General features: G+C 47.3%; 1 long non-coding RNA gene across 1 annotated transcript; it reads left to right on the top strand.

Moving 5' to 3' along the window:
• The first annotated feature begins 26,789 nt into the window (after window positions 1-26,789).
• On the top strand, window positions 26,790-69,784 carry LOC138302092 (uncharacterized). Its single transcript, XR_011205270.1, has 3 exons — window positions 26,790-26,840; window positions 27,344-27,407; window positions 69,751-69,784. It is a non-coding gene; the product is annotated as an uncharacterized lncRNA (long non-coding RNA).
• Window positions 69,785-72,089: the final 2,305 nt, after the last annotated feature.

Raw genomic sequence — 72,089 nt, 5'->3', positions numbered from 1 at the left:
ATTTGCCCCCCCAACCGGCACACCCCCCCCTCGGGAGCGACCCTTGCCTACGGGGTCGCTCCCCCTGCGTGACATTGGCGCCAAAAAACAAATCCCCGGTGCCTTGTGGTTTCTGCCCCCTTGGGGGCAGATTGACCTAAAATTGGCCAATCTGCCCCCAGGGGGGCAGAAATGGTCTAAATACAATTTGCCCCCCCAGGGGAGCGACCCTTGCCTGATGGGTCGCTCCCCATCTCTAAAAAAAGAAACAACAACAAAAAAAAACACAAAAAAAAAATTGCCCTGGCGCCTAGAGTGTTCTGCCCCCCCCCCCGGGGGCAGTTCGGCCTAAAAATAGGCCGATCTGTCCCCCGGGGGGGCAGAAATGGCCTAAAATAAATTTGCCCCCCCAACCCCCACACCCCCCCCGGGAGCGACCCTTGCCTACGGGGTCGCTCCCCCTGCGTGACATTGGCGCCAAAAAACAAATCCCCGGTGCCTTGTGGTTTCTGCCCCCTTGGGGGCAGATTGACCCAAAATTGGCCAATCTGCCCCCAGGGGGGCAGAAATGGTCTAAATACAATTTGCCCCCCCAGGGGAGCGACCCTTGCCTGATGGGTCGCTCCCCATCTCTAAAAAAAGAAACAACAAAAAAAAAAAACACAAAAAAAAAAATTGCCCTGGCGCCTAGAGTGTTCTGCCCCCCCCCCAGGGGCAGTTCGGCCTAATAATAGGCCGATCTGTCCCCCGGGGGGGCAGAAATGGCCTAAAATAAATTTGCCCCCCCAACCCCCACACCCCCCCCCCGGGAGCGACCCTTGCCTACGGGGTCGCTCCCCCTGCGTGACATTGGCGCCAAAAAACAAATCCCCGGTGCCTTGTGGTTTCTGCCCCCTTGGGGGCAGATTGACCTAAAATTGGCCAATCTGCCCCCAGGGGGGCAGCAATGGTCTAAATACAATTTGCCCCCCCAGGGGAGCGACCCTTGCCTGATGGGTCGCTCCCCATCTCTAAAAAAAGAAACAACAAAAAAAAAAAACACAAAAAAAAAATTGCCCTGGCGCCTAGAGTGTTCTGCTCCCCCCCGGGGGCAGTTCGGCCTAATAATAGGCCGATCTGTCCCCCGGGGGGGCAGAAATGGCCTAAAATAAATTTGCCCCCCCACCCCCCCCCCCCGGGAGCGACCCTTGCCTACGGGGTCGCTCCCCCTGCGTGACATTGGCGCCAAAAAACAAATCCCCGGTGCCTAGTGGTTTCTGCCCCCTTGGGGGCAGATTGACCTAAAATTGGCCAATGTGCCCCCAGGGGGGCAGAAATGGTCTAAATACAATTTGCCCCCCAGGGGAGCGACCCTTGCCTGATGGGTCGCTCCCCATCTCTAAAAAAAAAAAAGAAAAAAACACAAAAAAAAAATTTGCCCTGGCGCCTAGAGGTTTCTTCCCCCCCTGGGGGCAGATCGGCCTAATAATAGGCCGATCTGCCCCCAGGGGGGGCAGAAAAGGCCTTCCCAAAAAATTGCCCCCCCTGGGAGCGACCCTTGCCAAAGGGGTCGCTTTGTTGCGTGACATTCGCGCGCAAAAACAAACTCCCTGGTGTCTAATGGTTTCTGCCCCCCTTGGGGGCAGATTGGCCTTATCAAAATAGGCCAATCTGCCCCCAAGGGGGGCAGAAATGGCCTAAATATATATTGCCCCGTAGGGGAGCGACCCTTGCCTAAGGGATCGCTCCCCACCTAAAAAAAAAGAATTCATCACAAAAAAAAATAATAAATATAAATGGTCCCTGGTGCCTAGAGGTTTCTGCCCCCCCTGGGGGCAGATCGGCCTAATAATAGGCCAATCTGCCCCCAGGGGGGGCAGAAAAGGCCTTCCTAAAAAAATGCCCCCCTGGGAGCGACCCTTGCCCAAGGGGTCGCTCCCTTTTGCCAATTTCAAGAAAAAAAAAAAAATCCCTGGTGTCTAGTGGGGTTTCAAAAGCCGGATTGCAAGCAATCCAGCTTTTGAAACCTGTGAGAGACTTCAAAGGGAAGGAAATACATTTCCTTCCCTTTGAAGCCTCTCGGGGCCTCCCCCATGGGATTGAAAAAGAAATGCAAAAGCATTTCTTTTTCAATCGCGCTGGAAGCTCTGCTTCCAGCGCGATGGGGGAGACCCTGTGACTAATCAGCGCGCGCTCGCGCGCTGACGTCACAGGGGGGGTTGGGGGGGGGTCGGGGGTGGGAGGGGAAGGGCTTCCCCTTCCATCCCTGACTTGGGGGGGTGGGGGGGAACCCCACAGAGGGAGCGAGAGCGCTCCCTCTGGGCTGTGTGCTGAGGACGTAGTGGTTACGTCCTCGGCACAGCAGCACTGTGCCGCAGGACGTAACCACTACGTCCGCGGCACAGAAGGGGTTAACAGTTCTAAGGAAGGATTCTTCCCTACACTCAAACCTCTCTCTATGCAGAGACTCCTTGCTCCTTTCCAGCTAAGGTGATCATATGCAAGTTTGGACAGTTCAACATTTTTTCCTGTGCCAGACATTTTTTAGAGAGAGTTAAAGTGATAGAAAAAGAGAAAAAAGTTTTCAGAACTTTTTGGAAAGACAGAAAAAAAACTTTTAAAACTTTTAAGAACTTTTTTGAAAGTTTTAGAAGTACTTTTCAGCACTTAGAAAAGAGTGAAAAGAGGAAATGCAAAACTTTTTGGCTATGTGTATATACACTGACCTTGTTTTGTATATTTTTCTCTTATGAAAAGTACAATGACAAGAGTGGTAAGTAGTCTCAAGCACTTATCCCACCGCTGCACAACCAATGTAGGAGGCTGGACTGGCTTGTAGTGAGTACCAAGGGGTACTTGCACCTTGCACCAGGCCCAGTTATCCCTTATTAGTGTATAGGGTGTCTAGCAGCTTAGGCTGATAGATAATGGTAGCTTAGCAGAGCAGCTCAGGCTGAACTAGGAGACGTGTGAAGCTACTACAGTACCACTTAGTGTCATATGCACAATATCATAAGAAAACACAATACACAGTTATACTAAAAATAAAGGTACTTTATTTTTATGACAATATGCCAAAGTATCTTAGAGTGTACCCTCAGTGAGAGGATAGGAAATATACACAAGATATATATACACAATAGCAAAAATATGCAGTATAGTCTTAGAAAACAGTGCAAACAATGTATAGTTACAATAGGATGCAATGGGGAAACATAGGGATAGGGGCAACACAAACCATATACTCCAGAAGTGGAATGCGAACCACGAATGGACCCCAAACCTATGTGACCTTGTAGAGGGTCGCTGGGACTATTAGAAAATAGTGAGAGTTAGAAAAATAACCCTCCCCAAGACCCTGAAAAGTGAGTGCAAAGTGCACTAAAGTTCCCCTAAGGACAGAATAGTCGTGTTAGAGGGAAAATGCAAGGAAAACACAAATCAGCAATGCAACAACGATGGATTCCTGACTGAGGGTACCTGTGGAACAAGGGGACCAAGTCCAAAAGTCACAAGCAACTCGGAGCTGGGCAGATGCCCAAGAAATGCCAGCGGTTGGTGCAAAGAAGCTCTTACTAGGCTGAAGAACTGTGAATACTGCAGGAACGACAAGGGCTAGAGACTTCCCCTTTGGAGGATGGATCCCACACGCCTTGGAGAGTCGTGCAGAAGGGTTTTCCCGCCGGATGGACGCCAACAAGCCTTGCTACACGCAAATCGTGCGTTTGGCGTTTTTGGACGCTGCTGGGGCCCAGGAGGGACCAGGAGGTCGCAAATCGGACCTGCAGAGAGAGGGGACGTCGAGCAAGACAAAGAGCCCTCACTGAAGCAGGTAGCACCCGGAGAAGTGCCAGAAACAGGCACTACGAGGATGCGTGAAACGGTGCTCGCCGAAGTTGCACAAAGGAGTCCCACGTCGCTGGAGACCAACTTAGAAAGTCGTGCAATGCAGGTTAGAGTGCCGTGGACCCAGGCTTGGCTGTGCACGAAGGATTTCCGCCAGAAGTGCACAGGGGCCGGAGTAGCTTGCAAAGTCGCGGTTCCCAGCAATGCAGCCCAGCGAGGTGAGGCAAGGACTTACCTCCACCAAACTTGGGCTGAAGAGTCACTGGACTGTGGGGGTCACTTGGACGGTGTCACTGGATTCGAGGGACCTCGCTCGTCGTGCTGAGAGGAGACCCAAGGGACCGGTAATGCAGCTTTTTGGTGCCTGCGGTTGCAGGGGGACGATTCCGTCGACCCACGGGAGATTTCTTCGGAGCTTCTGGTGCAGAGAGGAGGCAGACTACCCCCACAGCATGCACAAGCAGGAAAACAGTCGAGAAGGCGGCAGGATCAGCGTTACAGAGCTGCAGTAGTCGTTTTTGCTACTATGTTGCAGGTTTGCAGGCTTCCAGCGCGGTCAGCGGTCGATTCCTTATCAGAAGGTGAAGAGGGAGATGCAGAGGAACTCGGCTGAGCTCATGCATTCGTTATCTAAAGTTTCCCCAGAGACAGAGACCCTAAATAGCCAGAAAAGAGGGTTTGGCTACCTAGGAGAGAGGAAAGGCTACTAATACCTGAAGGAGCCTATCAGCAGGAGTCTCTGACGTCACCTGGTGGCACTGGCCACTCAGAGCAGTCCAGTGTGCCAGCAGCACCTCTGTTTCCAAGATGGCAGAGGTCTGGAGCACACTGGAGGAGCTCTGGACACCTCCCAGGGGAGGTGCAGGTCAGGGGAGTGGTCACTCCCCTTTCCTTTGTCCAGTTTCGCGCCAGAGCAGGGGCTAAGGGGTCCCTGAACCGGTGTAGACTGGCTTATGCAGAATTGGGCACATCTGTGCCCAACAAAGCATTTCCAGAGGCTGGGGGAGGCTACTCCTCCCCTGCCTTCACACCATTTTCCAAAGGGAGAGGGTGTCACACCCTCTCTCAGAGGAAGTTCTTTGTTCTGCCATCCTGGGCCAGGCCTGGCTGGACCCCAGGAGGGCAGCTGCCTGTCTGAGGGGTTGGCAGCAGCTGCAGTGAAACCCCAGGAAGGGCAGTCTGGCAGTACCAGGGTCTGTGCTACAGACCACTGGGATCATGGAATTGTACCAACAATGCCAGGATGGCATAGAGGGGGCAATTCCATGATCATAGACATGTTACATGGCCATATTCGGAGTTACCATGGTGAAGCTACATATAGGTAGTGACCTATATGTAGTGCACGCGTGTAATGGTGTCCCCGCACTCACAAAGTTCAGTGAATTGGCTCTGAACAATGTGGGGGCACCTTGGCTAGTGCCAGGGTGCCCTCACACTAAGTAACTTTGCACCTAACCTTTACCAGGTAAAGGTTAGACATATAGGTGACTTATAAGTTACTTAAGTGCAGTGTAAAATGGCTGTGAAATAACGTGGACGTTATTTCACTCAGGCTGCAGTGGCAGGCCTGTGTAAGAATTGTCAGAGCTCCCTATGGGTGGCAAAAGAAATGCTGCAGCCCATAGGGATCTCCTGGAACCCCAATACCCTGGGTACCTCAGTACCATATACTAGGGAATTATAAGGGTGTTCCAGTAAGCCAATGTAAATTGGTAAAAATGGTCACTAGCCTGTTAGTGACAATTTGAAAGTAATGAGAGAGCATAACCACTGAGGTTCTGGTTAGCAGAGCCTCAGTGAGACAGTTAGGCACCACACAGGGAACATATACATGCACACCTATGAGCACTGGGGCCCTGTGTGACAGGGTCCCAGTGACACATACATATAGGCCACAAACCTATGAGCACTGGGGTCCTGACTAGCAGGATCCCAGTGACACATAACAACCATACTGAAAACATAGTGTTTTCACTATGAGCACTGAGGCCTGGCTATCAGGATCCCAGTGAGACAGTGAAAACAGTGACAAACATCCTGACATACACTCACAAACAGGCCAAAAGTGGGGGTAACAAGGCTAGAAAGAGGCTACCTTCTCACAATCACTGCCTCCTACATCTCGTACAATTGTTAGACCTATCATATGTCTGTCACTTTCACCCAGTGTATGGACCCTGACTTGTCACTTTGCCTTTCCATTTCACAGATGTGGGTCCCTCTGCTATATTACCTCATGGACTAGAGCTGTGTGACATAGGTATGTTGACAATACAATCGACATTGCTATTTTCCTTAGTTGTAGCAAATACACATTTGTGAAAGCACAGACTGACTCCAGATTGTTTTGTGATTCGAGGGTGTTTATTTCAGTGCAAAGTAGTGGAGGGGTTGTAAAATGGTCAGGGGTGATGGTGGAGGAATGTCCATGGCAGAGTCCAGTCTATTTGTTTCACAGGTGCATTGTCCAAAGGGGCATAGGAAGTGGAGCTAGGGCAGTTTAAGGATGGACATGGTGACGAAGTGGGACAGAAGGATGACATTCAGGGTGGTCTCATTTCTTGGCAGGGGTCTTGGCATTGTTCTCTGTCTTGTGCCTGGATCTCAGGGACCGTTTGCGGGTGGTTCTCCATCTGCAGGGGGTGGGGTGCTGGTGTTGTGGTCCTGTGGCGGTGCCTCCTGTCCACTAGCGCCAGTGGAGGTGGTGGGCTGTTCATCATGCAGGCTAGTGTCAGGGGCCCCTTGTTGTGCCACAGTGTCCCTCCTGGTGTTCACAAGGTCCTTCAGCACCCCTACAATGGTGACCAGGGTGGTGTTGATGGATTTGAGTTCCTCCCTGTTCCCCAAATACTGTTCCTCCTGCAGCCGCTGGGTCTCCTGAAACTTGGCCAGTACCGTTGCCATCGTCTCCTGGGAATGATGGTACGCTCCCATTATGTTGGAGAGGGCCTCGTGAAGAGTGGGTTCCCTGGGCCTGTCCTCCCCCTGTCGCACAGCAGTCCTCCCAGTTCCCCGGTTTTCCTGTTCCTCTGTCCCCTGAACCATGTGCCCATTGCCACTGCCCCCAGGTCCCTGATGTTCGTGGGTTTGTGGGTTTGCCTGGGTTCCCTGTAGTGTTGGACACACTGCTGCTTGACGTGTCCTGGGGACAGAGGTATGGGCACCGTGGGTGGGTGCTGTGCTATTGTTTCTTGTGGAGGGACGCTCTATGGTGGCATGTGCCAGTGTGTGGGGAACAGACTGTCCCGAGGTCCCAGATGGGCCGGGCTGGCATATAGATCTAGTTGGACAGAGCTGCTGTCATCAGTGTGGGCCTCTTCTGTGGGGGGAATGGACTTGTCTGGAACCTCCTATCCGGTGACGTTGAGTAGGGGTCATGCAGGGGTGTAAAGGCATGACTGTTGCATCTGTGTGTGCCATTGTGTGCAATGGGTGGGTGGCTCTGTACCCCAGTGCTTACATTCTTGTCTAGGACCTTGTGTGATATTTGGTTTGGGGATCTGTGTGGGTACCTGTAGTGGACATGCTTTGGTGATGGGTGTCCATGCTTTGGTGTTGCATGCAGGGCTTGGTATTGGGATGTGTGGGTTGTGATAGTGGGACATATGTGAGGTGTTGGAGTGATGGGGGTGAGGATGAGGGTGGGGTATGTGATAGCATGCAGGTAGGGTGGGCGATGTAATAGTTAAGATTTGACTTACCAGAGTCCATTCCTCCTGCTACTCCTGCGATGCCCTCAGGATGCAGTATAGCGATGACCTGCTCCTCCCATGTTGTCAGGTGTACGGGAGAAGGTGGGGGTCCGCCGCCAGTCCTCTGAACTGCAATCTGGTGTCTTGAGACCACGGAACGCACCTTTCCCCATAGGTCGTTCCACCTCTTCCTGATGTCATCCCGTGTTCTTGGGTGCTGTCCCACTGCGGTGACCCTGTTTACGATTCTGCGCCATAGCTCCATCTTCCTAGCTATGGAGGTGTGCTGCACCTGTGATCCGAATAGCTGTGGCTCTACCCGGACTATTTCCTCCACCATGACCCTGAGATCCTCCTCAGAGAACCTGGGGTGCCATGGTGTGTTGTGGGTGATGTGTGAGGTGGTGTGTGTTGTGATGTGTGAGGGGATGTGTTTGTGTGTGTTGTCTGAGGTGCGTGGATGTTGTGTGAGTGATGGTGTTGTGTGCCTGTGGATGCTAGTGTTGTTTCTGATGGTGTCTCTCTCTGGCCTTCGTTCTTGATTTTTTTCGTAGGGGTATGTGGGTGATGTTGGTATGTGTTTTATATTGGATTGGGTGTGTGGGAGTGGTGTGTGTATGTGTATCAGGTGTGTGTATTTCGAATTGTCCAATGTGGTTGTGTTTTGTGAGAGTGTGTGTATTTTGAGCACGGCGGTGTATACCGCCAATGGTTTACCGCAGTTGAAAGACCGCCGGGTGGATTCGTGGGTCGTTATAGTGTGGGCGTATTCCTGTTGGCGTGACGGTGTCGGTTTTGTTATCGCCAGTTTATCACTGACCTTTGGTGTGCCGGACTTGTGTGGGTGTCTGGATTTTGGTGGATTCCGGCCTGTGGGTCGTAATAGCTGTAGCGGAATTCTGCCATCGCAGCGGTGTGTTGGTAGTCTTCTGCACGGCGGTAAGCGGGATTTACCACCAATGTTATAATGAGGGCCTATAATATTTTCACGATTTGTCATTGTTTCCATGTATGAAGGAAAAATACTTTAACAGCAATTGAAATCCTCACTTTCAGACTAAACTACTTAAATAATAAACAACAACTAATTTGTTATACTGCTGAAATGTTAAATCCTCTATTACATTATAAGAGATGTAAAAATGAATTGATTAGCAACATAATTAGGAGAAAGAGAGGAGCTCAAGTCTTGCTCTATGGGGGTGTGAAACATTGATATATGTTGAATAGAACTAGCGTTTCATGAAATTAGCATCTAGTTAAAAGCAAATGTCATGTTTATGTTTGTCTTCCCTTACAGGTAGCTGTTACATTTAGCATCAGAGAAGCATAGCAGCGAAGAATTCCCCCGTGAGGCAGTCTGGCTTATTTTTGTCCACTTCCCCTTTCCTCCTCATTGATATCTCGCACCAACTGTAATATAGGGTCTGGGTGGATATTGGTGAAGGGGCGTTGGGTCCAGCTTCCCGTTCCTAAGCAACCCAGCTGTTCAGTACTGACACTTCTAACAATAATTCCCCTGCTGCTTTTACAGCCAAATCTGACAAATTATTGTTAGCCTCAATTAGGAAAGTGTATAAATCACCCCATAGGTTTTCCGCACAGCTTAAAGTGAGAAAGTTGGTGGGCTCAAATTTCTGAACATACTTGTTTAGTTCTGATTGTCTTCTGAACCAATATTCATTAGTATGTCGTTGACATGCCATGATATTTATTAAGTTATGTTCCAGGTTTTCATGATTATTTTTCATTTTATTTAGGAAATCTTTATCTGTTATGTTATCAAATCTTGTTCTAGTTTGCATGACATGCATAAGAGCATAACAGATAAACAATATGTCACTTTTGTATAGTAAAGTGAAAATATAATGTAAGTTTTGCCTAAAATGTGGGTCTTTAGATTATAGGCCCTCATTACAACCCCGGTGGTCGGTGATAAAGCGGCGGTAATACCGCCAGCAGGCCGGCGGTAAAAAAAAAAATGGAATTATGACCACGGCGGAAACTGCTCAGACAAACAGCCACTTTAACACTATGACCGCCACGGAGGTATGGACAAGCACCGCGGCGGTAACCGCCAACAGCCAGGCGGAAGACAATGTACCGCCCACTGTATCAAGACAGGCCTATCCGCCATCTTTTCCGGGGTGGTACCAACAACATCAAAAGCATGGCGGAAATACAAGACAGATGTCAAAGGACTCACCTCACTCAGGGAACAACCCCAACGCCAGGGAGCCCGATTTTCACAATTTCCCCGTGCTTGTCTACCTCTTCCTGCACTACAAGCAGCAATGCCGGCAAAGACGACCCCGGTGAGTACTGCCGCCTGGCACACAAGTGAGGGCAGAGGAAAAAGAGAGTGACACACGCAACATGCAACACCCCCACCCCCAACACCATACGCACAGCGAGATGCAGTAACATTACATATTCACCCCCTACCCCTCAGGAATAATGGAAGGACAAAAAGATTGGAAGAAAGTGAATGTAATATGATACAATAACAAGAATAAGTGCATCAAAATACAAACGTATATACATATTTGCAAATGAAGGGACGCTGCCCAGTCCTCAATGTCTGTGGGCCACAGGGCCACAACACATAGGCCAAGGCCCCACCTCACTCTTGCAACAACACAGAGAGACCACTGCAGGGGCAACAGTTCGAAAACACACAGGCACCTCAGGGGAACAGAGAATGGGGGGCACCTCAGCCGGAAGATGGTACAACACCACTGTTCCTGGAGGGGGCTCCATGCCCTGTGCGCTGTCCTGGGAAGTGCAAAGCCACAGTCTCAAGTGGGTGATTTGCCCACTGCTTGGTCCTGGGGAGTGCATGGCCACAGTCTCTCAAGTGGGTGGTTTGCCCACTGCTTCATCCTGGGGAGTGCAAAGCCACAGTCTCTCAAGTGGGTGGTCTGCCCACTGCTTGGTCCTGGGGAGTGCAAGGCCACAGTCTCAGAAGTGGGTGGATTGCCCAGTCCTGGGGAGTGCAAGGCCACAGTCTCACAAGTGGGTGGATTGCCCACTGCTTGGTCCTGGGGAGTGCAAGGCCACAGTCTCTCGAGTGGATGGCTTCTCCACTGGTGCTAGAGGGGGTATTGTGCCCAGTGTGCTTCATCCTGTGAAGGATGGGGTGAGTGGATGGCTTCTTCCACTGGTTCTGAAGGGGGCATTGTGCCCAGTGTGCTTCATCCTGGACAGATGGGGTGAGTGGATGGCTTCTTTCACTGGTTCTGGAGGGGGCATTGTGTCTATTGTGCTTCATCCTGGGATGGATGGGGTGAGTGGATATCTTCTTCCACTGGTTCTGGAGGGGGCATTGTGCCCATTGTGCTTCATCCTGGGAAGGAACGGGCGAGTGGATGGCATCTTCCACTGGTTCTGGAGGGGGCATTGTGCCCTGTGATGCAGATTTTAGTTAGTGCAAGGTCACAGTCTCTTACCTGGGTGTCACACCTACAGCATTTGCAGGGTCCAGGACACACTACAGCCCATGGAGGCAGGACTACACACTACATACTGCCCGCCAGCGATGACAGCTGCTCAGTGGTGGCAACGGCGGGTCTGGTGTTGGGGCTGGCAGTGGTAGGGGGGAGGCTCTAGCCCAACCCCTGCAGCCTCAGATGGCTTGCCCTTCCCTTTTGCAGCTGGTGGTGCCTCCTTGCACTTCACTTTTGCGGCTGGTGGTGCTTCCTTGCCCTTCCTTTTCGCAGCTGGTGGTGCCTCCTTGCCCTTCACTTTTGCAGCTGGTGGTGCCTCCTTGCTCTTCCGTGATGCACCTTGTACATGCACACTTCCAGTACTGCTGGCTGGTTCCCGGGATCCACTCCCACCTGCAGCAGCTGTCGACACTACTGTGGCCGTGGATTGGATGGCTGAGGTGCTCACCTGGGTTCTGACCACCCTGGCCCGATGTGAAAAATGGGGGGGAAGGGTAGGGAAGAGGTCAACTGTGGAGAGGAACAGGGGTGGGAAGAGGGTGAAGGTTTGGGAGTGGAGGAAGACGAAATGATTGTAGGAGGTGTCTGTCTGCTGTGTTTGGGTGCAGGTGCATGGGCTGGATGCTGTTGTGAGGTGGATGGCTGTTGGGTGTCTGAGTGCTTGCGTTTGTGTACTTTGGGAGGAGGGGCACAGGCACAGTGGGAGAGGACACAGGGGACGTGTGCAAGGATGTGGGGGTGGTCACTGCCAGTGAGGGGTGTGTAGTGATAGGCGTGCTGGTAATGGAGGTAGTGGATGAGGATGGAGTGCATGCAGGTGTGTGTGTAGATGCTACTGGGAGGGAGGTGGAGGAGGAGGAGGAGGAGAGGGAAACAGTGGAGGCAGTGGATGTTGGTATGTCTGCATCTGGATGGTGTTTGTGTGAGTGCCTGTGGGATGATGTGTGGTGCTTGTGTTTGCCTGAACCACTCCTGTTTGTTGACCTGGGTGCATTCTGGTCTGCTTGTGTCCTTGGGATAGGTTAGGGGTTGGGTGGAATGGTACTGGCTAGAGGAAGTTGGAGGGGGAGGCTAGAAACAGGGACAATGGCTGCCATCAGAGAGGAGGCCAGAGCCTGGATTGATCTCTGTTGGGCCGCATGCCAGAGTGAATGCCCTCCAGGACTGCACTTGTTTGTTGCAAATGGCCTGCCAGCCCCTGGATGGCATTCACAATGTTTGACTGTCCAACAGAGATGGATCGTAGGAGGTCAATAGCCTCCTCACTCAGGGCAGCAGGGCTAACTGGGACAGGGGCTGAGGTGCCTGGGGCGAAGGAGATGCCCACCCTCCTGGGTGAGCAGGCACGGGAAACACGACAAGGGGCTGCTGGGAGGGCGGTGTTGGTACGGAGGTGGCGGTTGTACCTGTAGTTGGGGTGGCACAGAGGTGTCCACCACCACCAGGGAGCTTCCATCAGAGGAGGTATCGATGTCCGAACTGTCCCCTCCTGTCTCCGCTGTGGTGCTCCCCTCGCCCTCCATCCCACTGGTGCCCCCACCATCTGTGGATTCGGCCTTCTGGGCCCTGTGGGATGCTTCTCCCTCCGTCGCCGGTGCCTCTGCTCCTCCGCCAGATGATTCTAATGCACAAAAGAACAGGGTGACAAAACAAAAAAGGGGGGAAGAGACAAAGGATACACTGGGTCAATGGCTGGTCCAACGCCATGGTTTGTGTACACGACACACACACACACACACACACACACACACACACACACACAGGGAACAGCCCTACCCATTAGGCAATGCAATACCAGTCACAATCCTAGTCACCAGCCCATGGACAGTAATACCTAACACCACTAACAGCATACCAGAGACTCACAGACCCCTGCCCAGTAGTGGATGCCTGCAAGCTGGGTTGGAGGTAGTTCACATCACACCCTGCCCAACATGGGACCTACCCATCAATGACCGGCCTGGCCTAGGGGCACCCACAGGCCCACCTCCCCCAACCGGAGAGCACCCCACCTCGCGCAAGTAGTATATTTGGAAACTGTTCTCAACCCCTTGTGGCTGTTGGGATGGCCTCAAGCGCGCATCCAGCTCTGGATAGGCCACTGCCTGTATGCGGGCCATCAGGGGGGTCAGGGTTCGACAGGTACCCCTTCCTCGTTGGGAGGCCATTCCCAGCTGGGCCTCCGCTGTCTTCCTTGCCCAGTGTCTCAGGTCCTCCCGCCGTTTCCGACAGTGTGTGCTCTGGTTGCCATAGACATCCAGGGTCCGCACAACCTTGGCGATGGCACGCCATATACCCTTTTTCTGATGGGCGCTGGCCTGCAGACAAATACACTAGGAAAAAAGGTATCAGTCAGACCCATACAGCATTCGGTACTGGGGTAGGACCCCATCCACCAGTCAACTCCGTAGTGGTGAAGGCAGGGGCCCTGTCCCCAGTCACACGAGCCATGGTCGGTTCCAGACACAGGTGAAAGCAGCACATGCAGTGTAGGTCCTCTCCTGTTGAAGGTCAGGTAGCAAGTGGGTGAACAGATAGAAAATGGCAGTCACGTCTGCGACAGTGCGTACTGTCACTACCAGGGTACATCACCATTGGCCACTGTAACCCATAGGGCCCAATGGGATCCAATGAGGAGTGGCACGGCGGTTTTTGACCGCCTCCTGCAACGGCGCACAACGTCAGCGGAATTACCTCATTTCTACATGTCACTCCATACAGGACAGGTGGACGCCGTTTCAGGAGGGAGGGCAGGCCATGGCACCTAACTGCGTCACAGTACACATTTGCACCATTTGGGCCTATACCATAATCTTGTGTTACAGTCACAACATGCAATGCAGTGTAGTGTTTTGAAATATGGGATACTGACCAGCTACTCACCGTTTGCCCCCTAGATTGCAACCGCTGCGGATGAATCGGAGATGGAGACATCCCCCCTTGTACAGGCCCCTAGTGGACTTGGGAACAATGGAGTACAGGCATATTATCCTCACCTATAGACTGGACAGGGCCACAATCACAGAGCTGTGTGTCCAATTGGAACCTGACCTGATATCTGATATCCGTCAGCCCACCGGGATCCCCCCTCTTGTACAAGTCCTGTCTGTGCTCCATTTCCTGGCAAGTGGCTCCTTCCAAGTGACAGTGGGCTTGGCAGCAGGAATTTCTCAGCCAATGTTCTCAATAGTGCTGACCAGAGTGTTGTCTAGGATGATTAAACCCATGGGCAGCTACATTGTTTTCCCCTAAGTGGAGGATTTGACCACAGTGAAAACTGATTTCTATGCAATGGGACATATCCCCAACATTATTTGGGCTATTAATGGTACACCATATTGCATTCGCCGGAGAAATGAACAGGTGTTCAGAAATCGAAAGAGCTTTCACTCTATGAATGTGCAGGTAGTGTGCCTGGTGGACCAGTACATCTCCCATGTCAATGCAAGGTATCCTGGGTCTGTACATGATGCCTTTATCCTGAGGAATAACAGGATCCCATATGTGATGGCTCAACTGCAGAGGCACAGGGTGTGGCTAATAGGTGAGCCCTGGTTCCCACCCAGTTGATGTTGGTGTACGGGTATGGTGTGGGAACTAAGGGTTATTGTGTGTCTAACAGTTGCTTCTCAATAGATTCAGGTGACTCTGGTTACCCCAACCTCTCATGGCTACTAACCACTGTGAGGAATCCCAGGACAAGGGCAGAGGAACGTTACAATGAGACACATGGGCGAAAAAAAAGAATAATAGAAAGGACATTCGGCCTTCTGAAGGCCAGGTTTTGTTGCCTCCATCTAACAGGTGGATCCCTGTACTACTCACCCAAGAAGGTGTGCCAGATCATCATGGCATGCTGTATGGTGCACAACCTTGCCTTATGTTACCGGGTGCCTTTTCTGCAGGTGGATGAGGCTGGAGAGGTGTGGGTGGCAGCAGTGGACCCTGTTGACAGTGAAGATGAGGAGGCAGAGGATGAGGATGAGGACAACAGAAGTGCTATTATGAGACAGTACTTCCAATGACACACAGGTAAGACACTGTAATTACAATTTACATTGACAGTTTTGTATTTGACATTGTCACTGGCAGGCTAATTTTCCTCCTTCTATGGCCACTTAGGGTACCCTTTGGCATCTCTAGTTTCAGATATTTGTGTCCCACTATCGCTCCTGGTGTGTTGACTGCAGCCAACTACAGGTCATTCCTATGTATACAATAATGTACGGTTGTATTGCAGTGTTTAAAGCTTGTTAAACAAATATATGGTTAAGTGATTTGACAGACTCTATATATGTATTTTTTCAAATGGTGTTTATTTAAGTGCTAATTATTAGAGGGGTAAGTGCAATGGGCTGGGTTGATGATGGAGGAAAGTCCAAGATAGAATCAAGTCTATTTGTATCACAAGTGCATTGTCCAAGGGGGCATGGAAAGGGGAGCAATGGCAGTTCAAGGTGGGCAGGGTGACAGAGTGGGACACAAGGGTGACATTCAGGAGAGTCTTATTTCCTGGCGGGGGTCTTGGCAATGTTCTCTGGCTTCTGCCTGGATCAAAGGGACCGTTTGTGGGGTGGTTCGCCTTCTGCAGGGGGTGGAGTGCTGGTGGCCTGTTGGTCCTGTGGCAGGGCCTCCTGTCCACTAGCGGCAGTGGAGGTGGAAGGTTGTTCATCAGTTTGGCTAGTGTCAGGGGCCTGGTGGTGTGCCACTGCCTCCCTCATGGCGTTGGCCATGTCAGCCAGCACCCCTGCAATGGTGACCAGGGTGGTGTTTATGTCCTTCAAGTGCTCCCTGATCCCCAGGGACTATCCCTCCTGCAGTTGCTGGGGCTCCTGCAACTTGTCCAGTATCTGTCCCATCGTCTTCTGGGAATGGTGGTCTGTTCCCAGGATGTTGGTAAGTGCCTCCTTGAGAGTCGGTTCCCTGGGCCTGTCCTCCCCCGGCGCACAGCAGTCCTCCCAGCTTCCCTGTTGTCCTGTGCCTCTGTCCCCTGAACCGTGTGCCCACCGTCACTGACCCCAGGTCCCTGATAATCCTGTGTTTGTGGGGTGGCTTGGGATCCCTGTATTGGTGGACACACTGCTGATTGACGTGTCCTGGGGACAGAGGTATGGGCCCACTGTGTGGGTACTGTGGTGGTGTTTCCTGAGGGGGGAGGCTCCGTGGTGGTATGGGACTGTGCATGGGTAACCAACTGTCCGGAGATCCCTGATGGGCCAGGTTGGTCATCCAGATCCAGGCATCCAGAGCTGCTGTCATCACTGTGGGCCTCTTCTTGGGGTGGACTGAAAGTTGCTGGCACCTCCTCTCCGGTGAAGTTGGGTGTGGGACCTGTGGGGATATAAATGCAGTGTTATTGTTTCTGTGTGTGTCATTTTGTGCATGGGTGTGTTGCCCTCTATGGTTGTTATTGCCCTGGCAGCTTTGCCTTGTGTGAGTAGTGATTTTGTGGGCTAGGTGATTCTTTCTAATCTGCTTGCTTTATTGATGGGTGCCCATGCAGGTCTGTGAGTGGTGTCCATGTACTGGTGTTACATGCAGGGCTTGGTATTGGGATGAGTGGGTTGTGATGGTGGGGTGTGTGGGAGGTGGTCAAATGATGGGAGTGAGGGTAGGGGTGGGGAGTTGTGATGGCATGCAGGTAAGAGGGGTTGTTAATAAAAGGAATTTGACTTACCAGAGTCCAGTCATCCTCCTACTCCTGCCAGGCCCTCAGGATGCATGATTGCCAAGACTTGCTCCTCCCATGTTGTTAGTTGTGGGGGTCTACTGCTAGTCCTCTGTACAGCTATTTGGTGTCTTGCTGCTGTGGAACGTTCCTTCCCCCATAGATCGTTCCACCTCTTCCTGATGTCATCCCTTGTTCTGGGGTGCTGTTCCACGGCGTTGTCCCTGTCCCCGATTCTCCGCCATAGCTCCATCTTCTTTGCAATGGACGTCTGCAACACCTGTGATCCGAACAGATGTGACTCCACCCGGATGATTTCCTCCACCATGACCCTTAGTTCCTCCTCAGAGAACCTGGGGTGTTGTTGCAGTGCCAAGGGTATATTGTGAGTGGTGTGGGTGAGGGTCTGTGGGGTGCTGTGTTGGGGTGTGTGATGTGGGGTGCGTGGATGGTGTTGGTTATTGTGGTGTGTGTCTGTGGTCTTGTCTGTGGTCTTGCTATCTCTCGTGTGGCACTTGTTTGTAATGGTAAAGGGTTGTGGGTAATGTGGGTAATGTGGGTGTGTGTTTCATAGTGGTGTGGGTGTGGTGTGTATGTGTGTCAGGTGTGTGTAGTTTGAATTGTCCAATGTGGTGTTGTTTTGTATATGTGTGTGTATTTTGAGTGCAGTGCTATGTAGCGCCAACGGTTTAGTGCCATTGAATGTCTGCCATGTTGATTTGTGGGTCATAATGCTGTGGGCGTAGTTCTGTTGGCGTAAAGGTGTGGGTTTTGGTACCGCCAGTCACTGACCTTTGGGCTGGCAGACTTGTGTGTGTGGCTGTATAGTGACGGATTGCTATGTGTGGTCATAATATGGGTGGCGGTAATCTGCTGCGGTGGCGGTATGTTGGCGGCAGTCAGCATGGCGGTAAGTGGGATTTACCGCGAAGGTCATAATGAGGGCCATAGTCTTGTAAAATGATATTACAAAGCAGAAATTTGAACAGGACAATCATCTTATCACCCTTCTTTTCCCGTTGGAAATAAAACTGGATAACATCAATCTCTAAAGGTTTTTTCCCAAAGAGTAACATGATCTACTATAGCCTCTCTCGTTTGATAAAGTTCTGAGGCATCGCTCATTACATCTTTAGAATGTATTCTGTGTATACTGAAGATCTCATACATTTGCTCTGAGTGTTCCTTAGTGATTTTCTGAAACTGCCCTATATTAGTTTTGTCTGGAAGTAGTAGGTCATTTGTGATTATGAAGTCATTAATTTTAAAATTCAGGTAGTGTATGTAATTTTCTAACAAGTATGAGGCTTATTAAATCTTGCCAAATTTGTTTTTATCTTATGTTGTAACTCCAAAACAACAAACGGTACTTCTAATTTATGGTCTACTCCTAAAGCGTCAATATATGTTTATAAAAATCTTATGGTAGAAAAACAATCGTCAGCACACAGACTAATTCTTGAGCTTGAAACTTACCTGATTTAAATTGCTTTCTAATAATATTTTGATAAGGATACAAAACTCGAATTAAGATACTTTCATACAAATTAATTTTCTTTAATTCTTTAGGTATAGGGTTGATTTCAAACGTTTTTCAATTTGCATGTGAAGGCATAAAGTTATGGTCACACTTCCCCAGGCAATAATAACAATTTGATGAGATCAAACATCATATCTGTTTTCCACAATAAAATGCATAGCAAGTTTTCTCCAAGCTACTCTATCTTCTTTTTCCATTGTTTTCCATAATGTGTGCCTCTACAGCAAATGCACAATTTATTTGGAATTTCTGCAAGTGTTTCCTTGAATCACAAAATATCCAACTTATTCTGTTTCAAGTCCATATTTGTATTATTCATTGTAGTTTCCTTGTATAAGATATGTGGTGAATCACCACCCTCAGACTCTCCACCAAAGTATTCTGTTTCTAGGTACTTTGTAGCTGATAGTACTTATTGAGGATTACAGTGAAGCAAAACATTATTAATATGCTCCAATAGCATATCAGGTCTTTTAACCCCTTCACTGCCAGGCCTTTTCCCCCTCCTGTGCCGAGCCTTTTTTTGGCTATTTGGGGCAGTTCGCGCTTAGGCCCTCATAACTTTTTGCTCACATAAGCTACTCATGCCAAATTTGCGTCCTTTTTTTTCCAACATCCTAGGGATTCTAGAGGTACCCAGACTTTGTGTGTTCCCCAGAAGGAGGCCAAGAAATTAGCCAAAATACAGTGAAGATTTCATTTTTTTAAAAAAGAAATGGAAAAAGGGGCTGCAGAAGAAGGCTTGTGGTTTTTTCTCTGAAAACGGCATCAACAAACGGGTTGCCGTGCTAAAATCACCAGCTTCCCACTTTCAGGAACAGGCAGACTTGAATCAGAAAACCCAATTTTTCAACACAATTTTGCCAATTTACTGGGACATACCCCATTTGTAAGATTTTTTGTGCTTTCAGCCTCCTTCCAGTCAGTGACAGAAATGGGCATGAAACCAATGCTGGATCCCAGAAACCGAAACATTTCTGAAAAGTAGACAAAATTCTGAATTCAGCAACGGGTAATTTGTGTAGATCCTACAAAGGATTCCTACAGAAAATAACAACTGAAAAAATATATATTGAAATTGAGGTGAAAAAAACTGCAATTTTTCTCTACGTTTTACTCTGTAACTTTTTCCTGCAATGTCAGATTTTTTAAAGCAATATACCGTTACGTCTGCTGGACTCTTTGGGTTGTGGGGATATATAGGGCTTGTAGGTTCATCAAGAACTCTAGGTACCCAGAGCCAATAAATTACCTGCACCCTGCCTTGGGTTTTCATTCTATACTGGGTTTACAGCAATTCATTTGCTGAAATATAAAGAGTAAAAAATAGCTATCAAGAAAACCTTTGTATTTCCAAAATGGGCACGAGATAAGGTGTTGAGGAGCAGTGGTTATTTGCACATCTCTGAATTCCGGGGTGCCCATACTAGCATGTGAATTACAGGGCATTTCTCAAATAGATGTCTTTTTTACACACTCTCTTATATTTGGAAGGAAAAAACGTAGAGAAAGACAAGGGGCAATAACACTTGTTTTGCTATTCTATGTTCCCTCAAGTATCCCGATAAAAATGACACCTCACTTGTGTGAGTAGGCCTAGCGCCCACGACAGGAAATGCCGCAAAACACAACGTGGACACATCCCATTTTTTGACAGAAAACAGAGGTGTTGTTTTTAAAAGTGCCTACCTGTAGATTTTGGCCTCTAGCTCAGCCGACACCTAGGGAAACCTACCAAACCTGTGCATTTTGTAAAACTAGAGACCTAGGGGAATCCAAGATGGGGTGACGTGTGGGGCTCTGGCCAGGTTCTGTTACCCAGAATCCTTTGCAAACCTCAAAATTTGGCTTAATAAACACATTTTCCTCACATTTCGGTGACAGAAAGTTCTGGAATCTGAGAGGAGCCACAAATTTCCTTCCACCCAGCATTCCCCCAAGTCTCCCGATAAAAATGGTACCTCACTTGTGTGGGTAGGCCTAGCGCCCATGAAAGCAAATGGCCCAAAACACAACGTGGACACATCCCATTTTTTTTTACAGAAAACAGAGGTGTTTTTTGCAAAGTGCCTACCTGTAGATTTTGGACCCTAGCTCAGCCAGCACCTAGGGAAACCTACCAAACCAGCACATTTTTGAAAACTAGAGACCTAGTAGAATCCAAGATGGGGTGACTTGTGGGGCTCTGACCAGGTTCTGTTACCCAGAATCCTTTGCAAACCTCAAAATTTGGCTAAAAAAAACACATTTTCCTCACATTTCGGTGACAGAAAGTTCTGGAATCTGAGAGGAGCCACAAATTTCCTTCCACCCAGCGTTCCCCTAAGTCTCCCGATATAAATGTTACCTCACTTGTGTGGGTAGGCTTAGTGCCCACGAAAGAAAATGGCCCAAAACACAACATAGATACATCACATTTTTTCACACAAAACAGTGCCTACCTGTGGATTTTGGCCTCTAGCTCAGCCGGCACCTGGGGAAACCTAGCAAACCAGCACATTTCTGAAAATTAGACACCTAGAGGAATCCAAGATGGGGTGACTTGTGGGGCTCTGACCAGGTTCTGTTACCCAGAATCCTTTGCAAACCTCAGAATTTGACCAAAAAAACACTTTTTCCTCTCATTTCGGTGACAGAAAGTTCTGGAATCTGAGAGGAGCCACAAATGTCCTTCCACCCAGCGTTCCCCTAAGTCTCCCGATAAAAATGGTACCTCACGTATGTGGGTGGGCCTAGCGCTCACGAAAGGAAATGGCCCAAAACACAACGTGGACACATCAAATCTTTTGACAGAAAAGAGGTGTTTTTTGGAAAGTGCCTACCTGTGGATTTTGGCCTCTAGCTCAGCCAGCCCCAGGGGGGGGCAGAAATGGCCTAAAATAAATTTGCCCACCCACCCCCCGCCCGGGGAGAGACCCTTGCCTACGGGGTCACTCCCCTTGCGTGACGGCCCAAAAAAAAGATCCCCAGTGCCTAGTGGTTTCTGAACCCCTTGGGGGCAGATTCACCTAAAATCGGTCGATTTGCCCCCAAGGGGGGCAGAAATGGTCTAAATACAATTTGCCCCTCCAGGGGAGTGACCCTTGCCTAAGGGGTCGCTCCCCATCTCTGAAAAAACAAACAAAAAAAAGTTTACCCAGGCGCCTAGAGTTTCTTCCCCCCCGGGGGCAGATCGGCATAATACCATGTGACGGGCTGGACTCTGGACGAGCATCCCGCCACGCTGCAGGAGAAGCGTGGCCATTCAGGTGCGTGGGACTACGTCCCTGAACGAGAGTGAGAGTGAGAGACAACGAGCGGAGGAGGGTGGGGGTCGGAAGGCACGGAAAGGTGGGAGTGGGTGGGACAAAACAAGGAAACATAACAAGCACGAGCACTGGGGAGGGGAGGGGGTTGAAAAAGAGAAACGGACAAGTACAAAAGGAGAATCGGAAGGGGGGGGAGAAGAATAAAATACTCACCACCAGCCACTATAGAGCACCGTCATCCATAGCAGACCAGCCAAACCACGCACAGGTCCGATTGAGCACTGAAGGAATATAAAAGACAGAAAGGACAGGAGTTGAAGCACCGAGGGACAAAAGGGAAAACACTTATTAATCTAATATGATCTAAATACATTAACTGTAAGAAGACCAGTGAGTCAGGGAAGAACAAGAGAAAATATAGAGACTAAATAGAGATCGGTAGCAAGTACACTTACCGCTATATTCTCTTCTCTCCACATGCACTTCCCGGGGGACGACCTGTGAACCAGGGAGACAGAAAAGAAGAGTGAAGACCAAACCTCAAGAATATCCCTCCACCCTCAAGTCCCACAAACATAGTGTGAAAGATACTCACCTGTTTTCTACTACATCTTCTATCCTCAATAAAAGACATTTGTCCAGACTACCGCGGTCTAGAGTACTTTATCCACGGCCTCACGCTTACATACCAATAGGCCGATCTGCCCCCAGGGGGGCCAGAAATGGACTAAAATAAATTTGCCCCCCCGGGGAGCGACCCTTGCCTACAAGGTCGCTCCCCTTGCTTGACGGTGCAAAAAAAAAGATCCCTGGTGCCTAGTGGTTTCTGCCCCCAAGGACCTAAAATCGTCCGATCTGCCCCCAAAGCAGGCAGAAATGGCCTAAATACAATTTGCCCCTCCAGGGGAGCGACCCTTGCCTAAGGGGTCGCTCCCCATCTGTAAAACAACAACAAAAATTCCCCGGTGCCTAGTGGTTTCTGCCCCTCGGCCTAATTAAAATAGGATGATCTGCCCCCCAAGGGGGGCAGAAATGGCCTAAATATAATTTGCCCCCTATGGGAGCGACCCTTGCCTAAGGGGTTGCTCCCCACACCTAAAAAAAAAACGAAAAAAAACAAACAAAAAAATTATCCCTGGTGCCTAGAGGTTTCTGCCCCACTTGGTGGCAGATCGGCCTAATAATAGGCCGATCTGCCCCCAGGGAGGGCAGAAAAGGCCTTAAAAAAAAATGTCCCCCCTGGGAGCGACCCTTGCCCAAAGGGTCGTTCCCTTATGTCCATTTACTTTTTTAGAAAAGACATCCCTGGTGTCTAGTGGGCGTTTTGACAGCCGGATTGCAAGCAATCCGGCTGCCAAAACGCAGAGAGAGACTTCAAAGGGAAGGAAATACATTTCCTTCCCTTTAAAGCCTCTCTCTGCCTCACCCACGTGATCAGCGCGCGCGCTGACGTCACAGGAGGGGTGGGAGGGGGTTGGGGATGGAAGGAGAATGGCTTCCCCTTCCATCCCTGACTTGGGGGGTGGGGGGGGGGGTACCCCTAGCGCTCCCTCTGGGCTGTGTGCCCAGGACGTAATGGTTACGTCCTGGGCACAGCAGCACTGTGCCGCAGGACGTAACCATTACGTCCGCGGCACAGAACTGGTTAACAAAGTATAAAGCCCTTACAAGCCTTTGCATAGCCGAATGATTAATTTAAAGAATTTTAATATGTAATGCAAAGTGGAATTACACATATCATTTTTAAGGCATGCTTAAGTATGGCCTTGCAGTTGTGCAATGTTGCGAAATGGGCAGTTGTCTAAGGTTTGCAAAAGTTTGATTTTACACTGCAAATGTTTTTTTGAAAATACTAACAAACGTTAGAAGTATTTCCATAGATTCTGTCTCAATTTTCCATGGTAAACAGGATTTTCACCTTTTTCTTCACAATCCTGCTGTGAGTGCTCCATTACATTGGTAAGTTTTTTTCTCTAAGCCAACAACAGATACATGCATTACGTCATAGCAGCGTCCTTCACTGTTTACAGATGGGACCCAATTGATATATGCACAGTAACCTTCTTCGTAAAAGTATGGTTCAGTACTGGATGTATGTCTCCACCATTCGCCAAATTTTTGGGAGAAATTCAACTGATTCAAACTTTTTTTGCCTAACTTACATAACTTAAAAGGTAAAATTAAACATTTAAGCGTTTTCATACTATTCATTGTTAAAAAAAATACATATTTTTTTCACTGTAAAGGCATTTTCCAAAGTTAACAGAACATACTGGTTATGTTTCAGTTTTGCAGTAGGGTTTTTGCAATAAGGATTACTTCTAAGTAAAGTTCTGAGTACTTTAAAAAAAAAACTAATATAGATAATATTTCTAATAGTCTCCGTCCGTGTACGTCTACATAAAAAAATGGAATTCACCTCTTTGTAGGTATGTTGTTTACACATACATACTAGCAAGTTTCTGTTCATTATTTGCATGCAAAAGCATATCATGCAAATTTGTTTTTTAGTTTCCACACAAGCAATACTATTCTTACCATTTTGCTGATTTTCATCAGCCAGTTTGTCCTTTTGGAGTTATGGCTACTTTTTCTCTAATACATTTGGAGTGCATTTTCATTTTTATTTTTTTCAGATAATATTTTGAAGGCATTGTGGTAAATATCCCCAAACGTGACTTAAGCTGCAGTAGTAATACAGCAAAACAAGTAATGGTAATACTGTGTATGGACCGTTAGTAGTATTGAGCTTTGTTTGTAGCCTACTGGTAAATCTAATGCAGTACCTATTTCCTTACATCCAAATGTTTTCTTTACCAAGCCACAATATTGGTTAGTTTTTGCCAAGTGATTAATTTTCAACTAACTAGCAACTACATTACAAATTATTGCAGTCCTATGTTTTTAATAGTATAGTCTGTTGGTTTACATGGTTATATGACCTTAAATTGTACTCAAATAGCTGTATTCAGTCTTTAGATTGATAAAAAGTTACAGTCTTGTGTTTCTACAAATAAATGGGCTTCTATATTAGCAGCCCCATATCATCTTGATCGGAAAACACACTATTCTCTATCACAGTGGGTTTCTTCCTATCCTCTCCAAAGCCATAGTGTTGGGTATCAACATTCCCCAATTTTTTTAAACTATTTTCCCCATGTATCCCCTTTTTCCTCGTAGACTCTCAGGAGCCCAAAGAGAAAAAGAGCAAAAGAGGAAAAAAAGAAAAATAGATTGGAGTATTGGACCTCACACCCCTGCCAGACAAAATAACATCAGGATGCAGCAGTGACTTATGCTAGAAAAGAGGATAATACAACTGCCCCTTTGTCTTCATTTCTATAAGGATAAGGACAAGGAAGTAGCCGGAAATGTAAAATACTCTCCCACTACTTTGAACTAAAGCTCTGATGTCACCAAGCAAAGGTAAGCCCATCCCTTCCTAGAAAAGCTCCCTTTCCTCTTCCATCAAAGCATCTATATATTCATCCTTTTGCTCGTCCATTCACCCACTGATATTCACTTTTTTATCTTTACATTCTGTTATCCATTTTTTTCCCTCCAACATTCAATCTTTCCCCATCCATCCACTCAGTCATCTATTCAGCCACTCGACCATCCATCCACACACTCCACCATCCATCCTTCCATCCATCGATTCATTCTGCCATCCACCCATCCATTCATCAATTTTACTTATTTATTTAGACAGTTTTATTAAGCACAAATATAACCTGTATGTAGCGGAGTGCTGTACGGGAAAGCAACACATATGTTATCATTTGATGGTGTTTACATGGAATATAGTTCATTAAGCATGTAAGGGTAAATATATAGTAAGATTTCCTCTTGCTACAGATGATTGTCTATGGATTGCCCTGGTCTGCTCAAAGGATGTCGGTCCTCATTGTTCTTGTTTTAGATGTATAGTGGGTGCCTGTGGGTGTCAGAACCCTTTTTGGGCAGAGGTTGTTCAGAGTGTAACCTCTTTTTGTTACATTGCTCTTATTAAGAAGTAAGGGTGGTACATCCAATTTTGCCTTGACAGAGTGTGTGCATCATGATTCTGGCAGAGGTAGGTATTTGCAACCAGCATTTCATTCACTCTTTTTTTGAATGTGGTTTTGGAGAAATTTGTCCATATAATAGGTGTGATGGAATTCCATATTCGGAGGGCATTTCCTGAGAATGAGTGTGTCCGGGTATTTTCTATTTTTGAACATGTGTGTCTCCAGTTGTAAAGAGTCAGAGCTGTGTAAGCTGCATTGTCTCCATGATTTGGTTAGTTTTTGAGGCATGTATTTTGGGCTGCCAGTGTGCAAAGTATTGTGAGTAATGCACAGCGTCTTGAGTATGCTGTTCGCTCCAATTTGGAGCCAGCTTAGCGTAGCAAATGTGGGTGTGATGTGATCAGAGTACCCTATTCCTGAGACAAGCCTGGCTGCTTCATTTAGAGTGGCTTCCATGGGAGCCTACCTGGATCTTTATGGGAACCAGGTATGTGTGTTGATAACATTTCCATAGTCTAATCTTGTTATGCCAAGTGCATGTACAATGGTTTTGAGATCATATTTGGTGATAGAGGGTTTGATCTTTCTGAGGAGTAGTAGGATGTTCATGGTTCTTTTGCTGAAGCATTTATTTATGCTGCCATATTAAGGAACTTGTCAAGAATTATTCCTTACGATTTGGTGTTGTCAATGATTTTGAGGGCATTCTGGTGTGCTATCCAGTTGTTTACTGGTGAAGAGTTGCTTTTGTGGAGATAGTGGAAAAAATTCTGTTTTCTGAGGCTTGAGCTTTGATGGTTCTGTGCTAGCCATCTCTGTGCATCCTCTTCAGCATGGTTCAGGTGACGTCCTCTAACAAGGATATTTTGATGTACAATTGTGCGTCATCTCTGGATAGGTATATGTTAGATTGCTGTAGGTAAAGAGAGAAGGGACTTTGGATGGATCCTTGTGGCACACCTTGGTTAACAGGGGTTGGATTGGATCTGGCATCTTTTAGCTTGGTTAGTTGAGAGCAGTTACTTAGGAATACGGAGAATCATTTTAGAACTGAGCTTCCGATTCCCGTGGGCTCTTTCAAGGTATTTATCAGAGTGTTGTAGTCAATTGTGTTGAATGCTGATGATAGATGATGTAGAATGAAGAGGCAGGCGCTGCCATTGTCCATCATTCTGTAGATATCTTCCATAACATTAAGGATGGCAGTTTCTGTGCTGTGGATTGCCCAGACGCCTGTTTGGTTGCCGAATCATTGACATGAATATCCTTGGAGTCTGCAGGTGCAAAACAAGGACCACCAATTCCTTTGAAGACTGGTACTCTACAAGCAACATGGCTACACTGGTTGCAGGAAGCAGCCTCCAAGCGAAGGGTGGGATGGGAAGAGAGCAAGAGTCATCTGTGCTTTTTTCAGAGGTCTGGAAAAAGGGTAGGTCTGACCACTTGTCTCGAATGAGGGTACTGGTGATATCTGCGAGAAAGAAACAGGGGAGAAAATATGCACACTTGAAATCCTATACCTGATTTCCCTCATCTTTTCCCCTTGGCTCTTTGATTACCTCTTTCTGTGAGCTTGTAAGTGTGGGTGATTTTATGGTTCTCCTACCTGTGGGAAAATTCCTTGTGCTGTGTGTCCCAGTTGTAATATTGTCCAGCCTCCCTAGGAAATACAATATATGATGACTATGAACACTCCATATTAACTCCTGTTCTTGTTTTTAAACAATTCAAAGAACACCTTAATATTCAAGCTCCTTCTTAGTACTTTCACTTTTGTCACTATATCAAAGTTAGCTAAATCTCTCATCAAATTATCTTACTTTGATTTGATGCCAACTTTTTTTGTAGTCTGTGGTACATGTGCACATGCTGTAACACGCCTTACAGTGCATTTAAGTGATGGTCTTTGTCTTTCTTATCTTTTCTTTTCAGTGCAGTCATGGAGAATAGAAGCCAGGGCAGGAACAAAAAAGACGTCCATTTGTGCAGGAAATAGGTATGGTTGAGGCCTGCTGGGTATCGGTTCAGGAGGCAGAATCGCTAGGTTAAAAGAGATATTCTCTCTTCCATTGGAGTCTGCAGTCTCAAGATGCCTGCAGATGGAGGGTGGTGTTTTTTATACAACTGCACCCAAGACGGCTGCTGGCTCCCAATTCTCATGCGAGTTGGGAAAGGCAAGGCTATTCTAAACGTTCCAGACTGGAACTTTTACCTGGGCGGGGGGAAAGGGTGAGGATTTCACACAGAGGAGCAGGAGGGAGGCAGGCCAGGGCAGAGAGAGGACGAGGGAGGCTGGTTACAAATGGGCAGCAGAGATTGTGCAAGGGGACCTGGGCATGACTGTTTCTCCCACCTCACAAAGGCTAATTGACAGGGCGGGCTTGGCAGGGTGTCGGGTGTGGAATTAACAGACCAGGCCGGGGCATGCACATGAGCTGCAGTGCTCAGAGGGATAGCCCTTTCAATCCAGGAGATAAAACAATTTCCCCTTGATACACATGGAATCTAAAACCCATTGCACCTAGTGTTTGGGGTGACTATCCACAAGAATGGTTGAAAGGGGAGCATGCATTTGAGAACCGGAAAGGCTTCAGTAGGGAAACCTGAAACACGGGCTGAATCTAATTTTCCTCAGGCAAGGTCAGTTTCACAGATAGTGGTTTTGTCGTAGGACTCTTGACATAGGGACAAGACTGCTGGATTCAGGTAGAAGCACCACCCCGTTTGGGTGTGTGAGTGATCCCACACTGTCTGATAGCTGTCAGCCTAACCCTTTCGGCTATCTAGCAGCACGTCACCAAAACCCAGCAGTAAAGGTGATATGCGGCAGCCCGATGCTTGACACTTAGTGACTTCTCAAAGAGGTCATGGTGGAACAGATCTTACCCCATTCTCTCAGTTACTCAAGTCTCACGCATGCAAATGGCAAACAGAAACAGCATTTGGTTTAATACATCTTATTGAAACAACTGTGTTCTATGTAAAAAGGCATGAATTATGCTTATTAGGACAATGAAACACAACAGTATTATTGTGATGATCAGAAAAGTGAAACAGTCTGTCACAATACTGAGTCTAAAATACCTACCGGCACTGCTAAAAACCTACATGAGAGCAATAGCAGTGTTATTCCTAATCCAGTCGTCTAGTCTCTGCAAGGAAATCCAATCCCCATACCTGTGCGATAGGCAGAGAAGAGGTCTGTTGGTCTGCTGGCAGTCCTCCCGAGAGGATGGACAAAGACACCGGGTTCAGAAGAACTGCAACGACATGGTAAAGCAGAGGATGGCTGTCCCCTTAACCTGGTTTTTGGCAACTTGTTGTTTTATAACAAAACATGTTGTTCTGAGAACTGCCCTGATGCAATAACGTTTCTTTTCTGTATAGGATTAACATTGTATTCTTTGGACTGGTAGTACTCTGTAAACAATCATGTACCGAATCATGCAGCCTTGGGCTGAGCACAAGATGAAATGTCATGCAAAAGAACTAATAACATATTCTGCTTGGAAGGGCAACTGGTTAACAAATAATAAAACATCACCGTTAAAATGAAGCTTTGCTAAAATAATAAAAAGGAATATGTGTAGTGAACTAGGTGAAAAGGCACAGGTCTCAAGCTCAGAGCTAAAATAAATGTGCCCATGCAAAGCGGTAAAATAACCCCATGGTATTTTCAGAATTCAGGCAATGGGAAAGGGGGGCCTACAAATCGTGAATGCAGTTTCCAAGGACCTGGCGTGCAGAGATGCTTGATCACTAACCACACCAGATCTCCAACTGCATAGTCCGGTTCCATAGTGTGCTTGCGAACAGTCTTTTTGTTCATGAAAGTCTTGTAGCGAGTGAAGTGATCTCTAACAGTTGACCAAATGAGAAGATTGTCATGATGATCTTTCTGTGCCAAGATGAGTGCAGAATCATGTGGTAACTCAAACAGGAGAGCTTGAGCGTGATACCCTAAATTACAACAGAAAGGATGAATGTGTGGTGTTATTAAAGGCCTATGTGGCTGAATGTGTGGTGTTATCATAGGCAAACTTTGCTAAACTAAGTGTCAACACCAGAGCAGTACACGCTCTATTGGCGACAAAAATGCAAAAACCCAGCACTCTCGAAACAAAGTAATTTATGCATTGTGCTGATATGTTGTGGTTTAACCTTTTGCATTGCAGAGTTCAATCCTGAAAACTTATTTTTAATATGCATACAAATACTGTTCCTTTGCAATGTATTGATGCAGGTTTTCAGAGTGTGTTAGGGTGTGGCCCCTTCCCAGGGCCTTCCAGAGACTTTCCCTGCAACATGCCTGGGCGTGGTTCTGGGCTGGGCCAAGACTCTATAAAAGAGAGCCAGCCCAACTCCCAGTGCTCACTATTCAGAGGTCCTGGTGCAGAGCAGCAGCTTCTTCCTGAGCTGCTGTCCCGGCGGCCTATTTGGATCTTCCAGTCTTCTGCCCTAATCCTTCATTGGTGATCATTGTTCCAGGCGGTAAGACGGTGGTTGGACTGTCCCGACACCGTTATTTAGAATTTTCATATTCTTGGTTTAAATTCTAAAATGAGTAACAGATTACTTGCGCGCTACCATTTCTTGACATTTATATGACAAATAGGCAAGACGCGCAATTTATTTCATAAAGGTTTGACTTTGTTATTCATTGCACGCTACCATTTCTTGACATTCACATGGTGGCTTAAGAATCGGCAAGACGCGCGATTTGTTTTATGGTGTTTGAACATTGTTGTCCATTGCGCGCTACTATTTCTTGACATTTACATGATGTTTTACGAATTGGCAAGACGCACAACTCGTTTCATGAGCATTTAACTTTGTTGTTCATTGCGTGCTATCATTTCTTGACATTTTACATTGTGGCTTAAGAATCGGCAAAAGAAGCGCAATTTGTTTCATTGTACTTTGATCTTGTTATTTATTGGGAGCTGTTATTCCTTGACATTTACATCGTGTTTTACGGATCGGCAAGATGCTTGATTCGATTAATGATGATTTGACTTTGATATTCATTGCGTGCTACCATTTCTTGGTATTTTACATGGTAACACTCGAATTGGCAAGACGCACGATTCTCTCCTCGAGTTTAATTCATGTTGTTTATTGTATGCTACTATTCTAAGATATTTATTATGTAATATTCAAGTTGACAAATTATGTGATTTGTTTCCTGAATCCATATTGTGTTATTCATGGTGCACAATCCTTTTATGGTGTTTAATATATATATATATATATATATCTGCAATATGCACAATTTGTGTTGAAACATTTTAAGAGTACACAGATGGCAAGAGTTTCTAGATGCAATATTGTATGGTCCTAGTATACATTCTCAAAACAGGATTTATATGACTGGTTTAAAATTTTGTCAGAATGTTTATTCTGATTCTCATGTAAAGGAAAGTACTTGAATAAGAAAGTTTTCATTTAATTAATCTTGATTCCCCTACAGGTATCCGGCCATCTTGAAACTTAGTCATTTTAAACTTAACTCTTAGATTGTTCATGTTTTCAGAGTGACTAGGCTTAGACTCATAGTCTAGTATTGATTTCAGGAGATATAATTTTCATATTGTGTGTTCTAACCTTTTTCTTACTACAGGTCTCCTTCCCAGCTGTTCCCTTCCTAATCCCCTCTTGAACTCTCTCAGTCTCTGTGATTTATCTATCAGAGTCTTGGAGCTGTTCAGTGGTGGACGTGTTGGGAACGTGCACAGACCCCGAGGATCTGGTGACTCTGACAGAATAGTGAGCCCACAAATTATTATCCTCCTGGCTTGTGTATGTTCTCAGCATGACCACGCTAGACGAGTTAGTCAAGGCTATCACCCAGCTCCAAGCAGAGGTGGTATCATCCAAAGAATTGACAACTAGCTTAGCAGAGAGAGTGAGTCAGTTGCAAGATAAGGTAGAGAAGAAGGAACAAAGTCCCACAGGTGTGTCTTGGCCAGGTACTTCTTCTCAGGCTTCTGGAAGTAAACCGATTTCCCTAAATGTTCCTCCTGCAATTCCTTTAGCTCCCCCAGAACGTTTCTCAGGTGACCCTTTGAAAGCGCAATCTTTCCTGGTTCAAGTGGAACTACACTTCACCTGCAGACCAAATACTTTTCCCGATGACCAGTCCAAAGTAGCTTTCTTGTTATCATATCTGTCTGGGGATGCAGCTACTTGGGCAATTCCTCTTGTGCGTGAAAATAGTCCCTTGTTGTATAACTGGAGAAATTTTGTTCGTGAATTTGAGAGAGTTTTTGATCGTAGAACTGTAACACAGTCAGCAGATCGTGAATTATTAGATTTACGCCAAGGAAATCAAGACCTAGTGTCGTATTTAGCCAACTTTAACTGGCTGGTTGCCAAGACATCCTGGCCTGAAGAAAAACAAGCGGTCTTGTTTTACAAGGGACTCAAAGAGGAACTAAAAGATATCTTAGCGCAAATCGATCCACAACCTACAGACTGTCAAGAATTAATAAATCTTGTCTTGAGACTTGATCATCATTTAGCAGAACGTAAAGGAAAGCGCAAAAAGATTGAAAAATATTCATGGCGCGTTCATGATAACAGAGACTCAAGAACTCCGAAAGAAAGAATGCCGGAACCGATGGAAATTGGAACCATCAGAAGACCTTTAACCAAAGATGAAAAGGACCTCCGCAGAAAAAATGGACAATGTCTTTATTGTGGGTGAAAAGGTCATTTTGCCAAAGATTGTCCAATTAAACCAAAGAACAAGCAAGGCCCAGTTCAGAAGGTCGCAGCCAATGCACCAGTCGAGTTGGAAAACTAAAACACCCGAGATGCAGAGAAGGGTTGCTCTTGGGTGTCACCGTGGACCCTTCACAATCTAGACATCTTAAACTGGAAATAAGAGTTCAGGTCAAGAAAAAGATCTGTTTCAAAAAAGCTCTAATCGATTCTGGGGCTACTGGGAATTATGTTGATGTCCAATTGGTTCGTGCATGGGGGATCCCATGTATTGAAACGAAAACCCCAGAAATCATCCAGGCAGTCAATGGAAAACTCTTGACTGGAGGTCCGGTAACTCTTCAGATTATCCCCTTGTCGATGATTTGTGAACATAAGATTCAAAGAAAGAAACATAAAGAGAAAATCATCTTTGACGTGATCCATGCTCCCCAATATGGGATTATCCTCGGCTTGCCATGGTTAACTCATCACAATCCGGAGATCAATTGGGCAGAACGAAAAATCGTGTTCTCATCTGTGCTATGTAACGAACAATGTCTCCAAAAAGATTCAAGTACCAAAAGTTTGCAACTCTTACATAGCTACTGCCGCGGAGAAAGAAATTCAGCTGCCCAAACAGTATTTATCTTACAAAGATGTATTTGATGAGAAAGGAACAGAGACTCTACCTCCTCATAGATCTTATGACTGTCAAACTGATCTAGCCCCAGGTGCGATACTTCCCAACTGTCATGTATATGCCCTGTCAGAACATGAAAATCAACATTTATGAAAATACCTAGATCAATTTTTGGAGAATGGCTTAATTCGCCCCTCTAAGTCTCCTGCAGCTTCGCCTTTGTTTTTTGTTCCAAAAGCTAATGGAAAACTTTGAACTTGCATTGACTATAGGGGTTTGAACAAAGTCACCATCAAGAATAAATATCCTTTGCCCCTAATTCCGGTCTTATTGGAACAAGTAAAGAAAGCAAAAATCTACACGAAGCTTGACCTTCGAGGTGCTTATCATTTGGTCAGAATGAGAGAGGGTGACGAATGGAAAACAGCGTTCAAGACAAAATATGGCCTTTTTGAATACACCATCATGCCTTTTGATCTGTGTAATGCTCCAGCAGCATTTCAATTTTTCTTGAATGACGTTCTTAGAGAGTACCTTGACATATTTGCCATAGTCTACATCGATGACATTTTGATCTACTCAGACAATGAAAACGAATATGTCCAACATGTCAAGAAAATTCTTGCAGCCCTTCGAAAACACCATTTATACTGCAAACTAACCAAGTGTGAGTTTCATGTTACCACAGTTGAGTTTTTAGGGGTTATTCTTACCCCTCAAGGTATGGTGATGGCAGAAAAGAAAGTAAAAGCCGTATCTGATTGGCCCACCCCAAAGACTGTTCATGATGTACAATGTTTCCTGGGGTTTGCAAATTTTTACCGGAGGTTCATAAATCATTTTCCCAGAGTGTGGCTCCAATCACTAAGCTACTAAGAAAGAAAGAAAAGTTTGTATGGTCCCCAGAAGCTGATCAAGCCTTCTCGTCTTTGAAGGAAGCTTTCTCCACTGCATCAGTCTTGACTCATCCTGATGCGAATCAACCTTTCATAGTGGAAGCTGATGCTTCAGATGTAGTATAGGAGCCGTCTTATCACAACAAAATAAAGACACTGGTCAACTTCATCCTGTAGCTTATATGTCTCGGAAGTTGAACGAAGCCGAACAGAAATATGTCATTGCTGAAAAAGAGCTTCTAGCGATTTGTGATGCCTTTAAATAATGGAGACATCATTTGTTGGGTGCCAAATACACTGTTACAGTATATACTGATCATCGTAACCATCAATTCATGAGTTCAGCCAGACTTTTGACCCCTCGGCAATTACGCTGGATGCTTTTTTTTGCCAAATTTGATTTTGTAGTAACCTTCCAGCCTGGTAAAGATAATCGCAAGGCTGACGCCTTGTCCCATCAAGAGTCTACCACGTTGACTGCATTTCAAGCCTCCAGAGCTATCATTGCTCCTGACAAGGTTCTATGTATCATAAAAACTGAAGATTTCTTTGAAGAAATTTGCAACTTTTTCACTGTTGAAAAATGGCAAACATGGGCCCAAGCAGATCCCACAAGGTCAATCAAGCAAGGTTTACCCTTTCATGACGCTCGTTTGTTCGTACCCAGTACCAAACTTCACAAGATAGTGTTTCATTGGTTGCATGTTATACCTACGGCAGGTCACCCAGGTACTCCTAAAACTCTTGAACTGATCCAACAATATTTTTGGTGGCCTACCCTAACAAAAGATGTAAAAGCAATGGTAAACAAGTGTGAAGTTTGTGCTTGCATTAAAACAAGTAATTCAAAACCAAAAGGGTTGTTACATCCACTTCCAACCCCAAGTCGTCCATGGGAGCACATTTCTTTAGACTTTATTACTGGTCTGCCAGTGGTTCAACAGCATTCAGTAATTCTGGTGGTAGTAGATAGTCTCCCGAAATATGGACATTTAATTGCCTGTAAAAAATTGCCCACTTCTAGTGAATTGGCAACTATTTTACTGAACAGAGTGGTTCGTTATCATAGACTGCCAAAGGTTATCCTCTCCGATCAAGGGTCACAATTTTCCTCCAATTTCTGGAAGACATGGTGTGAAACACTCCAAGTGACATCTACGCTATCTACTAGTTACCATCCTCAAACAGATGGTCAAACGGAGAGACTAAATCAGACTTTGAAACAATACCTACGTGCCTATGCTGAAAAGGCACTTAATTCTTGGACATCTATGCTCTGGTTAGCTGAGTTAGCTTACAATAACTCATTCCACACTTCTATTGGTGTTACACCCTTTTTTGGTTTATTTGGCTATCATCCTGACACCTTGCCCATCACAATTCCTCAAGAACGTTCTCTTACTCCAGCTGTGTCAGAAACCATTCAGCATTTACATCAAACCCAGAAACTGATTCAACAGCATTTAGAAAAAGCCAAACAAAAATATAAAAGGCATTATGACAAGAAACATTGTGAGGGACCGCAATATCAACCAGGTGACGAAGTGTGGCTTTCCACAAAACATATAGACTTCAAGAAGAAGCACATGTTTAACCCTAAATTCATAGGTCCTTATACTGTCCTTCAGCAAATCAATCCGGTGACCTATAAACTACAATTGCCCAGATCCTTACGGATTCATCCAGTGTTCCACACTTCCCTCTTGAAAAAGGCAGTCCAAAAGGTCCACCCTCATCCAGCTCCTGTTCTAGTACAAGGGGAAAAAGAATACGAAGTCAAGAAAGTGTTGGATTCTAAACTGGGAGTGCGTAATCTATGGTTCTTAATCTCATGGAAAGGTTATGGTCCTGAAAGTAACTCATGGGTTTCCGCATCTGATGTTCCTGCTCCAGTAATTGTGAGACGCTTTCATCATCTTAATCTAAGCAAACTAGGCCCTAGAGCGCTCCTGGGAGAGGGGAGTACTGTCAACACCAGAGCAGTACGCGCTCTATTGGCGACAAAAATGCAAAAACCCAGCACTCTCAAAACAAAGTAATTTATGCATTGTGCTGATATGTTGTGGTTTAACCTTTTGCATTGCAGAGTTCAATCCTGAAAACTTATTTTTAATATGCTTACAAATACTGTTCCTTTGCAATGTATTGATGCAGGTTTTCAGAGTGTGTTAGGGTGTGGCCCCTTTCCAGGGCCTTCCAGAGACTTTCCCTGCAACGTGCCTGGGCGTGGTTCTGGGCTGGGCCAAGACTCTCTAAAAGAGAGCCAGCCCAACTCCCAGTGCTCACAATTCAGAGGTCCCGGTGCAGAGCAGCAGCTTCTTCCTGAGCTCCTGTCCCAGCGGCCTATTTGGATCTTCCAGCCTTCTGCCCTAATCCTTCATTGGTGATCATTGTTCCAGGCGGTAAGACGGTGGTTGGACTGTCCCGACACCGTTATTTAGAATTTTCATATTCTTGGTTTAAATTCTTAAATAAGTAACAGATTACTTGCGCGCTACCATTTCTTGACATTTATATGGTAGTTTACAAATAGCCAAGACGCGCGATTTATTTCATAAAGGTTTGACTTTGTTATTCATTGTGCGCTACCATTTCTTGACATTCACATGGTGGCTTAAGAATCGGCAAGACGCGCAATTCGTTTTATGGTGTTTAAACATTGTTGTCCATTGCGCGCTACTATTTCTTGACATTTACATGATGTTTTACGAATTGGCAAGACGCACAACTCGTTTCATGAGCATTTAACTTTGTTGTTCATTGCGCGCTACCATTTGTTGACATTTTGCATGGTGGCTTAAGAATCGGCAAAAGAAGCGCGATTTGTTTCATTGTACTTTGATCTTGTTATTTATTGTGAGCTGTTATTCCTTGACATTTACATCGTGTTTTACGAATCGGCAAGACGCTCGATTCGATTAATGATGATTTGACTTTGATATTCATTGCGTGCTACCATTTCTTGGTATTTTCCATGGTAACACTCGAATTGCCAAGACGCACGATTCTCTCCTCGAGTTTAATTCATGTTGTTTATTGTATGCTACGATTCTAAGATATTTATTATGTAATATTCGAGTTGACAAGTTATGTGATTTGTTTCCTGAATCCATATTGTGTTATTCATGGTGCACAATCCTTTTATGGTGTTTACTATATATCTATATATATCTGCAATATGCGCAATTTGTGTTGAAACATTTTAAGAGTACACAGAAGGCCAGAGTTTCTAGATACAATATTGTATGGTCCTAGTATACATTCTCAAAACAGGATTTATCTGACTGGTTTAAAATTTAGGTAGAATGTTTTTTCTGATTCTCATTTAAAGGAAAGTACTTGAATAAGAAAGTTTTAATTTAATTCATCTTGATTCCCCTACAGGTATGCGGCCATCTTGAAACTTAGTCATTTTAAACTTAACTCTTAGATTGTTCATGTTTTCAGAGTGACTAGGCTTAGAATCTTAGTCTAGTATTGATTTCAGGAGATATAATTTTCATATTGTGCATTCTTACCTTTTTCGTAATACAGGTCTCCTTCCCAGCTGTTCCCTTCCTAATCCCCTCTTCCCCTCTTGAACTCTCTCAGCCTCTGTGATTTATCTATCAGAGTTTTGGAGCTGTTCAGTGGTGGACGTGTTGGGAACGTGCACAGACCCGAGGATCTGGTGACTCTGACACTAAGGGCCTGAACCTAATCGCTAGTCAGTGTACTTAACACACAATGAAGGAGTTGTTCTATGGATAGGTTTGCCCTTTCCATTTGCCCTTCCAGCTGAGGTTGATTTCCAAAGAAGCATGCAAATGTCAAACCTTGGCAATAAACTAGGACCACGATCAGAAATCGGGGGGGGAGGATGGTGGAAGCATTAACTTCACTGTGATCATCAGGTTCCTGGAGAAAAAGGGTTGGTTGTTGGATGAGCACAAGGAGACCTTATTGATACAAGAACTTGAGGAGCAGGTCTCTTCTTTCCCGAGCATATTATTTTCCTGACTCAGTTGCTCAGGTGTCTAAGACAAGGGCAGTTTTCTGCAAAACAGTTTTGACCTATGTCCAGTGCACCCGTAAAATGGAGTCCCCACACTCTTGAAGTCCAGGAAAATGGTCCTGGACGACATGGGGGCACCTCTGCTAGTGCAGGGGTGCCCTCACACACAGGCACTTTGCACCCAGCCTTCATGGTAGGAAGGCCTGACATCTAGGTGACTTATAGGTGACCTGGTGCAGTGTAAATGGCAGTGAAAGGGTGAATGCACCACTTCACATAGGCTGCAATTGTAGTCCTGTAGAAGCCTTTGCATGGGCTCCCTATGGATGGCAAAAGTAATGCTGAAGTCCATAGGGATCCCCTGGAATACCAATGCCCTGGGTACCTAAGTATCACATACTAGGGACTTATAAGGGGGCACCAGTATGCCAATTGTGAGTGGAATACTGTGTTAACAGTATCTAACAACCAAATTTAAGGGGGAGAGAGCATAAGCACTGGGGTCCTGTTTATCAGGATCCCAGTGACACAGTCAAACACACTGACAAACAGGCCAAAAATGGGGGTAACCATGCTAGAAAGAGGCTCCTTTCTCACAGAGGCGTAACGAGGAGGAACATCCACCGCAGACATAGAAAGAGGAAAATGCCTCTGAGGTTTATTTTTGTGCAGGAAGTTTTTATCCTGCACAAAAATAGTCCTGCCTACAAAAGAGACACCCTTGCACCATGACGCAAGGGTGCCTGTGTTGGTGGTAGGCAGCTGAAAGTGTGCCAGCATAAGGAAAGGACAGGAATGCACCATATGATGTTAAATACAGCACATTCCTGCTCTTTCTTTTTCATTTACCACGGCAAGATAGCTTGCTGCCTTGCGCTATTTCAAAGTATGACAAATATGCCCCTTGAAGCCATCAGGAGTGAAGCAAGAATCACTGATTCCGCCGAAAAATAGCACTTTACGCACAACATGGTTAGCTATCATCAGGTCTCGTGTTTTCCCTTTTGTTGAACCAAAAAGAGGATGGGATGTCTCTTGTGTTTTAGTCGGGGCTACTTGGTTGAGTATGTTTATGATGGAATCGTTGTAATGAGTGGTTAGTTCCTCCACTGTAGTAAAGTTTGTGGAAAGTTGAAGTGGTGATTTTTTTTTCACAACAAATTTTGTTGAGTTTTTAGCAATGAAATATGGCAGAAGTGACCTCCAATCATATAAAAGAGATTATAATACAACCCCCAACCACCAACTATAACATTGAAACTTGCACAGTCAATTCCACACCACCTGCCCTATACACCCCGTATTCCCGAATTGTCCTATAATCACTTCAAACATTGGACGGTTATTTTTTGTGTTAGTTTTTGGTGTCAGTTTGTGACTCATCGCTGTGGTCATTCTGCCTGACCATTAGTTGTTGGGATGCCTTGGATGAGGCGGAAAAGGATGATATGGTGGTCTGACCAGCCTACAGGGAGTGAGGGTCAATTTTTAGGGCATTTTCTTTAGCGATGATTAGGTCTAGCATGTCTGCTTTCATGAATGTTAGTGCACTGCAGTGTTGTGCAAGGTCCAAAAAGTGCTTTAAGTGATAGTGTTGTCGTGGTCATGCCAGTGTAGGTTGAAATCTCCAAAGAATAGGCTGTTGGTGGTGGATAGGAGAGATTGTTGCATGATGAGTTTAATTAGTTGTTCAAAGAAGAGGTGGCTTTCACCTGGTGGGTTATAGATGATGTTAAAGTTAGTTGGGTTCTTGCTGTCTGGAGCAAATTTGACTTCTAGAAGTTCAAAAGTCAAGTAATCCATGATTTGGGGGGTGATGAATATTAGTCAGTTTGTATGTATGACTCCTAGTCCATCAGCTGAACTTTGACCCATGTCTAGATGGTTTAAAGACAAATTGGGTAGGACTAATATGTTGAATAGAGGAGAGGAGAGATAATTGAGTTAGGCTTCATTGAGGAAAGCAATATTAATATATTAAGACATAACTTTTGTAGCTATTTCTGTTTTGCTGCTGACTTGCAGTTGGTCAGCATGCACTTGAGGCTGGGGTTGGGGTTGACATGCTTTGTGGTGTGTAATCTGAGCAGTTATGTTGTGATAGGATTAATTTCTTTTGATGCGTCTGTGTGAGCTGTGATTGTAGCCTTGATTTTCCTTTGAGGAGGAGTATTAGTGCATGGGTTTTGGGAGAGCATTAGGTATTCAGTTTCTGTTTGGGTTTTTCTGATGTCTGGCCTGGAAGAGTACGTTTTTGATTGGTACGAGGACAGTAGAGATTGTGTTTCATTTTGGCTTGTCCTGGTAGTATACCTGGCAGGGTGAGTGGATCAGTTTTGAAGTGGTGTGGTGGTCCATTGATATGTCTAGTGGATCTTGGTACAAGGGTAGCATTTGTGTCAGCTGTGGTACAGTTTGAGAGTTTGCTTAACTTAACGTGGGTAGTTTCATTGTGACTGTATATATTGATTCAGCGAAGGCGTCTAATTTGAGGTCTAGATTGTGAATGTGTGAGATGATGAGAAACAGGTCCTGGTGAGGAAGATGGGCTGGCTATTGGTGGAAGTTGTTAGATGGCAGGAATGGGGTGGGATTTCAGGGGGTGACTCAAGGTACACGTATGTTGGTGGAGTACTGTTGTGCTGCTGTGTGGTGGGGAGCGTAGATGGTAAAAGTTGTATTGTGAGAGGGAAGGGGGTGACTTAGGGATGGCTGTAGGTTAGCAGTGTACTGTACTGCTGTTATATGGTCAGGAGGTTAGTGGGTGTATTATGAGGGGGGAAGGGAGAGTAGTGAGGACGGGTTGGCCTGTGGTCAGAGCTGTATAGAGGCAAGTGGCTTAGTGAGTAATGGGTCATCGGGTATGGGTTGTATTGTCAGCAGGGAGGGGATAGCAGTGAGTGTGATTAGGCGAGAGGCCAGATTTACATTGAGGCAGGTGGCTTAATGAGGAGCGGAAGATATCAGTATGGCTTGGGTGGTGTGGTGCGGTGCGGTTGTGTGTTGGGGAGGGAAAAGGTAGCTGTGTTGTTTTGGTAATGGGGCAGACTTCTGTAATGTGTGTGATAGTTTTTGACCTTGTAATCAGGAGTTTTGCAATTATGGTGGTAGAAGGTAGATATGGTGTTGAGCTTACTTCTAGTCTGGATTGTAGATAGGTCTGTCATGATTGTGGGTAAGATGGGGGAGTCATGTTTGAGAGTGCAGTGCAGTGTTGTTGGGGCTGTGATGGGGTAGTGTAGTTATGATATGAGGAGCCAACGGGTGTATTTTCTTTGGCAGTTAGTAGCGTGGGGAAGTGGAAGGTAGTGTGGTTGGGATCAGAGGACACAGAGGTGGGTTGGGGCATGTGTGAGTTTATGGTGGTCCTTGTCTGTAAGGCATTGAGAAGTATGGAGAGTTGCTGGTTGAATAGTAATTATCCTGTATTGCTTTGACAGAATACAGCCACTCTTTAAGATGCGTATAGTGATTTTCCCATTGAAGTTAACTGAGGGTGATATGTCTTGTGTGGTACCATAGGGTATGTTGGCTGTTTTGGTTACAAATAAGAAAGTTTGTAGGAGTTCCTTCCATTTTACTGTATGGTATTAGTAGAAGATTTGGTCCATTTTTTGGCTGCGTCTGTAAGGTCCGCAGTAAAGGTTGAAAATGGAAGTCTCTGGTATTTCTTTAAGTTGTCAGTGTTTAAGGTTTTCGGTTTCAGCCACAATGTTAGAGAGGTTGCTATGGTAGATGATTTTGAAAGAGCTTGTGGCTGCCTTTTGGAGATTGTTGTCTATTTCTTTGTTCATTGTGGGGGTCCTTACAACATTGGTGGTAAAAGCCACTTACTGCAGTGCAGAAGACCGCCAACACACCGCCGCGGCATTCCGCCACTGTCATTATGACCCACAGCTCGGAATCTGCCACAATTTAGACCCCCACACAAGTCCGCCACACCAAAGGTCAGTGATAAACTGGCGAAAACAAAACCTCCACTGTCACGCCACAGGAATACGCCCACACCATCACAACCCACGAATCCAAACGGTGGTCTTTCAACCACAGTATTCCATAGGCGGTACACACCGCCGCGCTCAAAATACACACACAGTTACAAAACACATCCACATTGGACAAATCGAAATACACACATCTGATACACATACTCTCCCACACACCCAATACAATATAAAACACACACCCACATCACCCACAAACCCCTACTACCAAAAATTTGAAAGAAGGCCAGAGACAGACACCACAATCTACAAACAAGCATCCACAGGCACTCAACACCATCACTCACACAACATCCACGCACCTCACACAACACACCACTAAATATCACCCCACACATCACAACAAACACCAACCCACACATCACCCACACCGCCCCATGGCACAGCAAAGACACTGCAGGTTCGCTCAGGGTCATGGTGGAGGAAATCATCCGGGTAGAGCCACAGCTACTTGGATCACAGTGCAGCACACCTCCATAGCTAGGAAGATGGAGCTATGGTGAAGAATCGTGGACAGGGTCAACGCAGTGGGACAACACCCAAGAAATAGGGATGACATCAGGAAGAGGTGGAACGACCTACGGGGGAAGGTGGGTTCCGCGATCTCAAGACACCACCTTGCGGTTCAGAGGACTGGCGGCGGACCCCCGCCTCCTCACCCTCAACTAAAAACATGGGAGGATCAAGTCTTAGCTATTCTGCATCATGAGGGCCTCGCAGGAGTAGCTGGAGGTATGGACTCTGGTAAGTCAAATCTTAACTATTACATCCCCCACCCTACCTGCATGCTATCACATACCCCCACCCTCGCCCTCACCCCCATCACTCCAACTCCTCACAAATGTCCCAATATCACAAACCACCCATCCCAACACCAAGCCCTGCATGCAACACCAAAGCATGGACACCCATCACCAAAGCATGGCCCTCTGCACATACCCATACACCCCCCTAAACCATCATCACACAAGGTCCCACACAGGAATGCAAGCACTGGGGTACACGGTCACCCACCAATTGCACACCATGGAACACACAGATGCAATAATCATGCTTTTACACCCCTGCAGGACCCCTACCCAACGTCACCGGACAGGAGGGTCCAGACATGTCCACACCACCAACAGAAGAGGCCCACAGTGATGACAGCAGCTCTGTCCAGCTGGATCTAGACAACCAGCCCGGCCCATCTGGGACCTCGGGACAGTCGGTTCCCCTCACACTGGCACAGGCCACCACAGAGCTTGCCCCCTCTGGAAACACCAGCACAGCACCCACCCAGCGGGCCCATACCTCTGTCCCCAGGACACGTCATTCAGCAGTGTGTCCATCACTACAGGGAACCCAGGCGAACCCACCACCCCCACAACAACAAGGGCCTGGGGGCAGTAGCAGTGGGCACACGGTTCAGGGGACAGAGGCCCAGGGAAACAGGGGAACTGGGAGGGCTGCTGTGCGACAGGGGGAGGACAGGCCCAAGGAACCCACTCTCCACAAGGCCCTCTCCAACATCATGGGAGCCTACAATCATTCCCAGGAGACGATGGCAACTGTACTGGCCAAGTTTCAGGAGACACAGCGGCTGCAGGAGGAACAGTATTTTGGGTTCAGGGAGGAACTCAAATCCATCAATTCCACCCTAGGCACCGTCGTAGGGGTGCTGAAGGAAGTCCTCAACACCAGGAGGGACACTGTGGTACAACAAGGGGCCCCTGACACTAGCCTGGATGATGAACTGCCCACCACCTCCGCCGGCGCTAGTGGACAGGAGGCACCGCCACAGGACCACCACACCAGCACCCAACCCCCTGCAGATGGAGAACCACCCCGCAAACGGTCCCTGAGATCCAGGACAAAGACAGAGAACAATGCCAAGACCCCCACCAAGAAATGAGACCACCCTGATTGTCATCTTTTTGTCCCACCTTGTCACCCTGTCCATCCTCAAACTGCCCCAGCTCCACTTCCTATGCCCCTTTGGATAATGCACCTGTGAGAGTAATAGACTGGACTCTGCCATGGACATTCCTCCACCATCAACCCTCACCATTTTACAACCCCCTCCAATATTGAGCACTAAAATAAACACCCTTAAAGCACAAAACAATCTGGAGTCTGTCTGTGATTTCGAATTAGTGTATTAGCAATTACAGTGACAAAATGCTCTTTCAAATGTAATGTCAACATATCTTATCATACAGCTCTAATCCATGAGGAAACAAAGCAGATGTCACACAGTGGGAACCACATCTGTGAATTGGTAAGGGAAAGTGACAACTCAGTGACCATACACTGGGTGGAAACGATAGACAGTAGTGAGGTAGTAGTGTTAAAGTACATGTAGCAGGCAGGTTTATCTTCTCACCTGTGTCTCACTGGAAGTATTGCAGGATCACTGAGTTCCTGTTATCGATGTCCTCTTCTTCTGCTTCCTCGTCTTCACTGTCCACAGGCTTCACAGCTGCCACAACACCTCCATTTGGACCATCCTCCTGCAGAAAAGGCACCTGTCGTCGCAAAGCCAAGTTGTGAAGCATACAGCAGACCACGATGATCTGGCACACCTTCTTTGGTGAGTAGAATAGAGAACCACCTGTCATATGTAGGCACCGGAACCTGGCCTTCAGGAGGCCGAAGGTCCGCTCTATAATCCTTCTAGTTCGCCCATGGGACTCATTGTAGCGTTCCTCTGCCCTTGTCCTGGGATTCCTCACTGGGGTCAGTAGCCATGACAGGTTGGGGTAACCTGAGTCACCTGCAAATGGCGAGGGACAACTGTGAGACATACACTAACTCTTAGGGATATCCCCAGACCCAGACAACTATTTCCATTGATTTTGTTCCAGGTGCTCACCTAGTAGCCACGCACGGTGCCTCTGGAGTTGCCCCATCACATACGGGATGCTGCTATTCCACAGGATGTAAGCGTCATGCACTGAGCATGGGAATTTGGCATTAACATGGGAGATGTACTGGTCTGCCAAACACACCATCTGCACATTCATCGAATGGCAACTCTTCCAGTTTCTGTACACCTGTTCACTCCTGCGGGGGTGGGGACCAAGGCCACATGTGTACCATCAATGGCACCTATGATGTTGGGGATATGTCCCAGGGCATAGAAGTCACCTTTCACTGTAGGCAAATCCTCCACCTGAGGCAAATCGATGTAGCTCCGTATGTGTTTCAGCAGGGCAGACAACACTCTGGAAAACACGTTGGAAAACATAGGCTGGGACATCCCTGATGCTATGGCCACTGTTATTTTAAATGACCCACTTGCAAGGAAATGGAGTACTGACAGGACCTACACTTGAGGGGGGATTCCTGTGGGATGGCGGATGGCTGACATCAGGTCTGGCTCCAACTGGGCACACAGTTCCAGGATTGTGGCACGATCAAGCCTGTAGGTGATGATCACATGTCTTTCCTCCATTGTCGACAGGTCCACCAGCAGTCTGTACACCGGAGGATACCGCTATCTCCTCACATGCCCCAGCGGACGGTGCCTATGGAGGAGAACAGCCAGCACAGAGTCAACCAACTCTGAGGTACGTACACACAGCTCACTCAGAAAATTATACATAACCTGAAATTTGTCTGTATGAGTGTTGAGCCAAGGCCTAGGTATGTGTGACACAGTAAAATATAAAGCCATGTGGGCCCCTTAAATGGCAGCTGCCTGACCTGTAAATTGGGACAATGGGATATGAGGTAACTGCGCTGACATTGTACACCGTTGCGGCAGGCGGTCGAAGACCGCGGTGCAATTCTGCATTGGTTAACATTGGACCCTATGGGTCCCAGGAGCCAATGACGATGTACGCCGGCGGTGACGATACGCACTGCCGCGGACGTGACTGCCATTTTCTATCTGTTCAATCACTCGAAACCTGATCTTCGACAGGAGAGGACCTACACTGCAAGTGCTGCTGTGACCTCAGTCTGGAAGAGACAATGGCTCGTGCGTCTGGGGAAAGGGCCCCTGCCTTTACTTTGGAGGAGTTGGAGAAGTTAGTGGATGGGGTACTCCCCCAGTACACGCTACTCTACGGTCCTCCAGACAAGCAGGTAAGTACACTGGGAGCATGCTGTATGGGCAATGCCTGTGTGGAGTGGGGTTGATGAAAGATAGGGGGGAGAGAATGAGGCATGCATGAAACGACGGTGAGTGCATGTGCCACATGGCAAGGGTAGAGATGCGGGCCAATGACTGTGACGGTGCAGTTGGTAATAACTTCTCTTTTTCCCCTGAACAATTCCTGTACGTCAACGCCCACCAGAAGAAGGATATTTGGCGTGCCATCGCCAAGGACGTCCGGACCCTGGGGGTCTACCACAGACGGAGCACCCACTGCCGGAAATGATGGGAGGACATTCGCCGCTGGAGCAAGAAGATGGTGGCGGCCCAGCTGGGGATGGCTTCCCAACGTGGGAAGGGTGCCCGTCGCACCATGACCCCCCTGGTGTTCAGGATCCTGGCGGTGGCGTACCCGGAGTTGGATGGGCGCTTGAGGGCAGCACAGCAGCAACAAGGGGGTGAGTACACTCTCATTCAGCTTATTCAGCACGCATTATAGGTGTCTGGGTGGGGGAGGTGGGCTGTGTGTTCCCCTAGGCCAGGGCGAGTTTGCTAGTGAAGTCCCATTTTTCAGGCAGACCCTGTGTCACCCCACCCCACCTGGGTACAGTGCCAACTACACCTAGTCAAGCTCCTGTGACATCCATGTGTGCAGAAATCGGCCATAGCCTCGTAACCTTGTCCCAGGAATTGAATAGTGGACCCCAAGTGCGCGGCGTAGTGCAGGGGGCTTCTGTGTCTGTCGTGCCCGCCAACGGTAGCGGTATTGCATGCACTCAACATGTCTTCCTTCTGTCTTCCCCCCCCTTTTAGTGGCCTCCCTGCACTTGTGTGCATTAGCATCATCAGGGGGAGGAGCAGTGGCACCGGAGTAGGAGGGAGCTGCATCCCACATGGCCCTGGAGGGCAAGACTACGGACTCCGAATTCACCAGTGGGACGGAAGGCGAGGGGAGCTCCACGGTGGGGACAGGAGCTGACACCAGCGATACGGACTCCTCCTCTGATGAGAGCTCCCTTGCGGTGGTGAGCCCATTTGTGCCCCCGCATCTGCAGGTACAGCCGCCACCCCCCCCAGCACTGCCCTCCCAGCAGCCCCTCAGCCTTTGCCCAGTGCCCGCTCACCCAGGAGGGTGGGCATCATCTTCGCCCCAGGCACCTCAGGCCCTGCCCCTGTCACCCCTGCTGCCCTCAGTGAGGAGGCCATTGACCTCCACAGGTCCCTCACTGTTGGGCAGTCTACCATTTTGAATGCCATCCAGGGTGTAGAGAGGCAGTTGCAACAAACCAATGCATTCCTGGAGGGCATTCATTCTGGTCAGGCAGCCCTTCAGCGAGCTTTTCAGACTCTGGCCTCAGCACTGATGGCAGCCATTGTCCCTGTCTCTAGCCTCCCCCCTCCAACTTCCTCCACCCAGACCCACACCCCTGTACCTCAGCCTATCCCAAGCACACCATCAGACCAGCATGCACACACCTCAACACCCAAAGGAAGCTCAGGCAAACATAAGCACCACACATCCCACAGGCACTCACGCAAGCATCAGACACATGCAGACACACCAACATCCACTGCCTCCACTGTGTCCCCCTCCTCCTCGTCTCCCTCCTCCCTCCCAGTCTCGTCTTCACTCACACCTGCATGCACTACATCTTCAGCCACTACGTCCCTCACCAGCACACCCACCACCACACCCCGCTCATATGCAGTCACCACCCCCACTACCATTCACACATCCCTGTGTCCTCTCCCAGTGTGTCTGTGAGCCCACCGCCCAAGGTACACAAATGCAGCCACACACCCACCCAACAGCCATCCACCTCACAACAGCCTCCAGCCCATGCACCTTCACCCAAAGTCACCATACGTACACCTTCTACGACCACTACCTCTTCCTTCACTCCCAAACCCCCTCCATCTACCCGTCCCAGTGTTCCTAAGAAACTTTTCCTGTCCATCCTTGACCCCTTTCCCTCCCCTCCCCCACCCCGTCAGTCTCCTAGGGCCTGACTCTCAAGGTCCCAACCTAGCACCTCAGCCACAACATCGGTGGGACCAGTGGTGCCAGTAGTCACCGGATTCTGGAGTGCACCAGGCAGCCGGGCAGCCAGTGTGGCAAGGAGCCACAGCACGGACAGTCCCCCACCTGTCAAGCATCAAAAGTTGGCCAGTGCCTGGCGGGAGAGGGGGAAGACACCAGCCACCAAAGCCGCTCCCAGGGGTACAGTTGGGATTGTGGAGTCAGCTGCAACACCTTCCAAGGTGGGGAAGGGGCACAAGAAAACCGGCATGTATGGGAAGATCGGCACGGCGGAGAAGACCGCCATCAGCCCCGCTGCCTAGGATGTGACCGCCAGCAGCCCCACTGCCCCAGACAGGACCACCAGCAGCAGTCCCGCTAACCAGGAGGCGACCGCCAGCAGCCCCGCTGCCCCAGACAGGACCGCCAGCAGCAGCCCGCTGCCCAGGAGGCGACCGCCAGCAGCCCCACTGCCACAGACAGGACCGCCAGCAGCTGAACCACTGCCAGAGACACCGCCGCCACAAGCACTGCTGCCAAGGACACCGCCGCCACAAGCACCGCTGCAGCGACAACGCCGCCACAAGCACCGCTGCCAAGGACACCGCCGCCAAAAGCACCGCTGCCAAGGACACCGCTGCCATAAGCACCGCAGGACCATGAGCACCAAAACCTCTGACGCTACTGACGCCGACACGAGCAGGATGAAGCACTCTGGGCACAAAGCCCCCTCCAGATCCAGTGGAGTATCACATCCACTACCTCAGTCCTTGGCAGGATGAAGCACTCTGGGCACAAAGCCCCCTCCAGAACCAGTGGAGACTGTTATCCACTTGAGAGACTGTGGCTTTGCACTCCCCAGGATTGAACAGTGGGCAAACCACCCACTGTAGAGACTTGAGAGACTGTGGCTTTGCACTACCCAGGATTGAACAGTGGGCAAACCACCCACTGCAGAGACTTGTGAGACTGTGGCTTTGCACTCCCCAGGATTGAACAGTGGGCAAACCACCCACTGTAGAGACTTGAGAGACTGTGGCTTTGCACTCCCCAGGATATAGCAGTGGGCACACCACCCACTGTAGAGACTTAAGAGACTGTGGCTTTGCACTCCCCAGGATTGAACAGTGGGCATGGGGCCCCCTCGTGGATTTTGCGTCATGCACTCAACCGGCTGAGGTGCCCCCCCTTTCCCTTCCCCCTGAGGTGCCTGTTTTGTTTCTATCTGATGCCCCAACAGTGTTCTGTCCGTCTTGTTCGGGTATCTTGTGTGGGCCTCGCCTATGCCTTTTGGGCCCAGTGATCCACGGACTATGATGGTGGAATACCTTGGACTTGTGTTCTTGGTGTATTTAATTGTATATAGTATAAATGTATATATTTGTAAATATTTTTTAATCATGTTTTTGAATATATCACAATAATTCAACTAATTTCCTTTTGTCCTTACATTCTTCCAGGGAGGGTTGGGGGTGTAACTGTGATGTATCATGATGTATTGGTGTGTGTGTTGTCGTGGGTGAGGGTGGGGGTGGGGGTGATGCGTATTGCGCGTGTCACTGTTTTTTCCCTCCCCGTGTCGTAAGTGCAGTACTCACCGTGGTCTTCGCCGCTGGCGTTCATGCTCCTGGTAGAGGAGCAGGAAGATAAAGGCTGGAAAAATCTGGAGCTCTGGTTCCATGGCGTCCTGGTTTCTCGTGGGGTGTGCAGAGGTGAGCGTTTTCCCTTCGAAGTCCTGTTTCAGCCGTGTTTTTGTTCGCATTGAATCCACCCCGGAAAAGGTGGCGGATTGGTGGGTTGTAATTCTGTGGGCGGTACATTGCCCTCCGCCTGTCTGTTGGTGGTGACCGCCAAGCTGTTTGTTTGTACCGCCGTGGCGGTCGGAGTGTTAAAGTGGCTGTCTATGTTGGCGGTTTCCTCCACGGTCGTAATTCAATTTTTTTTTTACCGCCGGCCTGTTGGTGGTCTTACTGCCGCTTTAACACCGACCGCCAGAGTTGTAATGACCACCTGTGTGTTTGTTGTGACAAGTTCAACCTAATTTCCTTGAGCTAATGCATCTGGTTTACTTGATGAAAGGTTGGTTACATGTGTGCTGTGATTGATGTCAGGTTGGATACATGTAAGCTGTTACAATGAGGCAGGTATGCTGGAGTTATAATCTTTGTACACACAGTTTGAAGCCCCTCTTACGCAGCAACGACTGGTTCACATAATCTACGGTTGCTGTGTGAAATTTTCCCTGCCATATGTAGGTGGACATGAGTTGGGATGCTATACGGAGATATTATTTTTTCGTGCCGTCATGGCCCTCTTGGTCATTGTTAACCAAATAATGCGTCAGGGCCCTATAGGTCAGGATATTGGTAGTAATACAGTATACTGAGGGGCATATTTATACTCTGCTTGTGCCGGATTTACATCATTTGTTTTACGCAAATTCAGCACAAAACTGAGACCAAATTTATACTTTGACACTAGACCCCGTTAACGTCAAAATATCTCAGTGTGCTTCATTTTCTGGATGCCTGAAACCGCCTTGCGTTAATGACATGCAAGGGAGACGTTCCCGTAAAAAAAATGACTTAACACCCATGCACCATATTTATCCAACCACTCAAAAATGCTGCATGGCTGGGAGGCGGAGTCGGAAAATGGCACACAGCCCGATTTGCGTAAAAAATTAACGTCTGGGTCAGGGCAGGTGTTAAAATGGGGCAAACACACGAGTACTTAAGGAAAACACACAAAAGCAACATCAGAGCTCCAAAAGGAAGACATGGAGGTTCTATTCATCCAGCATGCACGAAGACGCAGAGCACAGGAGCAACACCAGCAGCTACCACCACACCAACAGGGACCGAAAAGGCAAAGCAGAAGGCAGGAGAGGATATTCCGGACCAGGACAACCCTTCAGGGCCTCAGGGAAGATGACATCATCCAGAGGTACAGACTAAACTGGCAAGCCATACAGCAGCTGCTGCGCCACATTGAGCCACAGTTGGCACCCAGCTTGCAGACACCCCAAATCATTCCACCAGAGACCAAGCTGCTGGCTGTCCTCCATATGTTGGCAAGTGGCTCTTTTCAAACCACTGGTGCCCTGGTTGCCGGGATCTCACAGCCCTTATTCTCTGCCTTCCTACCCAAGGTACTGGATGCCATCATCTCCCTCACACCCCGCCACATCAGCTTCCCCAACACACAGCAGAAGCAGCAGGAGACCAAACAGGGCTTCTATCAAATCAATGGCTTCCCACCCGTGCTTGGTGCCATTGACTGCACACATGTACGGATTGTGCCACCTGCTGCAACCGAGCATCTATACTGCAACAGGAAGCACACACACTCTGTCAATGTGCAGGCCATTGTGGATCACCGGGGATTGGTCACCAACATCAATGCAAAGTATCCTGGGAGTGTACATGATTCATTCATCTTCCGCCACTGCACCATCAATCAACACTTCCAGAATGGACCATATGGCAATGGCCTACTTTTTGGTAAGTACAGAAACCTAGTTATAGACAAGCAGCACAGCAGCCCTGTAGGACACACAACACATACACCACTACATTAACATGAAGCCAGGAAGACACTGAGGTTGTGACACTGCTAGTCGTGTTTGATATCCTGACCCAATGGGAAATACACCTATGGACAAATGACAGATACAAGTTACAACAGATGCCACTCCAGAGCCACAAGGTACCAATTTAAAACCACACAGTGACAATGACATGGCCTTAGCTGGCAGTTCAACTTGGAAGATTAATCTTCCAATTTCACATCAATAACACTCAATCACACACCCTTCCAAGCAATACGTACTGTATAAGGGGTGTAAAATGTGTTTTGCTGCAGGTCAAACACCATGAGACACATAGCATGATGATGCTGACTCTAATGAAGGTGACATGGAATCCTTGAGGCAGTACCATCATCTCACATTACTCCTGGAGTGACATTGCCTGCTAGCAATAAGGAAGTGGACTGAGCTATGAAAACATATTGTTGTGACACTAAAGCAAAGTGCACACTGCAACACATACGGATTGAGACAATTACACATATACATAACAGATGTACAGGCACATAGACCTTCTGACACATAAACCTTCACCCCCACAACCAAGTTAGCCAGCTTACCTGGAGCAGGTTCAGTAGTGTAGGTACACGTTTGCACATGAGCCAACTCAGTGAGGGCACAAAAATAGGTTTGCATAGAACTTGCCACACATGGGATATTTCTGCATTGTCAATTGTGAACTCTTCAGTGCTGCCAACCTATGGAGATGTGTTGTACATGGTCACCTAGCCAAATCATAGGGCCACACTGTTGTATTTCACATGCAATTACATATGTCTAATTGGATGGGATGTTTAGGCCATATAGTGCAACCATGTTACCACCACAGTGGAATCAATTGTGTGTGTGGAAGTATCATGTCACCTCCAGTGAAGGCACACAGACACTTCTATCACATTACATAATGCATGGGAGATACACAATGAACTGCAAGTTAACAAATATACCGCTGATATCAGGTCAATCAGCCAAACACCACTTTTGATTGTTAAACAGCCCAATGCAGAAAGAACATCACAGAAGTCTAGGATCCCACATAATAACACAAACACAGATGAGTCACAGACGACACAAGATAACAACTGCCATGCAAAGTGATAATCAAGGTGCAACCAACAACCAACATTTTACCCTGATTTTCTCTTTCAGCTGATCAGGGTTATGGGATCCAGCCATGGATCATGACCCCATTTGCCAACCCAAGCACAGCATCAGAGCGTGCCTATAATGAGGTACATTGGAGGACACACACCATAGTAGAGAGGACTTTTGGCATCCTGAAGTCCAGATTCCGGTGCCTCGACATCATTGGAGGCAGCCTCCTATATTCACCTGAAATGATCTGCAAAATCGTTTTGACCTGTGCCATCCTGCATTACATTTGTGTAAGGAGGAACATTCCCCTCTATGAACCAGACCCACACATGTCTGAAGAGGAGGAAGAGGAGGGTGCTGTCCGTGAACATGAGGGGGACCATCCAAACACTGCAGCAGGATTGCGTCGGAGACAACACATTGTAAAAACTTCTTCTAACTATAGTCACCATTACCACTTTGTTAGCATATGCCATTAAACACCTGCCTTCATCACTCAATCATGCTCTGGGTAATTTTTATGCATCACATGATCCGTAGGAAACATAATCAGAGTTTAGCCTCATGGAGCATTGCAGTAATACAGATTAGGATACTGAAAAAACGACATCACACTTGATGGGTATGAATGTACACCCAACATCACACGCAGTGTAAATGACATATGTCCTGTCTATTTCACATGTGAAGGGCAATATTAGAGGACAACAGCTATGACACACATCCATGTTGCCAACATGTTTCATTGCAGCACATGAAACACAACTAAGACACCATCAATCCTAAGGTAAAAAGTGTCTCATATATGAGTCAGTGGATGTGCTATTGCATTGGTAACAGTAATGTATGAACAGACCCTGGACAGCAGTAAGTGTGACATCAGCTATCTTTGCAAGGAGCATGTGTAACAAGGAGTCCATCTAAGCTTAAAATGAATAGCACGAGTGCCACAGGTATGACAAGCATTGCTCAAAAGACATGCCCTGTGCAGTCCATCCCAGGTAATAAGACCTGCTATTGCCATGTTTTAAGTCTCTCCCCACCCTTCTCTAGGGGGCCCTGTAAATGGACTATCTTTACCCTGATAACCTTCATCTGCACACAACCAGACTCCCATTCTGACTCCTGTGTGCTTCCCTCTTCAGTGTGGCATGCCATAGTCATAGTTCATCAGTCTGCATGGACTTCATGTCCGATAATGTACTACCTGGTAGTCGGTAGACCCGGAAATCAGCTGTTCATTGCTTCCCATGTGAAAGGTCCACTTGGTCCTTTGAACTTGATTCTCAACTCCAGGACTTGTGAGAGACTGAAGCTGCACACACCTGTGAGCACTTCCATGCAGACCAGCCATTTAAACCTGCCCTGCCCTTGCTGCTGCCTAGAACTGCTTAGAAGCTGCCATTTTCTGAATGTCCTTGTTGTGCCTTGACGTACAAATCACTTGTGTAACAGAGCCCTTGGGGGATTGTGTAACATTGCAGACCACAGCACAAATACAGTGTTTAGTTCCCACAGTGTTGTTCCAGCTTTTCCCAGTCAGAGTTTGCTCACTGTGTATTTGCCTTTTTCATGTTTGTTCCTGACAGAGCCTGCACCCTGTTAACCTGACTGGTTCCTGTCTTTGCGTTAACTATGGAGGGTCCCTGTGGCTACATTTGTCTCATGGGTTCTTTCCATGCCCTCTCTTTTCCTCATGGGGTATTGTATCTGGTAGGTCTATGATGAATCCTCAAATATATAGTATGGTTTAATCAGTTTCCTTATAGTACCCTGTTCTGGGACACCTATTCATGTAGCCTAATCTAGCCCCCATCCCTTGTCTGGTTTTGCATGTATTCATTAGTGCCAAACAGTGACAGTGTGCCATTGCTGTATGCATGGATTCGGTACGGTGACTTAAGCACAACAAACAAGGGTTGCCAATGTGTATGTAAGGACAAAACACCTTTTGATGGGGCTTGCGTGATGACTAGATGTGACATTAATCAGCACAGAGGCACTGATGTTCCCTATTGCAGTGGGGATTTTAGAGGCCACCCTGTGTACAAATGTTGGGATGAAACCTGCCTGATTCCTATTACTGTTGAAAAATATTTTTAAGCACACCAAGGTTGCCCTGTCGTCTGCCTTATTAAAGGTCTACAGTGCCATAGCTGGACTATCCCCATGTGTGTCATTAGTTGATCTTTGGCTTTAGGTCCAATCTGCTTTGAAGGATACTCTGTTAATTCAAGGGTTGGCTCCACAGGCTCATGACTAGACCTGCACATAACTGTGACAGCATGGAGGCCAATACCGACACAATGGACACATGGCCACACACTTGAACTGGGCACCTTTGTGCAATGAACCACTGGAAATATGTGAACACATGCAGTATGGTCTGCTGGTCCTCCAGATTCACCGGAGAAACATAGGTCATTTACATGACTCAAACTGGTGTACCATACATTTTTAGAATTGGAGTTGGGACTCTGTGTCACAAACACTGTACCTACCTAGCATGTTCAAATGTCTGACTCATGGGTAGTATATACACAAGTGACCATGAAGTTGTATCCAACATTCCAGTACATGTGATGGCTTACCTTTTTAACATTGCCATTATCAACCATCCTCTATCTATCCTGTGTATAGTTTGTTATGGGAGATGTTTTGTCAAATTCAGGGAAGTTCATACAGCATAAGACACTACGGGTATGACAAACACATATCCTGACTGATGTACCTCAATGGATGGCATCTGATCCACAATTACAACCCAGGCATACAAGCACATTATGCAAAACACGTTTCACAATTCACAGACACTAACACAGAGGCCATAAGTGTATTTTTTAAGTTGCGTAGCCTTGCTATCCTCTATTGACGCACCACCTGCTCAAACTAGGGAATACAAATTTTAATTCCAAATGTTTGGGTTGCTGTTGCGTCAGTTAAGAGTGCTAATCCGGCACAACAACATGAGTATTATGGTCCGCGGTAGTGTGGTCTGCCACATGTGCCCAAATACTGGAACACACACAGCAGGCTCTAACAGACTATGGCCCTCATTCTGACCCTGGCGGTCTTTGACCGCCAGGGCGGAGGACCGCGGGAGCACCGCCGACAGGCCGGCGGTGCTCCAATGGGGATTCCGACCGCGGCGGTAAAGCCGCGGTCGGACCGGCACCACTGGCGGGCTCCCGCCAGTGTACCGCCGCCCCATTGAATCCTCCACGGCGGCGCAGCTTGCTGCACCGCCGCGGGGATTCCGACCCCCCCTACCGCCATCCAGATCCCGGCGGTCCGACCGCTGGGATCCGGATGGCGGTAGGGGGGGTCGCGGGGCCCCTGGGGGCCCCTGCAGTGCCCATGCCACTGGCATGGGCATTGCAGGGGCCCCCGTAAGAGGGCCCCTACATGTATTTCACTGTCTGCTGCGCAGACAGTGAAATACGCGACGGGTGCAACTGCACCCGTCGCACAGCTTCCACTCCGCCGGCTCGATTCCGAGCCGGCTTCATCGTGGAAGCCTCTTTCCCGCTGGGCTGGCGGGCGGTCTGAAGGCGACCGCCCGCCAGCCCAGCGGGAAAGTCAGAATTACCGCCGCGGTCTTTCGACCGCGGAACGGTAATCTGACGGCGGGACTTTGGCGGGCGGCCTCCGCCGCCCGCCAAGGTCAGAATGAGGGCCTATCTTTGTATAGTTATAGCTTTCATGAACATGAAAAATGAGAAAAATGACACAAACACAGTTAGAGACAGATATTTTGATGCAAACGCATTAAAAATGACGCTTATGCGTCAAAGAATGCTGCATATGTGTTAAAAAATGACGCTCACAGCCATTATACATCGATTGGTTCCAATCGTTAATTCCAACATTGCACCCCATGAAATTAGTTATCCATGAAAAACATATTGATCTTTGAATGCGGGGTCATTTTTAAGTATATGTGTCAATAAATATTGACGCAAAGCCCGTAAGCGTCATAAAACTTCACGCATCATAACAAAAACGTACCGCATTTGAGAAAGGAAGTGATGTAATAGGATATCCTGTTTACAGAAATGGTACAGTGGGTGTACTTTTACTTTCACTTTGCAGTCTGTGATTCTTCTAGACTGTGTGGCTGTGTTCAGAGTTGTGTCTGTCCAAATTGTGCTTTTGTCTCCTGTGTGCCATTCCAATTGTCATTTGTTGTTTTTGTAATTGTCTCAGTAATTCAGTGTAAGTGTGTTTTTGTAATTTTCTGTGACTAATTTTGTCTTTATACTGGTGGGAGTGTGCAGTGGGCATTGTTAGTTGGGGGATTGTTGGGCTGTTTATGGGTTCTTTAAGTTTCATTTTCCTACCTCCTTTCCCTGTATTTCCCTCTTTTCTGTTTCCTATCCCTATTATTTTCTGTGATGTTCGGGCAGGCCAGGTCTGGGGAGAATGGGCGAGGAGGAGCTCGGGCTTTCATTTGGTTGGTGTGCCACTTCCTCCCCCTGATGTTAGAGGCTTGTGGCAGGGTGATACAGGGGTATCACACCGAGGCAAGGAGGCTCAGGTGGTCCAAGTTGCTGTTCCACCTGAAGAGGGTATTCAACAGCCAGCGCAACAACCACCAACTCAAACATCGCTGGGCTGACCTTGTGGCCAAAGAGCAAGACCAGCTGGACCACCTGGGTGAGGTGATTGGTGGCCCTGTTGGTGAGTACAGATCAGACTAATGTGTACAGTAAAATGCTCTGTAGTGACAGTAGCAGATTTGGTGACATGCTGCATGCAAGGTTTGTGGACATGTGGAATGCAAGTTGAACAAACAGTGGCCCTGATTTATACAATATTTGCTACGCATTCCCGTCATTTGTTGACGCAAAAGCTGCACAAACTTACAAAACACAACTTGGTCTTGTAAATTAGTGCTGCTTTGACGTCAATAGATGATGGTAATGAGGCACAAACAAATGTTTTATTCATGGTCTGTGAGTGTACCAGGAATGAGATGTATTTCATATGCTAATGCAAGGAAGGAATGTAGTCCCCAATTATTTGGAATACATGTCTGAACTGTATTCATGGCTATACGTACAAAGATCTTCCCAATCTCTGGTAATAGCTTAGGCTAATATTTTGACTTGGTTTGTGCAGTATTTAACCCCTTCGCTGCCAGGCCTTTTCCCCCTCCTGTGCCGAGCCTTTTTTTGGCTATTTGGGGCAGTTCGCGCTTAGGCCCGCATAACTTTTTGTCCACATAAGCTAGCCAAGCCAAATTTGCGTCCTTTTTTCCAACATCCTAGGGATTCCAGAGGCAAACAGACTTTGTGGGTTCCCCAGAAGGAGGCCAAGAAACTAGCCAAAATACAGTGAAAATTTTGTTTTTTTCAAACAAATGGGAAAAAGGGGCTGCAGAAGAAGGCTTGTGGTTTTTTCCCTAAAAATGGCATCAACAAAGGGTTTGCGGTGCTAGAATCACCAGCTTCCCAGCTTTCAGGAACAGGCACACTTGAATCAGAAAACCCAATTCTTCAACACAATTTTGGCATTTTACTGGGACATACCCCATTTTTACGATTTTGTGTGCTTTCAGCCTCCTTCCAGTCAGTGACAGAAATGGGTATGAAACCAATGCTGGATCCCAGAAACCACAACATTTCTGAAAAATAGTCAAAATTCTGAATTCAGCAAGGGGTGATTTGTGTAGATCCTACAAGGGTTTCCTATAGAAAATAACAACTGAAAAGGAAAAGTATTGAAATTGAGGTGAAAAAAACATAAATCTTTCTCTACGTTTTACCCTGTAACTTTTTCCTGCAATGTCAGATGTTCAAAAGCAATATACCGTTACGTCGGCTGAACTCCTCTGGTTGGGAGGATATATAGGGCTTGTAGGTTCATCAAGAACCCTAGGTACCCAGAGCCAATAAATGAGCTGCACCCTGCAGTGCGTTTTCATTCTATACCGGGTATACAGCAATTCATTTGCTGAAATATAAAGAGTGAAAAATAGCTATCAAGAAAACCTTTGTATTTCCAAAAAGGGCACAAGATAAGGTGTTGAGGAGCAGTGGTTATTTGCACATTTCTGAATTCCGGGGTGACCATACTAGCATGTGAATTACTGGGCATTACTCAAATAGATGTCTTTTTTACACACTCTCTTATATTTGGAAGGAAAAAATGTAGAGAAAGACAAGGGGCAATAACACTTGTTTTGCTAATCTATGTTCCCCCAAGTCTCCCTATAAAAATGATACCTCACTTGTGTGGGTAGGCCTAGCGCCCGCAACAGGAAACGCCCCAAAACGCAACGTGGACACATCACATTTTTTTAAGGAAAACAGAGGTGTTTTTTGCAAAGTGCCTACCTGTAGATTTTAGCCTCTATCTCTGCCGGCACCTAGGGAAACCTACCAAACCTGTGCATTTTTGAAAACTAGAGACCTAGGGGAATCCAAGATGGGGTGACTTGTGGGGCTCTGACCAGGTTCTGTTACCCAGAATCCTTTGTAAACCTCAAAATTTGCTAAAACAACTAGTTTTCCTCACATTTCAGTGACAGAAAGTTCTGGAATCTGAGAGGAGCCACAAATTTCCTTCCACCCAGCATTCCCCCAAGTCTCCCTATAAAAATGATACCTCACTTGTGTGGGGAGGCCTAGCGCCCGTGACAGGAAAAGCCCCAAAACACAACGTGGACTCATCACATTTTTTGAAAGAAAACAGAGGTGTTTTTTGCAAAGTGCCTACCTGTAGATTTTGGCCTCTAGCTCAGCCGGCACCTATGGAAACCTACCAAACCTGTGCATTTTTTAAAACTAGAGACCTAAGGGAATCAAAGATGGGGTGACTTGTGGGGCTCTGACCAGGTTCTGTTACCCAGAATCCTTTGCAAACCTCAAAATTTGGTTAAAAAAACTAGTTTTCCTCACATTTCGGTGACAGAAAGTTCTGGAATCTGAGAGGAGCCACACATTTCCTTCCACCCAGTGTTCCCCCAAGTCTCCTGATAAAAATGATACCTCACTTGTGTGGGTAGGCCTAGCGCCCGTGACAGGAAACGCCCCACAACACAACGTGGACACATCACATTTTTTTAAAGAAAACAGAGGTGTTTTTTGCAAAGTGCCTACCTGTAGATTTTGGCCTCTAGCTCAGCCGGCACCTAGGGAAACCTACCAAACCTGTGCATTTTTGAATACAAGAGACCTAGGGGAATCCAAGATGGGGTGACTTGGGGGGCTCTGACCAGGTTGTTACCCAGAATCCTTTGCAAACCTCAAAATCTGGCTAAAAAAACAAGTTTTCCTCACATTTCGGTGACAGAAAGTTCTGGAATCTGAGAGGAGCCACAAATTTCCTTCCATCCAGCGTTCCCCCAAGTCTCCCGATAAAAATGATACCTCACTTGTGTGGGTGGGCCTAGCGCCCATGACAGGAAATGCCCCAAAACACAACGTGGACACATCCCATTTTTTTAAAGAAAACAGAGGTGTTTTTTGCAAAGTGCCTACCTGTAGATTTTGGCCTCTAGCTCAGCCGGCACCTAGGTAAACCTACCAAACCTGTGCATTTTTGAAAACTAGAGACCTAAGGGAATCCAAGATGGGGTGACTTGTGGGGCTCTGACCAGGTTCTGTTACCCAGAATCCTTTGCAAACCTCAAAATTTGGCTAAAAAACACGTTTTCCTCACATTTCGGTGACAGAAAGTTCTGGAATCTGAGAGGAGCCACAAATTTCCTTCCACCCAGCGTTCCCCCAAGTCTCCTGATAAAAATGATACCTCACTGGTGTGGGTAGGCCTAGCGCCCGTGACAGGAAACGCCCGAAAACACAATGTGGACACATCACATTTTTTCATAGAAAACAGTGCCTACCTGTGGATTTTGGCCTCTAGCTCAGCCGGCACCTGGGGAAACCTAGCAAACCAGTGCATTTTTTAAAACTAGAAACCCAGGGGAATCCAAGATGGGGTGACTTGTGGGGCTCTGACCAGGTTCTGTTACCCAGAATCCTTTGCAAACCTCAAAATTAGGCTAAAAAACACATTTTCCTCACATTTCTGTGACCCTTGCCTACGGGGTCGCTCCCCCTGCGTGACATTGGCGCCAAAACAAAATCACCGGTGCCTAGTGGTTTCTGCCCCCTTGGGGCAGATTGACCTAAAATCGGCCAATCTGCCCCCAAGGGGGACAGAAATGGTCTAAATACAATTTGCCCCCCAGGGGAGCGACCCTTGCCTAATGGGTCGCTCCCCATCTCTAAAAAAAACAAACAAACAAAAACACAAAAAAACAATTTGCCCTGGCTCCTAGAGGTTTCTGCCCCCCCTGGGGGCAGATCAGCCTAATAACAATAGGCCGATCTGCCCCCGAGGGGGCAGAAATGGCCTAAAATAAATCTCCCCCACTTCCCCAACCCCCCCCCCAGGAGCGACCCTTGCCTACGGGGTCGCTCCCCCTGTGTGACATTGGCGCCAAAAAAAAAATCCCAGCTGCCTTGTGGTTTCTGCCCCCTTGGGGGCAGATTGACCTAAAATCGGCCAATCTGCCTCCAAGGGGGCAGAAATGGTCTAAATACAATTTGCCCCCCAAGGGAGCAACCCTTGCCTGATGGGTTCGCTCCCCATCTCTAAAAAAACAAACAAACAAAAAAACACAAAAAAACAATTTGCCCTGGTGCCTAGAGGTTTCTGCCCCCCCTGGGGGCAGATCGGCCTAATAACAATAGGCCGATCTGCCCCCGGGAGGGCAGAAATGGCCTAAATATAATTTGCCCTCTAGGGGAGCGACCCTTGCCTAAGGGGTCGCTCCTCACCTAAAACAGAACCAAAAAAAACAAAAAGAAAAAATAATAATAATTATCCCTGGTGCCTAGAGGTTTCCGCACCCCCCTGGGGGCAGATCGGCCTAATAATAGGCCGATCTGTCCCCAGGGGGGGGGGGCAGAAAAGGCCTTCCCAAAAAAATGCCCCACCTGGGAGAGACCCTTGCCCAAGGGGTCGCTCCCTTTTGTCAGTTTCCAAAAACAAAACAAAAAATCCCTGGTGTCTAGTGGGGTTTTAAAGGCCGGATTGCAAGCAATCCGGCTTTTGAAACCCTGGGAGAGACTTCAAAGGGAAGGAAATACATTTCCTTCCCTTTGAAGCCTCTCCGGGCCTCCCCCAGTGATTGAAAGAGAAATGCTGAGCATTTCTCTTTCAATCGCGCTGGAAGCAGAGGCATCCCCTCAAGGCTGGCTGCCATATTTTGCATCCCCACCTGCACCTCCTTGGCCAGCTCCTGCTGTACTCCAACTGCAGTCCTCTCAAAGGTGGTGCCAGTCTCCTCAGAGTCCGCAGCTGGGTTGGAGCTGGCAGGTAGTATAATTGGGGTGGTGGGTGGGTCCTCTGTGATGGCTGCTACTTCTGTGCTCCTCCTTGCAACTGAAGGTGGGGTCTGGAGGGTTCCAAGGACATCTTGGAGGGTCTGCCGGCTAATGTTTGTCAGCTCGTCATCCATGTCATCAGGGAAGTCCAGGACAGGCATATCCCCAGGAGAGCCATTGTCCTCTACAATGAGATATTGTACAAATAGTGTGTCTGTGTTGTGGCATTTGTAGTGTGATGTGCCTGACTTCATATTAGTTGCACATTGTAATCTTGGTTCCTGTTCATTGTCCCTGTCATTAACATTAGCATTCTCCCAGGCCTATGCCCCACCTGCATGTCACATTTAGTGTGGGCAGTTTGGGGAAATGTCTGCGTCACATCCTCTAGGTGTAGGTTCTGCCCAAGTTGCATCTTGCAACCTTCTTGTACTACTCAACCCTCCGTCTACTTCCATTATCATGGCGTGGCCTTGAACTGGCTGTGGGTGTTCTGATGGCAGTTGCACCACTCTTAACAATCTAGAACTGACCCAGTCTCTGATATTTCACAACCACCTATATGTTGCTGAGACCTAGCATATACTATGTATAGCATTGGCATGGCACAATATGGGTGTCAGCATTGGTAGTGTGTACTGCTGATGTTCGGGAATGTGTGCTACATTGGATTGCACTGACGGTCCTAGCAGTGTTCCATTTCCTCTTATGACTGTGCAGGTGTGTTTCACTAGCTAGAAACATATGTCCTCCCCCTCAATGCTGTTGTCTTAGCACTGTGACACTTGAGATGTTGCATGGTGGGATTGCAGCTATTGTAACACAGGCACAGGGTAGACCCTGACATGTGCAGCATGGGTATGACATTACAGCTGTGTACCTCATGATGTTAATGACAATACCTGATGTTTGTAGCGCCTATAGACATGAGCATTTGACAGGATTTGCACATTTTTATTAATTACAGGGGATTGATAACGTTGTCATCCTGAACCCTCTATTTTGGGTGTGTTTGATCCATGGGCACGTAACTGCCATTGGCTACTTGACCTGCACACACAGCAGAGGTGGTGGTGGCAACTGTTAATGTTACATGGCACTTGCGGATATGGCCTAAGACTGGAAATCGAGACCTAGTTCATGTTGTGACAATACCAGCTGCGTAGTGTGACAGCAGGCCAGTTTTACGTTGTACCCTACCCTGCTTGACTGGCTTTGCCTTTCCAACATTCTTGGCATGGCAGAGTACCCCCATGCAAAGGTTGTTGGTGTAGTGTTGTGCTGTGCCCCAGGTTTCCCTGGGGCACAGCACAACACTTTCTGCACCCGTGCTGTGCCCCTTTGCACTTTCTACTACCTGATTATCATGGCTGACATGCACTGTGTAGTAGGTATGTCCCACCCCTGGTTGCAGTTAACAATTAGGCATTTTTGTTCCCCATGCCACTTACCCTGCATCTGTGTTGTATCCTGGTAGTCTGCGCTGTCCTGTCCTTGAATCCCTGTGACGATCTCCTCAGGGATGATGGCTGCCACCATCTTCTCCATCTGGTCCAGGGCTTCCTGCGGTGCTGGACTCCCACCTCCAGTCTGCAGTGCTGCCTTCCTGTTCCTGTCCATCTTTTCCTTTGTCCTGCTCTTGCAGTCATGCCAGTGTTTCTTGCACTCAGTGACTGTTCTCTGTACTTCTGCCACACTGTTGATCTTATCGACAGTTTGTTGCCAAATTGCCTCTCTCCTCCCAATTGGCAATTTAGAGGTGACAAAAAGTTGATGCTGGTGTTCCTTCACCTCTTTCACCAGTATTTCATGCTCCTCTGCACTTAAGTGACACCTCCTTTTCATCTTCTCCCTCTCCTGGGTCTTGTGTGTGTCCTCATGGCTGGTTCCTGGTCGGTTGTCATCTTCCTGGGGTATCTCCTGGCTTCTGGAATCCATTTTGGGGCTCCTTAGCACAGTTTGCTGTGTTTGCGTCGCTTTTTGACGATATCGGGTCCAAAAAAGGCGCATATCCGGTTTGTGACATCGTAAACCGGATTAAAGTCATTTTCGCTGCGTTAACGTCGTTTTCCTTTACGATGTGGTGCAATGGTTTGAGTAAAAAAAAATGACTCTAACCCGTGGTTTGTGCCAAAGTATAAATTTGACGCCCGGGTGGTGCTAAGAAATGCCGTTAGCCGGCGTTAAACTTTTTGTTGCCCAACTGCGTTGGCGCAGTTTTGCATCAAAAAGTATAAATGTGGCCCTTAGTGTCAGGACAGAATAAGAGCCTGGAGAATTCTGAGGATGGACCTACCTTGGTGGGACAGACTCTAGGTGTTGTCTAGATGATGGCGTCACCCAGCTCATCTTGCTGCTTCCACGTTACATGGCATACATGGTGCCACTTTGTTTGGACAGTCACTTGATCTTCCTGTTTCCTCTGATGTTGTCTTCCCATTTACACCAGGCGCTATAGATGTTCTCCGTCTGCACCTGAGGCAGTCAAGGTAATGACTGACGCCATGCCATTGTCCACTATTTCCTTTCAATCTCCAAAGTTAATTTGTGAGAGATTATAGCTTTTTGTTTTCTAACAGGCTGCCAGCTTACTACAAGGCAAGTTGAGTTTCTACTTTAATATTCGAGGTATGAGCCTGTCTTTCAAGAGAGGAAGTATAAGACAGCACCACGGAGGGAGAAATAATTATCTTCTGATTTCCATTGACTTGCTGCCTTAGTAGTAGTAATATGCTTTCAGTTTCTGCAGCTCTACTGGAAGGTAATCATCTGACTTAGTACTCAGCAGAGAAAGAAGCTTGAAAGAAAATGGCCGACTTCCAGTATGGGACTCGGACAGGCCAGAAGGATAGGGGTGGGAGGAGAGGAGCAGAGACCATAGCGTTCAGGCAGTCATACCTCTTTGTTTCCCTGGGACAATCTGTTTTCTGGATAAATCCGTCCCTCCACTCTGCCATCCATCTACCTATTCACTCTGCCATTTATCTATCATACAGTCTTCCATCCAATCATCAGTCCACTTTGTCATCAACCCATCCACTCAGCCATCATCAGCCTGTCCATCCACCTACTCGGCCATCCATCCATCCATCCAGCCAGCCATCCACTCTGCAATCTAGACCACCCAACCTTCTGCCACCCATCCAGCCAGACACGCTGCCACCCATCCATCCACTCTGCTACCTATCCATCCATTCTGCTACCCATCCATCTATTCTGCCACCCATCCGTCCGTCTATCTACTCTGCCATCCATCCATCCTGCCATCCATCTAGTCTGCCATCCATTCACTCATCCATATGCCCACTCATTGATTCATCCATTTACTCTGCCATTCATTCACCTGTCCATCCACCTATCCAACTCTTTACTCTGCCAACCATTTACTCATCCATCCACTCTGCCATCTATTCACTTATCCTTTCACCCACTCACCTATCCCTTTACTACACCATCAATTCACCTGTTTATCCACCTTTCAATCCCTTTACTCTGCCATATTTTCACCTGTACATTCACCTATCCATCCACCCCTTTCCTCTGCCATTTTTCCATCTGTCCTTCCCTCTGCCCAAGCCTTTACTATCCCATCCTTTCCCCAGAGCATTTACCTATGTGCCCATCCCTTTATACTGCCATCCTTTCACTTGACTATCCACATATCCATTTGCTCACTCATCCATCCATCCGTGTACTATGACATCCTCTCACCTTCCATCCACCTATCCATTCACTCATCTATTCATACTTCCTTTCACCCTTTCTCCCATTCAATATTCCTTCCATTTTCCCTTTTCTACTTATCCATCTTTTGTTCTTCCTTGCTTCTGCTTGCTTTTCTATTGACGCTGTATTCCCTAACAGCCTTATATGTTTTTGCCTGCTGAGTTGCAGAGGCCCATTTTGAATCCCAATCCGAGGTACCTGGTAAAGCAGGGAGAGGGGACTGGTTGTGTATGGAATTTGTTCATCAAGTGTTTTTTTGGTAATCTGAGATCTGACTAGGCATGTGTTGGTACCTACACCATTAAAAGAAACAATATATTCACATTACAGAGGGTATATGAGAGCAGAAAATACACACTTAAATAGATCCTTGTAGTGGTAGATTACACCACTTGCTCCTTTATTGGGGACCTTAGTGGCTCATGCATGATGTTGATGTCCCCTATTTTGCCTGGATTGGTTTACCTAAAGAGATACTGTAGGAAAGTACCATCTTGCCTGGTATGTTAACCCCATTTTTACTTGTATGTATGTTTGTTTTTGCCTGTGTCACTGGGATCCTGCTAGCCAGGACCCCAGTGCTCATAAAGTGTGCCCTGTATGTGTTCCCTGTGTGGTGCCTAACTGTATCACTGAGGCTCTGCTAACAAGAACCTCAGTGTTTTTGCTCTCACTGCTTTCAAAATTGTCACTGCAGGCTAGTGACTAATTTTACCAATTCTCATTGGCACACTGGAACACACTTATAATTCCCTAGTATATGGTACCTAGGTATTGGGGTTCCAGGAGATCCCTATGGGCTGCAGCATTTCTTTTGCCACCCGTAGGGAGCTCAGACAATTCTTACACAGGACTGCCACTGCAGCCTGAGTGAAATAACATCCACGTTATTTCACAGCCATTCTACACTGCACTTAAGTAACTTATAGGTCACCTACATGTCTAACCCTCACTTAGAGAAGGTTAGGTGCAAAGTTACTTTGGTGGTCATTACAACCCTGGCGGTCAGTGTTAAAGCGGCGGTAAAACCGCCAACAGGCCAGTGGAAAAAAATGGCATCACGACCATGGTGGAAACCGGCAACAAAGACAGCCACTTTAACACTCCGACCGCCACCGTGGTACAAACAAACACCGCGGCGGTAACCGCCAACAGACAGGCGGAAGACAATGTACCGCCACAGTATTACAATAGGCCAATCCACCACCTTTTCTGGGGCGGATTCACTGCGAATAAAAACACGGCGGAAACAGTTCTTGGAAGGGAAAACGCTCACCTCTACACACCGCGCGAGGAACCAGGACGCCATGGAGCCGGAACTCCATATTCTACCTGCCTTTGTCTTCCTGCTTCTCTACCAGGAGCACAAATGCCGGCAGCAAAGACCACGGTGAATACTGCACCTACGACACAGGGGAGGGGGGAGGGAAAAAAGAGTGACACACACACGCAACACCCCACACTCACCCTCACCCACTACACCACACACACTAATACATGTTGATACACTACAGTTACACACCCCCAACCTCCCCTGGAAGAGTGCAAAGACAAAAGGAAATGATTTGAACCATTGTAATCTATTAAAATCCAGTACTCAAAAATATATATACACTATAAGCAAATATATACACCAATAATAAAAAGTCCAGGTATTGCACCATAAAAGTCAGTGGACCACTGGGCCCAAAATGCATGGGCGAGGCCCACACTCACCCCCGATCAAAACGGAGAGAACACTGCAGGGGCATCAGATAGAAATACAACAGGCACCTCAGTAGGAAGGGAAGGGGGGGCACCTCAGCCGGATGAGTGCACAACGCCAGATCCACGAGGGGGCTCCATGCCCACTGCTGTATCCTGGGGAGTGCAAAGCCACAGTCTCTCAAGTCTCTCCAGTGGGTGGGTTGCCCAAGGAGTGCAAAGCCACAATCTCTCAAGTCTCTCCAGTGGGTGGGTTGCTCACTGCTTTATCCTGGGGAGTGCAAAGCCACAGTCTCTTAAGTCTCTCCAGTGGGTGGGTTGCCCGCTGCTTTATCCTGGGGAGTGCAAAGCCACAGTCTCTCAAGTCTCTCAAGTGGGTGGGTTGCCCACTGCTGCATCCTGGGGAGTGCAAAGCCACAGTCTCTCAAGTCTCTCAAGTGGGTGGTTTTCCCACTGCTGCATCCTGGGGAGTGCAAAGCCACAGGCTCTCAAGTCTCTACAGTGGGTGGTTTGCCCACTGCTTTATCCTGGGGAATGCAATCCCAGTCTCTCAAGTCTCTACAGTCGGTGGTTTGCCCACTGCTTTATCCTGGGGAGTGCAAAGCCACTGTCTCTGAAGTCTCTCCAGTGGGTGGGTTGCCCACTGCTTTATCCTGGGGAGTTCCAAGCCACAGTCTCTCAAGTCTCTCCAGTGGGTAGGTTGCCCACTGCTGCATCCTGGTGAGTGCAAAGCCACAGTCCCTCAAGTCTCTCAAGTGGGTGGGTTGCCCACTGCTGCATCCTGGGGAGTGCAAAGCCCCAGTCTCCCAAGTCTTTCCAGTGGGTGGGTTGCCCACTGCTTTATCCTGGGGAGTTCAAAGCCACAGTCTCACATGCTGAGCATTTCTCTTTCAATCGCGCCGGAAGCAGAGCTTCCAGCGCGATGGGGGAGACCCTGTGACTAATCAGCGTGTGCTCACGCGCTGACGTCATGGGGGTGTGGGGGGGGGGTCGGGGTGGAAGGAGAAGGGCTTCCCCTTCCATCCCTGAGTTTGGGGGGGTGGGGGGAAGCACACAGAGGGAGCGAGAGCGCTCCCTCTGGGCTGTGTGCCGAGCATGTAGTGGTTACGTCCTCGGCACAGCAGCACTGTGCCGAAGGACGTAACCACTACGTCCTCGGCACAGAAGGGGTTAAATTAATCATGGATGCCAAAGCAATGCACACTGGATAATATCTACATGTTTGGTGCTACTTTCCATAGCTGTAGCGTAAAAACAGGAAGTAAATGCTACACATAAAATAAATGTAAAAAACAGCCCCTATGTTCATTGTTCCTGTGTGTTTTAAATTGCCTTGGGCACAATTGCTGGTACAGAGGTGATGAATTTGCCATCTGTGTCACTTTATAGCGAAGCTATTTTCATAAGTTAATGGGTCATCATGGGATCCCTGAACTTTGTTAATGCATAGTCACAAATCATTCATTTGCATGAGGTTGTGCAAGGGAGCCCTGACTGCTTTCATCATATGTTTAAAGTAACAAAATAATTTGCTAGTTTACATTTGGTACACCCCTGCTGATCTAGTGCATCATATGTACAATTGTTAACCTCTCAGTATGAAGGCTATCACGGACATGGGTGTATGCTAAGATCAGCTGACCAGCATTCCTGTGACTGCTGCCATTCCCAAGGTGCATACAAATTGAGACCTACCTCATCAAGATTGCCACAGTAAGACATTTGCTAAACCATGTTTCACTTAGGGGACAGTGTCAGTTTGCTGTGTAACCACAGATCACCCAACTTGGCATTTGTAAGATGATGAATGTGGCTAACTGTGATCTACAATACCTAATGTAGGTACACAGGGCCCTGAGTAACACATTTCAGGTGCCAGGACCACACCTGTGCCCATGCATTCTGTCACGGATGGTCAAATTAGACACTGTCAGCATATATTTCTTGGTTGTTTTGATTTAGATAAATGGCCAATCTATGTTTATTGTAACATTGTCATCAAGTAACACACAGGATCCCTGCCATCATGGTGTCATAGGGGGAATATACGGCTGTGGGTATACTGGCCATGTGGCATATGTAACCTACAGACAACACAAGCCCACATATAATGGACCATAGAAAGCACAATAATTCATGAACTTAACACAACCCACATGAGCATCACACAGTAACTGATTGTCCCTTGATGCACAAGCCACAATACCTGAGTGACTGCTATTGCAGTGCACCAGGAATGTGGCTTTGCATGTCTCTCATAACAACAAATGAAGAAATGGAGTACCCTCTAGAAAGAAATCTGCACAAAACTGAATACTCATGTTTGTCACCATATGATTGTTAGGGCCAGTACATGTGTGCATATGTGTGTCTATCCCTCACTGGAGTGACAGGGTCAATACATGTTTGCAGTGGTATGACTATTGGGGTGTCTACATGCCTGAGGTGCTGCTCTATCATCTAAAATGTCACACACAGTGATTTTTTGTTCCAAGTTTTGTACAGTGAGCAGACATTGAGCACATTTCACCCTTCCATGTGCTACAGGTGGACCAGCCCCCTACACAATTGGAGAAGCAGCTTGATTTGTGGAGGCAGACATATTCAGTAAGTGTTGATATGCTAGTTCTTTGCTGTGTTTGCAGCTGTTGTGTGATTGACTCCTGTGTGTTGGACTCATTGCAAGGTATGATGTGCTGGCACATGATCTGATATGTGACTTGCTGGGCGTTTGACATTTCGGTCCATGTTTGAGGTCGACATTCTGTGGCAGAGAGTCATATATTGGGAGTTGAGTGCTGCGCTATAGGCATAGGCAGGTGAACAGGGTGATTTTTTGCTACATGTATGCCAATGATTAATGTGGAGGTGTCCAGTTTCATGATTTAATCAGCAAGTCATACCCTGACTCACACAGAACAGTGATGCCGAAGTATTACCCACAGACTTGAGCCTGCCTGTTAACTAATGAACAAGTAGGACTGTACGTTTGACTTCCTAGCAGCATCTGGCTCCACATTTTGTGCTATGTTTATGTGGCACCTGAGTAGAATGTCATAGGTGTGCATGCAGGTCAAGCCCAGATGGCTGCTTGCATCTATGTGCTTGTTTTTGGAAAATTATGTTGACAGTTGTCCGCAATTATGAAAATAAATGTGGATGTGATTGTCCAATGTTTGAATCAATCCTATTTGGCAGCCCTCCTTACCTGTGGTGGACTGACTAAACCCATGGACAGCTGTCCAAAGCTTCCTGGCTGTCCTTGATGTTTTAAAGTATGAGTTGCATGTCCACTACCCCCTGAGGCGCAGGGTTAGGGTTATGAAACATGTGTACCTAGGTGTGAGGATCCCAGTGTAGAAGACAGACATGTAATTCCAACATTCATTAGTTCCAACCTAGGATATCCCCTCATGATTAGCAACTGCATACCATCCAGGCAATTCCATTGACAAATCACAGATCTTGTGGGCCTTGATTGTCATCCAGAAGATATTCATTAGTTGGCCGTCACATGTGGAGCACTTGCAGCATTTGTTAAGTGACTATTGGCAGAACAATGATGCACAGACCATTTAAGTAGATACACAGCTTTTTGAGCATTGTTGAGCTGTTAGATAGGAGATGTGTAGGCGGCTTTGGCATGCCATTCCTTAGGGACATTCCATGATCTGTACTTTGATTTGGACTGTTTAAGCTCATTTTGAGGAAGTGTTAGAATATCATCAGTAGATGTATCACACAACAATGTCACTAATGTTTGGCTTTCTCTATTTTTACAGCTGCCAATATGGATGCCCATCAGATGAGGGAATCCCAGAGGCGGGCGATGCATTACTGCCACATACTGGATGTGGAGTCTTGGTTCCGCAATATGGCATGGCGTTATCGGCATGAGAGAACCACAGGGGTCTGGAGGGCATTTGCCCAAGGTGGGCCATCCTTGGCCACAGCAGCCACCACCACCAGCACAACCACTCTGACCACAGTTGCACAAAGGTTGACAGCCACTGTTGCAGGTCCCTCTACCTCATCAGCTCCAGGCCCACAGACTGCAGCTCCTGCACCTCCCCCTCCAAGCACGGAACCAGCACCAGTGCTACCTTCCACTAGTGGCACACAGACAACCCCTGCTGCAGTGATAGACAATGCAGAATTCCTACAAATGAGACATGACATGCAACGGATGTTGCGCAGGATGGACAGGCTGCATTAGGAGGTGTCCCGCAATAGCAGGAGCCTGCATGGTATAAAAAAGATCCTGCAGAGGGCAAATTTGTGACTTTGAGACCCTCAGCCTTGATTCCCTTCCCTCCCTCCTCTTTTCTAGTTCTTATATTTAATGGGTTTCGGGGCCTTAGTGTTAGGTTAGAATAGGCTGTTAGTTTAGTTAGTATAAGTGGGTTGGAGGGTGGAGGGCGTATATTATTACATGTGTTATTTTTGTGGGTGGGTGGGTGGAGGATGATGATGTTGGGGTTTATGTGTATAAAAAAATAATAAATACACAAAAATATATTGAAAATAGAAAATAAAATATATTTGTTTAGGATAAGTTAGTATGTGTTTAAGTCAGTATATGTTGTCCTACATGTGTCCCATCATATAACTGGGGTGGGTGTTGATGTTTAGAGTGTTTAGTTAAATGTGATCAGTAAGTTTAGATTAGGGTATTTAGGGCCAGTTGTGGGTAATGTATAGTTAGGATAGGTTAGGTTAGTTGAAGTGTTTCCCCTAGTTTTAGTATCCTATTTTACTGTTAAATAAATATTTAGGTACTCCTTTACAGTATGTGTCATATGCTTGGGGATCAGGGCATTGGCATGGGTGAACAGTGTCAATTTAGTATTTGCAGTTGTGTTCCATCCTGCATCCAAATCCCAGTA

This window comes from Pleurodeles waltl, chromosome 6, assembly GCF_031143425.1.
Source record: "Pleurodeles waltl isolate 20211129_DDA chromosome 6, aPleWal1.hap1.20221129, whole genome shotgun sequence".
Lineage (NCBI taxonomy): Eukaryota > Metazoa > Chordata > Amphibia > Caudata > Salamandridae > Pleurodeles > Pleurodeles waltl.
This window is presented reverse-complemented; position numbering and strand designations above follow the sequence as displayed.